Source organism: Adiantum capillus-veneris, chromosome 13 (assembly GCF_014529385.1).
Source record: "Adiantum capillus-veneris isolate H3 chromosome 13, ASM1452938v2, whole genome shotgun sequence".
NCBI lineage: Eukaryota > Viridiplantae > Streptophyta > Polypodiopsida > Polypodiales > Pteridaceae > Adiantum > Adiantum capillus-veneris.
This window is the reverse complement of record NC_140943.1, coordinates 43,588,785-43,660,873: the sequence shown is the minus strand read 5'-3', so window position 1 is coordinate 43,660,873 and position 72,089 is coordinate 43,588,785. Positions and strand designations below refer to the sequence as shown.

Here is a 72,089-nt window from a genome sequence, read left to right as displayed (position 1 = left end):
CCCTTCTTTGACATATGTCCTAACCGGCTATGCCACAAAGCAATGGTTGGCAACTCAGTTACAGAAAGAACAAATGAAGGAGAGGAGCCGGGAGCACAGTAGAAGAGGAAGAGGAATACACACACACACACATGACACCACCATAGCCACACACACAGGTTGGAGGGGGAGAGCCAGCACACACTATGTGCCCCCTTTGTTTCTTCTCTATCTTATGCAATAAGGCACAATACACATTGTACTTAGTGTTAGTGGCTCACACAAGTGTATAGTTGTACACTTAGGGCTAGTAGTAGTTAATGATGGGCGGTCAACCACATGGCCATTAAATCTAACATTTTTGACCTCCACCCTATGTGTTCAAGGGGGGTTTTACAATCATAGCACCAAGTTTGGTTGTGAGAGAACCTACAACTCACGGTTGACGAGTACACCAAAAATTGGAGGTATCATGAGAGTGGTCTGTCTAGTTCGGGCTTGAGGGGGGATTGTTGGGTTTCAAGCCCTAGTGATCGGTCGTCTAAACCCATGGGAATTTCTCTTTGTAGCATGTAGTTACATACCTCTAGTCTTTTTGGAGTTTGCATGGTGCCTTTGCATGGAAAGAGAGAAAAGCCTATATATATATATATATAAACTTTTATCAATAATATAGCGTGGTTTTGAATTGTTGTGGTGAGTCTCTCCTCTCTCTCTCTCTCTCGTTCAATCTCTTTTGTAGTCCTTCTCTCTTGCCATGGCTGCACGCCATCACCCACCATAGCTACAGTCACAACAAAAATGTCATCAAAGAACACAATAACAAAGTCTTGATAATCAAGAAAGATTTTTTCATATCCTAGCAAATGTGGCAAGTACATTTGTGAGATCAAACGATAAAACAATAAACTCATAATGACCAGACTGTGTACGATATGTTGTTTTAAAAATATCCTTGGGGTGCATACGGATCTGATGGTTCCTAGTTTCAACTCAATTTTGCTAAACATTTTGGCTCCTCGTAGGCAATCTAGGAGGTTGTTCCATATGTGGAATCGGATAGCGGTTTTTGATAGTGACCTTGTTTAATGCGCGGTAGTCTATGCTCATATAAAAAGTGCTGTTTTTCTTTTAGACTAGAAGAACTGGGGCACCAAAAGGGGATGCACTAGGGCAGATGAGGCCTTTCTCTAGGAGTTCGGTGATTTGTTTCTGGTTTTCTTGCTAGTGCAAGGGAATATGTCTATATGGTGCTCTATGTGGAGGTTGCTTGGAAAAATTTCAATTTTATGATCCATTCACCTCGAGAGGGTGGGAGGTTATGGGGGTAATCATCCACAGAGCAATCAACATACTGTGAGAGGAAATCATTATGTGTGTGAGAGACAGAGGGTTGTGTGTGCTCTACTTCAGTAACAAATATCATATATGCTTTGATATCTTTTCGTAGTGCACGTTTTGCTTGAGTGTGATATCGAGGGGAACATAGCAAGTGATGCATCACAGAAAGTGAAATAGATTTGCCATTGAAAGTGAAATTCATTGTGTGTGCGATAGTCAATTTGTGGATTATGTTGGTGACAGAAAGGCATGCCCAAAATGATATCAGTGGATTGCAATGGTGGAACTAAAAAAATCACGTTGTTCTATATAATAACCAATAGTAATTGCGAGAGATTTAATTTCACGTGTGCCATTGTACCTAGTTCCTTGAAAAGCACATTTTACTTTGTATGCAGATGGTGTGGTGGTTAAATTCAATTTTCTAACCAATTTTTCAAAAATAAAATCGTGTGAACTACCATTATCGTGTAAAATAGACACACTTGAATCTTGAATGTTGCTTGTTTGACAAAGCAAGGCATGAATTGAAATTGGCTTACATGGTATGTGAGGTGGTGTTCCAGCTGTCCAATCAGCCATGGCGTCATTCGGGGGTTTTGATTCATCTTCAACATTGTGTAATTCGAGTTGTGGGTTGGTGGGTCCGGGTGGACAATTGTTGGTGCAATTGGCTTCAACATGGCCATATTGGGATGATGATGTGTGTTTGAATTTTAGGTGCAATGTGTGTGGGTGTAATGGTGGAATTGTGATGTGGCCTACGATTATTTTGGTGACTACGAGGAAAAGGGGGTGGAAGGTTTTGTGTGTAATTATTTGTGTGAGGGTTCGATGCGATTGCGGTTTCGGTTGTTGTTACCCCATTATATGCGGGGTTGAAAAGTGGGATGGTTTGGGTTACGCGTTGTCGTGCTGTGACACGTACATAGTGGGAACGCATGCTACAAGATTTAACTTGTAACTTTTTATATACATAATTATATTTCTTGTAATGTACATATGCATATGTAAGTATAACAACAAGCTTTCTATCTCATCCTATTATTTATCTCAAGGGTAACGTATTCTTACTTTACCATCAAAAAGTACTATGGAAAAAGCGTCAATAGCTCCGCCTCTTTAACTTGGGGCAAAAAGCATTGATTCTTTCTTTCTACCATCTCATTATTATCTCACACTCTATCTAAATCCTATATCTAGGGTAATTTTCAATATATATATATTCTATGTATTTTTCATATTTTTCTCATATTTCTTTATAAATAGCTACTAGGAGGGAATCAAATCTAGTGGGACATTAGGTGGCATGATTTCAAAGATACACTTATTTTAATGCATTATTTCAAGCATGATTACAAAAATTTGTCAAGGAGCAATGTCATGCTTTCATATGGCATGAGGTGTCCATTGGAATCAAATAAAAGTCTAGGCTAAGGGGACCACAAGAAGACTTTTGTTGCCAAAACTGTACCCTATTTTGATGATTTTTTTTCACAAGGTTCCAATCCGAATTGGAAAATGCATATAAAAAGGAAGTTGTAGGTAATGAGCTGAAGTTTTTGCCTATATATTTACTTTTTTATTTGGAGCCACGGTTGAGGAGATATGATCAAAATACTTGACCCCAGTTTGCCCACATCATGCAGGGACAGCTCATTTCCAACTTTTCCAGTTTCTGTTCCCATTGGCTCTTCTCTTCTTGTGTAAACCCTTGGGGGTTCCCTTAACGTATAAAAGTGGACCTCTTCTTCCTTGAAAACCACTCAAGCATTCAAGCCATTGATGAGACGAATTCATGAGGGAGTGAGTAGTAATGCCAAATTGTACTTAGTCATTAACATAAGCCTAAGCCTACACTTTCTCCTAGAGGAAGACTAGCCATTCTTACATGCTATCCTTGGAAGATCAACTCTAATCAAAGAAGGTCTTGGACTTGGTGTATCAATCAAAGTTGAATTCTCCCCTCTTCTTCTCTCTCCATCAATAATGGTGCCGAAGGGTTTGTCAAGTAAGATGTGTTCTACAGTGATGTTTTCTTGATTTCTTGTTGTTTTCTTTTTCATCTCTAATCCAATATATATACATACCTAATTTCATCTCCTTAACCAAACCTATCCCTCTCACTCTTAGAAATTCATTCTCTCTACAAATTCTAGGTTCTCCTTGCTACAGGTACATCTCTCCCCGCAGTTTCCTTATTGCCTACGGGCAAGAATAGGGCTTGGGAGGGAAACTTCTCATCTCTTCACTTCTCTCATATCTACATTTCTCACATACTATCATAGATGAATAATCCACATGATGAGAATTTCTATCGCTTCCACTCTGTGCGATCTATTAGAATTAACGTATGGATTAGCCGTAAAATACACTTTCAACAACGTATAGTGTTTCTCTTTGGCCCAGAAAGGCTCAATGAAATACTTCTTTCACCGGATCCTGTCATAATAATCAATATCTAATTCTCCTAAATGATTTTCTCATATTAAACTGATCATTTAATGTGGGGAAGTGCCAAGGGAGAAAAAGCTAGAATATTGGTTAAGTTAGCAGACCGGCCACAGTAGGGATCCAAAGGAGGGAAAATAGGGATCCAAAGGGGGGGCCATCTGCAAAAGAGCCATGTGAAACAACGGGCTAAAAAGACCCTAAGGTTCAGCCCATTAAGACTTCCAAAATGCTAAGGTTCCAAAATTCAAAGGTTGTGTCCAAAGGTCAACCTTAGGGAAAATTGGATGCTTAGTGTGTGCCCAAAAAGTCTTTCTACATCCCTACATGGGAGGGGGCGAGCCCCAAAGCTAGGGGATGAGAGAGAAAGCCACACACACACACACAGGCTCCCTTTACACAAAGGGAATGAGGGACACATGTCAGCTCCCTAGGCCAGATGCCCACAAGGTATGCCCAATTCCTATTGGAAGACCCTTGAAGTGGACCAATGAGAATTAGGCTAGAGTAAATCTAGTTTAATTAATTTAAAAACATTTAATAAAAGAAACCAATAAGAATTAAGTGTCCTAGAAGACTATTGGGCAGTCTCCCAAGGGGTCCAATGAGCATTCAGGAGCCCCATGGCTTGCCTGATTCCTATTGGCCAGGAGGCAAAGGGGTCCAATGAGAGTTTAGTTTAATTATTTAATTATCTAAAGCTCTCACAAAAGGGGAAAGGGGGACACATGTCAGAAGGCTATCACTTATGCTGCTTAATCCCTATTGGCTTGACCTAGGGAGGTCCAATGAGGCAAAAGCCAGACTAACTTAGCAGCTAGGGCTCGCCCAAGAGAGAGAGGGGGCTGATTTTTGCTTGGCATTCACACTCACACTCTCACACTTGACCATGTGTGAAGGGAAAATACTCTATCTCCTCCCAAGCTTTAATGGAGAGCTCATCATCTACTCCAAGCTTGTGAGATAGAAGCCTACATCAACACTCTCTTGGCATGTGGATGCAAATCCAACCAAGAGCCAAGCTTCAATGCATGCTCATCTTCTCTACCAAGCTAATTACTAAGCTAAGCTATGCTAATATGAGTGATTATGTGAGGAGATGTACTTCTTTCTCGTAAGATACTTCTTTTTCCTCTCAATCTACTCTCATACCCTGCTAGCTCTCATCATCTTCGAAGGTGTGTGAGGTCTTGGGTCTGAGAACGGGGATAATTCAAGTTGTGTTTGATTAAGTGTTTTGCTGGGTGTATGAAGCTTCCATCTTCATTGCACTAGCTAGTCTTGAAGGAACACAAAGAATTGTATTGTACAATGTCTCTCTTGATGGGAGAAACCATAATTCAAAGCCTTTTGGAGGGGGGACCGGCTCCATGCAAATCCGGTCCTCAACTGTTGTCAATAGCTTAATTGCTCTCTCTTTTGAAAGTATTGTCGATGCTATCTAACTAGGTGTTATGCTTTTTGTTGCTCTCTCCACCCAAGCACTCTTGTAATTCTCATTAGGAATCTATTCTAATGAAATGCCCACTATGTTCATGCTAATTTCCGCTACAAATAAGATTTTAGGCCATTAAATGTTACAGGATCCTATCATGCTACCTCTTATAGACTATAACTTTTCTTTTGATGTAAGTGTAGTTATCTTGCTATGAACCAAGAGGATTTGTACACACAATTAATCCCAATCACTAGACAAAACATATATATTATGGTAAGCACAAAATTACAATTCCAAAGAGCAACCCGTAGCCTATTTGGTCAGCCAAGATTGAATACCATCAACTCATCTATTAACCCTTTCATATTACCCATGATACGATATGACCATAGCCTTGATGTTTTCATATTTGTGTTGTTTTGATATTCTCTTTTGTGTTCTTTCTTGTGTGTGAGTGCAAGAGAGAAAGAGTGGGGTGATTGCACTTCCTTTCAAACCCTAGTCTTCATGGCATCTATGGCTTAACTCCTTCATATAGTTTCCTGGAGTTCTCTCACAAACTCTCACAGCCAAAAGCAAAGAGTGGGGTGATTGCACTTCCTTTCAAACCCTAGTCTTCATGGCATCTATGGCTTAACTCCTTCATATAGTTTCCTGGAGTTCTCTCACAAACTCTCACAAAACATATATATTATGGTAAGCACAAAATTACAATTCCAAAGAGCAACCCGTAGCCTATTTGGTCAGCCAAGATTGAATACCATCAACTCATCTATTAACCCTTTCATATTACCCATGATACGATATGACCATAGCCTTGATGTTTTCATATTTGTGTTGTTTTGATATTCTCTTTTGTGTTCTTTCTTGTGTGTGAGTGCAAGAGAGAAAGAGTGGGGTGATTGCACTTCCTTTCAAACCCTAGTCTTCATGGCATCTATGGCTTAACTCCTTCATATAGTTTCCTGGAGTTCTCTCACAAACTCTCACAGCCAAAAGCCCGGTGCTTTCCTCGCAAGACCGTAAATTTCTCGATAGCGTGTTGCGCACCTCGTGGACGATGGATTCGATTTCTTTCTCAGGATCGTAGGCCAAGGAGATAGCTTCATAAAGCGACGTTGGTTTGAGAGAATTGAGCTTAGACTGTATGCCACCTTCATAATTGCGTTGGAGAGAGTCTGCAAGCACTTCTTCTACCATACGGAGGAGTAGAAGGTGCTCTCTAAAATGATCAGTGTAACGGGAAACATTATCATCTTGCATCTATGAGAACTTGGCCCAAGCAGGACGGACATCAAGACTGAATTGAGGGGGCATAACATAATCTTTTACCCGCTTTTGAAAGCTTTCCCAAGTTGATGGTCGTTCTACCATTTTGCAAAGCACGCTCCACCAAAGTGAAGCTTGACCAGAAAGGTGATTAATAGCACATTTAAATTTGTCTTTTTCAGCGAAAGACTCCCCAGCGAAATAATTGTCGAATTGAGTTAACCAAGGTAGCATTGTTTTACCAATTTTGCAACCATCGAACTTGAAAAACGTGAAAGATTTTTGACTTATCTTTGCCTCTTTGCTGGATTGTTGAGCTTCGAATGGGGCCTTCAAAATTTGGATCATACGTTCATCTTCGTTGTCGTCATCGCGTGCTCTTTTCTGGTCAGACGTTGCAAGGCGTTGATTGGCAATGTTTAATTCTTGTTACAACAAGAATACTTGTTGCTCCAGGGTCGATGGCGGGAGACGTGAATCATAGTCCAGTTGGAAGGGTTACTGGTGCCGTTCATCTCCATCGTGAGGGGAGAAAGTAAGATTTAGATTGATCTACTGCAAACTGCAGTACGGAGTTGAGGGTGTTTGTCAAATCAATTCGAGGATTTTGGATGATGCGTTGTCTGTATGGAGTTACTTCATTGCGCATGAGCATGTAGGGATGCCATCATCAAGGCCGTAAGATGAGTGAGAGGTGTGTGTGCGTGTTAGCCATGCACACAGAGAGAGAGAGAGAGAGAGAGAGAGAGAGAGAGAGAGAGAGAGAGAGAGAGAGAGAGTGTTCTGGTCTCCAAAAAAACAATTGAACTCTTGCCAATGGTATAGTGCATGGTAAAATTTCTTTTGAAAGAGATATAAGTGGGTTATGAAAGAAAAAAGTGAGCCTTGAGATAGGTAAAGATAAAAAGAGGGTACATATTTATTGTTGAGGCATTAAATGACCAGAGGTAGGGTGTAGAGAAAAAATAAACTAACAGTTTATAAAAATAGAGAGGGAGAATCGTTGCACAGAAGTCGGCGCCAATTTGCATGCAAAGAAAGGTGGGGCAGGTAGGTTGTGGTGGTTTTCGTGTGCATGGGGGTTGTCCTTGGTGACGCTGTCGTGTTTTTGTTGGCAGCCATGCACTATTGCTCGCTGCCATTGTTAGTTAAAAGTGTTGTAGTGCGACCTGGCATTGTTTTGGTGGCGGCCTCGTCACCTGCTCGATGATGTTGAACGCCCTTTGGGTGATTGGTGCCGCTCCTTTCTTTGCAATTGAACTCGGCATCCCCCAAAAAATGAAATCCCTCTCTCCTTTTTCCCCTTTCTCACACTATAGCCATAATATTGTTGAGCTGCTACTGTCGACAACCAAATCTTATAAATATATACATATATATATTTATATTCATAGGAAGAGAACTGTAAAGAGCCGTGCATCACCACCCTTCAAGTTCTCAATAAAATAAATCATTGGGGGGGTTTTTGTAAGGTTAAAAGATGTGTCTAATTCCTTAGTCTCACGAGTAGTTTAGTATCTTGCAATAAGCTCTCCTCTTCAAATATAAATCCCAGAATGCATATACTGAGAGAAGAACAAAAAATGAAAGCAAAAAAACAAAAATAAAATTTGAACATGACTTAGCTTCAATTGGTGCTCATTGCCACCAAAAAAAAAAAGTTGGTCGAAGCACGGTGGTGGGTTTTGAGTCGCAAGAGTATTGTTGTCCAATTACACCGACATTTTGACTTGACTCCCTAGCGTGTATCTTCATCTCATGGTTTCTACATCTTCTAGGACCATAAGCTACGGTTTGATACCACTGTTGCAGGCAGAAGCTATGGCAACCTTGCTAAATAACTTGAACTTTATAGATGTCGCAATAGAGATAGAGAACAAGAGGAGTGTGCATACATGTGTTGTGATGTGTGACCACGGTAGGTCAATAGCACGAGAGAGAGAGAGAGAGAGAGAGAGAGAGAGAGAGAGAGAGAGAGAGAGAGAGAGAACACAGACAATGGATCCCCCCGTGCAAGGGTGGGCATGTCCCTCTTGCATGTATGTAAATTATAGAAGAGCTCATACTAAAAAATGAGTTACATCAATTCTCACTTGGGCATAAAATAGTCATGGCTCGTAAAGAGCTCAATATAACAATAAATAGTCGTCTACATCTTAACTTATAAATGAACCATAAAATACTAAAGATTTCCACGAAATCCAATGGTGACAATTTTATTTTGAGTAACTGCTATTGCCTTATTTCCAACATGTGCTAGTCTCACCGATTTGCTTACACAACACTGGACAAGTGATCATATTGTTGGAATTAGGGTTGCAGAGAAACGCACACAGCTTGGAGAAGATGAAGGAAGCTCAAAGCACACAATAGACATTAGATTCTTCTTAATCCCAGGTACATAAAGTGCATCAACAAGTGTGAAAGAACTGCCATTTGCAGCAGTAAGCACAACCTTTCGAACTCCCTGAACCGGATAAGAAGCATTGTTGGCACAAGTGACTGAATTCCCATGAGGGACAGACTCAAGAGAGGTAAACAATTCACGATGTGAGGTAATGTGCTTTGTAGCACCACTATCGAAATACCACGCATGTGAATCTACAGCAACTGACAAGCATGCATCATGGACAACAGGATTGTAAGTGCAATCTTTACGAAAAGCCCATTCTGCATCAACATCAGCATCAGTCTCCTTTCAGAGAAAACTCAACAATGGCTGCATTTGTAGTGGAGCTAGCATTTGTAGTGGAACCACCCTGTTTCTTCTTAGCCTCTTTGGCCTTCAACTTAGGACACGACTTGATCAAGTGATCATTAGCTTTACAATAATGGCAACGCATCTTCTTTTTGCCCTTATCACCAGAATTGCCAGACGAAGTGCTGCCAGCAGAAGCATTAGGAATAGAAGCAGAAGCACTAGGAATAGAAGTTTTGCCACTCGCAGCAGAACCATAAGAAGTGGCTCCATTGCTGTTACCACCCTTTCTTTGAGAAGCAATAAAAGCCTGTTCAACTGCACACGGTCTAGTCCTATTTTTTTTGGAAAGTGACTCTTGCAACAGCAATGTGCGTAATGCATCAAACTTTACAACTTCTGGATTTCCTTGGGTCATAAGTCTCCAAGTACTAGCAAAAGTCTGGTAGGAATCTGGTAAGGCATCAAGAACAATCTGCACAAGGGAACTGTCTGAAATGACTTCACCTTGATATCCTTGACACTAGCAAGAAAAGTGTCCATATCAACTTCCTCATGCATAATCTTCAACTCCAACTCTTTAGCAGCAAAGCAATTTTAGCCTCATTGCGACTTGCATAAAGACCAGCCAAAATATCCCAAGCCTGTTTTGCAGATTTTGCTGAACGGATGTGAGGAACAATGGTGCGTTTCACAGACAACGCAATCAATGCATGAGCTTGCGCATCCTTTACATCCCAACGAGCTTGTTCTGCCGTAGACAAAACAACTCTAATAGCATCAATCCTTGCAGGAAGACCTGCAACATCCTCAACATCGCCTACATCCTTCGAACTAGGACGTACATCAATGCCCTGCACAATATTCCAGACGCCCTTTGACACAAGAACGTGTTGCATCATATAAGTGCACATAGGGTAATTGTCCCCATCCAACCTGTCCTCAGCAGCAAACATCTTGAACACATGTGTGTTGTTGTTGTTAGCCATGGTAAATGTTGCACCTGATGTGAAAACTGTCCGAAAATAGGAGAAACGGAGCAGGAACAACTCGTGCTATATAGCACACACCGTAGAAGACTGTAAGGCTCCTGTTATGCATAAAAAGGCATTGACAAAAATTTTGCACAAAATGACAAAATTTTCTGTGCAGACCTGCCTGTAGTGGAAACGGAGGCCGAAATGAGCCCGAATCAAAAATCTGAGTAGACCAAGCTCTACGAGTACGCCCCAAATATTTGTCGACCTGCAAACGCTCGCCAAACCTCACTGTAATCGGAGAAAGTGAGCAGGCGTGTGTTGGAGCAGCTGTCGACTAAGCCCGGGAGGACGCAACCTGCTTTGATACCAATTGTTGGAATTAGGGTTGCAGAGAAACGCACACAGCTTGGAGAAGATGAAGGAAGCTCAAAGCACACAATAGTGAGTGTGTTTCTTAGTGTGCAATGGAAAGATAGATAGCCCTAGAGTGATGGGCGCATATACAATGCACGGGGGAAAAAACCTCCTAAAGAGGGAAAAAATGCCCCGCCGGTCCTAATGTGTTCACACACATCACTACCACATGTATATGGTAACACATATTCCACACTTCAAATCAACATTGCAATGCTTCATTAAAATATCAAGTATTTCAAAAATAAATCATCAAAATATCAATTCCATTATAGACTCCACGAGTTTCGCTTACAGAAACGGCCCAGAGTCCAAGTATGTAGGTGGTGCGGCTACCATACCATGCCAGTAAGAGTCATTAGCAATGGTGCGGGGGGGAGAGAGAAGGGGGACCAGAGACAAATTTGCCAAGCAATAGGCGGGACGAAAGCTTGCATAAGAATTCCCATCACGCTCGAAGGAGAGACTACATTTATGAGCTCGTACATAATTATGCCAGGGGTAAAAAGCCCTTTGAAAGTGAGTTTTGGGAGTGTTCTCATGCAAGAGAAATGACAACACCACCAAAATGAGTTTAGGGATGAATTCCCGCCGGTGCATGCAGACTATAGTATTTTATTTAAGAAGTGAAAGTGCAAGAAGGGGTTAGGCCCACAGGAGGAGAGATTCAGATTTTAAGCATCAAGTAGAAGGTTCTATAATGGATAAGGTAAAGTTATAATTAGTACTGCAATTTGCAGGTATGAGACAGGAGTTTCAAAGTATAAGATAGGTTGCTAGTAAGCCATATCTGAAAGTGACATATGTGTGTGTGTGTGTGTGTGTGTGTTTGGATAAGTCTCATAAGCAAAGGAACACATACTCATCACTTGTATAAGCGGAGACACGCATAATTGTCTCTTGTCTCAGGAGTTTTGAATTGAGCGAACAAAATTGAATACAAAGAAATTAACCATGAAAGCAATCTTGTGAGTGTATGGGATTCTCCATAGAGCTTCATGGACAAATATGAGAGAGAGAGAGAGAGAGAGAGAGAGAGAGAGAGAGAGAGAGAGAGAGAGAGAGAGAGAGAGAGAGAGAGAGAGAGAGAGAGAGCAGCTCAACTGCAAGCAATCCCTATAGGGAGACTGAAGAAATTACGAATTCAACTTTTGTTGCATGCAAAGTTGATGCTCTCCCTTTCCCTGGTCTTCTAATCCCATTCGATGAGAGGACTAGGCAGCTCATGGTGGATTAAGATTAGTGGCATCCATGGTTGACATAACCTAATCCTATTTGATGAGGTAACACTTAGATGCAAGATTAATGCAAAGTGTAAATATGGGAGATTTCTTGATGATAAATTGAGTACATTGAGTGTGTTTATAGTGCTTGGAGATGGGAATATGTTGATGTAGGCAATGATGCGTGTCACTTGACTAGCATTCAATGTGGGTTGACTAGGTCATGTGGTGGCATATATGCCTCATATATCATAGGACCAAATAGATGGAGTAGGTTTGTGAAGGTGAATCTATGTTTACCGTAGCAAACACCCCCTTAAACCTAGATTCATCCTAGGTATGCTTGATACATCATGGCTAGTTCTCAATGGATTCATTAGCTCATGGTTCATAAGAGCATCCTTTTAATGGATTACATGAGTTCACATTTGGATACATCAAGACATGGTTCTACATAGATTCACATCATGCTTGGATCACACTTGGATTCATTCATGCAAGGCTAAAGGGCACTTTTTTGTCCATAGGGCTCATGGTTCATTCTTCATGCGTCAGTCCTCCTCATTGCTCTTTTTATGTGATTTTATTGTTGATCATGTGTTGTAGTGTATGTACTCCTTATGTGTGTTCATCATGAGAGGTCTTACCACTTAAGTGGCAGTGTGTAATTCTCGTGCTTGTAAGATCATTGTGTCCTCTCCAGAGAGGAGTTCATCATTGTGTGCAAAAATCATTTAATGTGTGCAAAAGATTCGATGCTAGTACAAGTGCCTTGGGTGGTGGTCTTATTAATGGAGAGACTCTCTCTTTTGGGAGTGTGTCTGAACCCAAACATAAGGATGCAAATACAAATGATTAGCAAGGTGCCAGGAAGAAATTACAAATAATTGTCAAGTGTGAAGTAACTCTTCACTTTAGTCAAGCACCTCTTCATAGGGGCTTTGGAAAAATCTAAAGCTCAAGATTCTTCCTACCACGTGATGATTACAAGTGATGTGATTTGTGGCTTGCGTTAGTGTGAATTGTTACCATATAGATGTGTGGTGATGTGTGTGGACACGCTAGGACTGCCGTGGCAATTTTTCCCTCTTTAGGAGGTTTCCCCCCCTGTGCATTGTATATACGCCCATCATTCTAGGGCTATCTATCTTTCTATTGCACACTAAGTAATGCACTCTCTTTTGTGTGCCTTTAGTTTCCTTTGTCTTCTCCAAGCTTTGTGTGTTTCCTTGCAACCCTAATTCCAACAGTTGGTATCAGAGCAGGTCACATCCTCCAGGGCTTAGTCGCCAACGTCCCCAGAACATCCCTACTTGTTTTCTCAGATTTCAACAAGCTTTGGCAAGCGTCAGTAGGTTGAAAAAAAAATTGGGAACACTCATAGAGCTTGGTCTACTTTGAATTTAATTTTAGACTCATTTTGACCTCCGTTTCCTCTACAACCAAGTCTGCACATGCAATTTTGTCATTTTGTGCACAATTTTTGTCAGTGCTAATCATTGCATAACATGTCCCATACAGTCTACTGTGGGTTGTGCTATATAGCCCACTCAGTTTCTCCTCATTTTGGGAAGTTTTCACATCAGGTGCTGCATTTTCCACGGCTAACAACAACATAGAAGTGTTCAAGTTGTTTGCTGCTGAGGACAAATTGGATGGAGACAATTACCCTATGTGGGCTTACATGATGCAACATGTACTTGTATCAAAAAGAGTTTGGAACAATTTGCAGGGCATTGATGTACGTCGTGGTGTGGATGTAGACAATGTTGAGGATGCTCGATCCAGGTTTTGTCGCCAGGGTTGCTGCTGTCATAGTTGTTTTTCCTACGGCTGAGTAGGCTCATTGGGATGTAAGAGATGCACATGCTCATGCATTGATTTCATTTTCTGTGAAGCGCACTATCACTCCTCACATTCGTTCAACAAAATCTTCAAAACAAGCTTGGGATATTCTAGCAGGTCTTTATGCAAGCCGCAATGAGGCTAAAATTGCTTTGCTGCGTAAAGAGTTGGAATGGAAGATTATGTATGAGGAAGATGAAATGGACACTTTTCTTGCTGGTGTCAAGGATGTTAATCAGCAACTAATTTTTGCAAGAGAAGTCATTTTTGACAGTTCACTTGTGCAAACTTTCCTTGATGCTTTGCTAGATTCTTACCAGAATTTTGCTAGTACTTGGAGACTTATGACCCGAGGAAATCCTGAAGTTGTCAAGTTTGATGCATTATGCACATTGCTATTGCAAGAGTCACTTTCCAGGAAAAAACAGGACTAGGTAGCATGCAGTTGAACAAGCTTTTATTGCAGCTCAAAGAAAAGCTGGGAACAACAATGTAACCACTTCTTATGGTTCTGTTACGAGTGGAAAAAATTCTGTTCCTAATGCTTCTGATGGCAACACTTTGTCTGGAAATTTTGGTGATAAGGGCAAAAAGAAGATGCGTTGCCATTATTGTAAAGCTACGATCACTTGATCATTAACATTGTTCGAAATTGAAGGCAAAAGAGGCTAAGAAGAAAGAGGTGGGCCCACTACAGGGTCCAATACAAGTGTAGCAATTGTAGAGTCTTCTGCCAAAGAAGATTGTGATGTTGATGTTGATGCAGAATGGGCATTTAGTGTAGAGTGCACTTATGATCCTATTATCCATGATGCATGCATGTCAATTGCTGCAGATTTATATGTGTGGTATTTTGACAGTGGTGCTACAAAGCACATTACCTCACATCGTAATTTTTTTACCTCTATTGAGTGTGTCCCTCATGGGAATAAGGTGATTTGTGCCAACAATGCCTCTTATCCTATTCAAGGAGTTGGAAAGATTGTGCTTACTGCTCTAGTTCTTTCACACTTGTTGATGCATTGTATGTACTTGGGATAAAAAGGAACCTTTTGTCTGTATCTGCACTTGCTAGACTTGGCCTTATAGTCAAATTTGTGGATGATAGATGTACAGTTCATGATCTTAGTTTTGGTGATGAAATTGTTGCATCTGGCCTTTTGTGTCGTGGGCTATATAAGCTCACTTTGTATGACAAATGTGGACAAAATTTTGCAAATGCAATTGCAGATTCAAGGGCTGTTTCAGATGCAAAACTGTGGCATGCACGTTTTGGGCGTCTGAATTTTGCCAGTTTGCTGCGTTTGCAAAAATTTGGTATGGTCAAGTTTCCAAGGGATGGTCAGTTCGTGCTACATGCAGATTGCCTATGCAAACTCCGTCCTTGGGAAATTACTTGTTCTTTGTGACTTTCATTAATGACTACTCCAGGAATGCATGGGTATATCCACTAAAAGCTAAGTCCGAAGTGTTTATGTGCTTTAAGCAATTTCTTGCTATGGCTGAAAATGTATCAAAATGTACTATGGGCACCCTCCGTTTTGATCGAGGGGGGGAGTATATGTCTCATGAATTTAATGCATTTCTGGCTAGTCGTGGGATAAAACACCAATGTATAGTGCCATATACACCTCAACAAAATGGTGTTGCTAAGAGGAAAAACAGGTCTCTTACGGAAATGGCACGATGTATGGTCAAGAGTCGAGCTTTACCACATTCGTTTTGGCTCAAGGTTGTCATGTGTGCCACTTAGGTACTCAACAGGTGTCCTAAAAAAGTGTTGCAGTCTATGACTCCATATGAAGCATGGCATGATAGAAAGCCATCTATTGAGCACATGCGTGTTTTTGGTTGTTTGGCTTATGGTTTAGTGCCACAAGTGCAACGCAAAAATTGGATGATAAGACTGCCAAATGTATTTTGTTGGTTATAATGCTGAAAGCAAAGGTTACTGGTTGTACCATCCGTAAACAAAGCGTATTTTGGTCTCCGGTGATGTTGTGTTTCTGGAAGATTTCGTTCAGCCTTTGTTGTCATGTACTAGAGATAGTAATGTAAGCTCACATGACATTTATGACAGTGTATTGCCTCTTTTCAATAGTGGAAGTTCAAATGTAAATTCAAATGAGGCAAATGTACAACTTATGGGGCTTTTTGAAAATGTTTGAGATCAACCTATTAATGATGCATATGTACATGATGTACTTGATGAGGAAAGGGCTGAAAATGAGCAGGCTAGAGGTATGCCAAAATGATTGGTGCACACTTTGCGTGACAATAAATTGGATGCACCTTTGTCTAGTTGTACTCGTTCAGGTTCTCGCCATGCCTCTTATGCATCAGATTGTTATGCTTTTGTTGTGTCTAGCTTATGTGATATAGAGGAACCCCTAACTTTTGATGAAGCACATAATTCAAAAAATTGGACGGTTGCCATGCAATCAGAATATCATGCACTTATAGAAAATGACACATGGACTTTATGTGATTTGCCTCCTGGAAAAAAGGCCATTGGTACAAAGTGGGTTTACAAGTTGAAACGCAAGCTGGATGGTGAGGTTGATCGCCATAAGGCTCGACTTGTGGTGCAAAAGGCTATGGGCAGCAAAGAGGCATAGATTGTGAAGAAACATTTGCTCCCACTTGTAGTATGACTACTGTTCATTTTTATGTGTGTTGGAAGTTCATTTTGGTTGGGATGTACATCAATCTGATATTGTTAATACTTTCTTGAATGGTTACATTTTTTAGGAAGTCTCTGTAACGCAGCCTCGCGGTTTTGTCAAGAAAGGACAAGAGGACAAAGTGTGCAGATGTAAGAAGGCTTTATATGGGTTGAAGCAATCTCCTCAAGCTTGGTATGAGAAAGCTGACACTCGTTTGGTCAAACGAGGCTTTCGTAATAGTCCAACAGAAAACACATTGTATGTCAAGTGTGAGGGCAATGTACTTCTCATTGTTGTTCTTTATGTGGATGATTTGCTAATCATTGGTCCCAATAAAGGCACATATTGCTGAATTTAAGGCTGACTTGATTGCTACTTTTAAGATGAAAGATTTGGGGTTGTTGCATCATTACATGGACATATAGTTTAAGCAGTGTAATGGTGGTATTTCCTTGTGTCATAAAAGTTACATAGAGACATTGCTATGTAAGTTTGGACTTGAGGATTGCAAACCTATGGCCACTCTCGTGGAAATAGGTTTGAAGTGAAGTCTACATGATGTTGGCGATCCTGCCAATGTCACTCTTTACCAAACTGCGTTGGCTGCCTCATTTATGTATGCAACACGAGGCCGAATACTCAGTTTGTAGTCTCACATGTCAGCAGATTTATGCATAGTCCAGGGTCTAAGCATCGGTAGGCAATCAAGAGGATTTTTGGCTACTTGAGTGGCAATTCATCTTAGCTTGTTTTATCCCAAGGGGGGATTATTTCTGCAAAATTTACATGCTTTTTTGGACTCAGATTGGGCTCGTTGTTATGACACACGAGTGTCCACAAGTGGTTTTTGTTTCATGCTTAGTAGTTCATGTATTTCATCGTTGTAAGCAAGAATCAACCTATTGTGGACACTTCCACTTGTGAGGCTGAGTACAAGGCAATCTTCACAGCTACAATTGAATGTGTATAGCTCAGACGCCTTATGGCTAATTTGGGCGTTGGACAAGACACTGCCAACACTATCTACACTGACATTCAGAGCACATTGGTAGTGGCAAGGAACCCAATTTTTCATGCTCACATAAAGCACATTGAGGTGCATTACCACTATGTCAAGGAGAGGCTCTCAACAGGAGAGATCAGCTTGGCTTATGTGCCAAGACAGGACAACCTTGCAAATCTTTTCACAAAGGCATTGTCTCGTGAGAAGTTCAAAGCTTTCTGCAAAGTTTTGGGCTTGCTCCCCTTTGTGGACTGATCTTGTCCTCAGGGCATGGCACTTCCCTTACTCTTCGTGCCAACCCTTATTCACCGCATCACTCCCAGGGGGGATTTGTTACAATATACATGTGGTGGTGATGTGTGTGAACACACTAGGACCATAGGGGTATTTTTTTCCCTCTTTAGGTTTTTTTCCCCGTGCATTGTATATACGCCCATCACTCTAGGGCTATCTATCTTTCTATTGCACACCAAGTAATACACTCTCTATTGTGTGCCTTTAGCTTCCTTCGTCTTCTCCAAGCTGTCTGCGTTTCCCTGTAACCCTAATTCCAACATGAATGTCCCCTTTGTAATGGGTGATGTGGCAACAACATACACAAAAAAAAAAGCCAATGGTGTGGGAATGTACTCATTGGATGAATTTAACTTTGAAGTTTAAACAACCTTATGCAGATCAATCTACAGAGCCAAATGTAGGGTCGGGTTGTTGATAAGCTGCTACAAACGGAGGCACAGAGTGCCCTGCGAAATACTCAAAATAACACAATACAAACCATAAAATGACACAATACTCAAAATAACACAATATAAACCATAAAACAACAAATTAGCATACTTGACGAATCCCATAGCACAAAGGTATAGGATGAATCCTAATTATACCAAACAAGTTAAAGAAGAGATTGACAAACTCTTGGCTGTGGGTTTCATTTATCCTTCGGAGCAAGTTACTAGCTTGTCACCAATTGTTGTAGTTCCCAAGAAGAATGGAAAGATCACGGTGTGTGTGTGGATTACAGGAAACTAAATGCTGCTACAATAACTGATCCATTTCCCTTACCTTTTTGTGATACACTACTGGTTGAAGTAGTTGAACATGAGATTTATAGTGGTTACAACCAAATTTCAATGGCATTTTAAGACTGAGAAAAAACAGCCTTTGTGATTGAATGGGGAGTTTATGCTAGCAATGTGATGACATTTGTCTTGAAAAATGCTCCATCAACATTTTAGAAAGCAATATAGCATGTATTTTTTGAACTCCTTACAACATTTACGAGGGTTTTCTTGGATGATTTTAGTGTTTTTGGAAAGAAGCAGGAGCATCTTGAACAATTGAGGTTGTGTTTTAAAAAATGCAGGGAATTCAGGTTGGCATTAAACCCAGTCATATGTGCATTTGCAGTGAAAAGAGGAGTTCTTTTAGGGCATGTGATTTCTAAAGAAGGGGTTTCTATTGATCCCAGAAAGGTGGAAGCTATTAGTAAGGCACCAAAACCAAGAACAATTAAATTGTTGAGTAGATTTTTAGGGCAAGTCAAGTGGCATAACATATGCTTAAGGTATATGGCTCATGTGTGCACACCATTAACAAAGCTTACAAAGAAGGATGCTGCATTTGAATGGGGAGAAGAGCAGAGAAAGGCATTCAGGATTTTGAAGAACATGTTGGCTGCAGCACCAATATTGATTGTTCTTGATTGGAAGTTACCATTTCACATCTTTGTGGATGCATCTCATGTAGAAGTGGGTGCAACATTAATGCAAGAAACCAGTAGAGGATGGTTCAGACCTATTTACTATGCAACAGGGTACTAACACCTGCAAAGAAAATTTACACAGTTACTAACAGGGAGTGCTTTGGGAATGGTTTATGCACTACAAAATTTTAGAGATTACCTATTCGCAAATAGGGTAATTTTTCATGTGAATCACCAAGCATTGATCTACTTGGTAAATAAACCCCACCTTTCAGGGAGGTTGGCGAGATGGATATTGCTTTTGCAGGAATTTGATTATGTGGTGATACATACTCCAGGCATATTTCATGTATTAGCTAATTATTTGAGTAGATTGGAAATAGGAGAGGAAGATTCTGGAGGAGTACCTGATCAATTGCTTCATGACTAACTAGTGAGGGGGCTAGTATGATGATATGCTTTAGTTTTTTATTGAAGGGGTGTTACCTGAAGCAATGAAGGATCAGAGGAAGAGATTTGCATTAAGAAGCAAACCTTTTACAGTTATTGCAAGAGTTTTGTACAAAAAAGGAATTGATCAGGTGATCAGGTAACGTGTTGAGTTTGAACAAAGAGCACTCGCGGCAGAAGCTCATGCAGGTAATGTTGGAATTAGGGTTGCAGAGAAACACACACAGCTTGGAGAAGACGAAGGAAGCTCAAGGCACACAATAGAGAGTGTGTTACTTAGTGTGTAATGGAAAGATAGATAGCCCTAGAGTGATGGGCATATATACAATGCACGGGGGAAAAAACCTCCTTAAGAGGGAAAAAATGCCCCGGCGGTCCTAGTGTGTTCACACACATCACTACCACATGTATATGGTAACAAATCCCCCCTGGAGTGATGCGGTGAACGAGAGCTGGCACATGAGTAAAGGGAAGTGCCGTGCCTTGAGGACAGGATCAGTCCACAAAGGGGAGTAAGCCCAAAGCTTTGCGGAAAGCTTCAAGCTTCTCACGAAAAAATGCCTTTGTGAAAAGATCTGCAAGGTTGTCCTGTGTTGTCACATAAGCCAAGCTGATCTCTCCTGCTGAGAGCCTCTCCCTGACATAGTGGTAATGCACCTCAATGTGCTTTGTGCGAGCATGAAAAATTGGGTTCCTCGCAACTGCCAATGCGCTCTGACTATCAGTGTAGATAGTGTTGGCAGTGTCGTGTCCAACACCCAAATCAACCATAAGGCGTCTGAGCCATACACACTCAACCGTAGCTGTGAAGACTGCCCTGTACTCAGCCTCACAACTCGAAGTGGCCACAGTAGGTTGCTTCTTGCTCAACCATGATATACATGAACTGCCAAGCATGAAACAAAAACCACTTGTGGACACTCGCGTGTCAAAACAACCAGCCCAATCTGAGTCCGAAAAAGCATGTAAGTCTGGCGGCAATGATCCCCCCTTGGGATAAAACAAGCCAAGATGTAAAGTGCCACTAAGGTAGCGAAAAATCCTCTTGACAGCCTGCCAATGCTTAGACCCTGGGCTATGCATAAATCTGCTGACCTGTGAGACTACAAACTGAATATCTGGCCTCGTGTTGCATACATAAATGAGGCAGCCAACAACAATTTGGTAAAGAGTGACATCAGCAGGATCGCCAGCATCATGTAGACTCAACTTCAAACATGTTACCATGGGAGTGGCAATAGGTTTGCAATCCTCAAGTCCAAACTTACATAGCAATGTCTCTATGTAACTTTTCTGACACAAGGCAATACCACCATCACACTACTTAAACTGTATACCCAAATAATGATGCAACAGCCCCAAATCTTTCATTTTGAAAGTAGCATTCAAATCAGCCTTAAATTCAGCAATATGTCTCTCATTTGGTCCAGTGATCAGCAAATCATCAACATAAAGAACCACGATGAGAAATACATCACCCTCACGCTTTACATACAATGTGCTTTCTGTTGGACTGTTTACGAAAGCCTTGTTTGACCAAATGAGTGTCAGCTTTCTCATACCAAGCACGAGGAGATTGCTTCAACCCATACAAAGCCTTGTTACATTTGCACACTTTGTCCTCTTGTCCTTTTATGACAAAACCGCGAGGCTGCGTTACATAAACTTCCTCAAATATGTCACCATTTAAGAAAGCAGTAACAATGTCTGATTGATGTACATCCCAACCAAAATGAGCTGCCAATGCACATAGAAAACGCACAGTAGTCATACGACAAGTGGGAGCAAAAATCTCTTCATAATCTATGCCTTTTTGTTGTGCATAACCCTTTGCAACAAGTTGAGCCTTATGGCGATCGATCTCACCATCCGGCTTGCGTTTCAACTTGTAAACCCACTTCATACCAATGGCCTTTTTGCTAGGAGGCAAATCACATAAAGTCCATGTGTCATTTTCTATAAGTGCATCATATTCTGATTGCATGGCAGCCATCCAATTTTCAGAATTTTGTGCTTCATCAAAAGTCAGAGGCTCCTCAACATCATGTAAGCTAGACATAGGCAAACCATAACAATCTGATGCATAAGATGCATGGCGAGAGCCTGAACGAGTACGACTAGACAAACGTGCATCCCATTTACTGTCACGCAAAGTGTGCACCAGCCATTTTGGCATATTTCTAGCCTGCTCATTTTCAACCCTTTCCTCATCAAGTACATCATGTACATCTGCATCAGTAATAGGCTGATCTAAAACATTTTCAGAAACCCCCATAGGCTGTACATTTGCCTCATTGGAACTTACATTCGTATTTCCACCACTGAAAAGAGGCAACAAAGTGTCATAAATGTCCTGTGAGCTGACATTACTGTCTCTAGTACATGACAGCAAGGGCTGAACAGAATCTTCCACGAACACTACATCCCGAGAAACTAGAATACGTTTTGTTTGCGGATGATACAACCTGTAACCTTTGCTTTCAACACTATAACCAACAAAAATACATTTGACAGCCTTATCATCCAATTTTCTGCGCTGCACTTGTGGCACCAAAGCATATGCCAAACAGCCAAAAACACGCATGTGCTCAATAGAAGGCTTTCTATCATGCCATGCTTCATATGGAGTAATAGACTGCAAAGCTTTCGTAGGACACCTGTTAAGTACATAAGTGGCACACATGATGGCCTCAAGCCAAAAAGAATGCGGGAAAGCTTGACTTTTGACCATACATCGTGCCATTTCCGTCAGTGACCTATTTTTCCTCTCAGCAACACCATTTTGCTGAGGTGTATAAGGCACTGTACATTGGTGTTTTATCCCACGACTAGCCAGAAATGCATTAAATTCATGAGACATATACTCCCCCCCTCGATCGGAACGGAGGGTGCCCATAGTACATTTCGAGACATTTTCAGCCATAGCCAGAAATTGTTTGAAGCACATAAAAACTTCGAACTTCGCTTTAAGCGGAAATACCCATGCATGCCTAGAGTAATCATCAATGAAAGTCACGAAGTACAGGTAATTGCCCAAGGACGGAGTTTGCATGGGCCCACAAACATCACTATGCACAAGCTGCAACCTGCATGTGGCCCGAACTGAACCATCCTTTTGAAACTTAGAACGCTGCACCTTACCCAAAATGCAGCCTTCACAAACATGTTTGACAGGTGCTTCAAGAGGTGGCAAAGAAGCAACCATATCAGATTTCTGCAAATGCAGCAAACTGGCAAAACTCAGATGACCAAAATGTGCATGCCAAAGTTTTGCATCTGAAATAGCCCTTGAATCTGCAATAGCATTTGCAAAATTTTGTCCACACTTGTCATACAAAGTGAGCTTATACAGCGCATGGCACAAAAGGCCAGATGCAACAATTTCATCACCAAAACTAAGATCATGAACTGTGAATTTGTCATCCACAAATTTAACTACAAGTCCAAGTCTAGCAAGTGCGGATACAGACAAGAGATTCTTCTTGATCCCAGGTACATAAAGTGCATCAACAAGTGTGAAGGAACTGCCATTAGCAGCAGTGAGCACAATCTTTCCAACTCCCTGAACTGGATAAGAGGCGTTGTTGGCACAAGTGACTGAATTCCCATGAGGGACAGACTCGAGAGAGGTAAACAATTCACGATGTGAGGTAATGTGCTTTGTAGCACCACTGTCGAAATACCACACATGTGAATATGCAGCAACTGACAAGCATGCATCATGGACAGCAGGATTGTAAGTGCACTCTGCGCTAAAAGCCCATTCTGCATCAACATCAGCAACACAGTCTCCTTTCACAGAAGACTCAACAATAGCTGCATTTGTAGTGGAACCAACATTTGCAGTGGAACCACCCTCTTTCTTCTTAGCCTCTTTGGCCTTCAACTTAGGACACGACTTGATCAAGTGATCATTGGCTTTACAATAATGGCAACGCATCTTCTTTTTGCCCTTATCACAAGAATTGCCAGACGAAGTGCTGCCAGCAGAAGCATTAGGAACATAATTTTTGCCACTCGTAGTAGAACCATAAGAAGTGGCTGCATTACTGTTACCACCCTTTCTTTGAGAAGCAATAAAAGCCTGTTCAACTGCACGCTGTCTAGTCATGTTTTTTCTGGACAGTGACTCTTGCAATAGCAATGTGCATAATGCACTGACAGAAATTCTGCACAAAATGACGAAATAGCCTGTGCAGTACTGCCTGTAGTGGAAACGGAGGCCGAAATGAGCCCAAATCCAAATTCTGAGCAGAGCAAGCTCTATGAGCTTTCCCAAAAATTTTGTCGACCTACGAACGCTCGCCAAAGCTCATTGAAATCGGAGAAAGTGAGCAGGCGTGTGCTGGAGCAGCTGGCGACTAAGCCCGGGAGGACGTGACCTGCTCTGATACCAATTGTTGGAATTAGGGTTGCAGAGAAACACACATAGCTTGGAGAAGACGAAGGAAGCTCAAGGCACACAATAGAGAGTGTGTTACTTAGTGTGTAATGGAAAGATAGATAGCCCTAGAGTGATGGGCGTATATACAATGCACGGGGGAAAAAACCTCCTAAAGAGGGAAAAAATGCCCCTGCGGTCCTAGTGTGTTCACACACATCACTACCATGTATATGGTAATAGGTAATTCAGGAGGATATTTTTCAGGAGATGTTACTGCAAGAAAAATTTTTCAAGCTGGACTTTGGTGGCCAAATGTTATAAAGGATGCTCATGAATTCAGTAAGAAGAATTTTTTGTGCCAAAGAGAGGGTAGACCATTGAATGGAAACAGGATGCCCTTGCAACCTATATTACCTTTGGAACCAATTCAAAAGTGGGGATTTGTTGGTCCCATCAAGACACTTGCAAGGTTTACACAAAACAAGTACACCTTGGTTGCAATTGATTATTGCAAAAAATGGGTAGAAGCTATGGCTTTGAGAGATAACACAACAAGGAGTGTGGCAAAATTTTTGTATAAATATATTATGACCAAATTTGGATGCCCTTTTGAGTTGGTTTCTAATAAGGAAGGACATTTTATTAGCAAAGTGATCAATAAACTGACTGAACTACTTATGAACCTGCACAAGAAATCAACTGTGTACTCGAGGGGTGCACTATGTAATCATGTTAATGTATAACGTGAGTTCAAAAGGAGGGGTTTCAAAATGCAAAAATTTTAGGCAATTTAACAAAGATACATTAAAATAAGGGGTTTTTATATTCAATTTTGGAAAAAACCCTAAAATAAGGGGTCATTTTATTCATTTAAACATGTTAAAAGAGGGGTTTTTGTAATACCCCATGAATGCACGTTATATAGGGGGGTATTGAACGGTGAACCCCCCGAAACTGTGTATTATCCTAAGGAAAATAGACAAGTAGAAAGTACCAATAAGATTTTGATCAGGATAATTAGGAAGTTGGTGAATCAGAACATGGCAGATTGGGATGAGAAGTTGGATTCAACACTTTGGGCTTTTAGGACAACATTTAAAGTGACAACATGCATAACACCATTCAAGTTGGTGTATGGATTGGAAGCAATAGTTCCTATGGAGTTTTTAGTACCAAGCCTTAGGGTTGCAGTTCAACAAAAATTGTCTCTTAACGAGCCAGTCAACCACAGAAAGGAAGCATTATTGAAACTGGAAGAGGACATAATTCATAGCACGTACACAAAGAAGGCAAGCTTGGATCAATGGGAACATAAAGTTCAAAGTTTTCTCTACAGGAGATTGGGTGATGGTTTACAACCGCAAGCCTGTGGGTGCGGGGCTGACTCAAGGATGGAAGAGGAAGAACGCTTTGTCACACTAAGACCTTTGCGCAAAACTCGTTATCAGAGAGCTGTGGTGGATGAGTCCATTGAGGAGGAAGAGCCATAAATGCTTACACCCATCAAGGCTTTACCACCTTCAAAAGAGGATTAGTAATCCCAGAGTACACTTTCTTGGACTTCAGGTGTGAAGCAAATGAGGAGAATGTGCCATGGTTGAAGAAAATAGGGTTACTAAATTTTGCAAGGTTACCCTTGATGAGTTAGAGGCAGAATCAAATGCCAATCGTATACTTAAAGTCTTTGTAGAGGACTATTTGATTGAAGGACTAATTGCACATGTGTTTGATATACCTACTGCAGAAGATAATGAGGTCAATAAAGCAACTGAAAAGGACATGAAAAAGGCATTTGGACAGTCTTAAGGTGGGAGGCATTACTATCAGCTATCAGGAACAAAGAACCATGTGAGACTGCAGCAGATGAAATGGTTTATTGAGAGAATATTTTTGTTGGTCAAGTCAGAGTATATAAGCAGGGAAAATTATGGTATATTGTTAGCAGCTGAGACTGGCAGACAAATTGGATAGGCAAACATCCTTTTTGACAGGATCAAGTTTGAAATCTACACCAATAGAAGAGAAAGGATAAAACAACAAAAGTAGGACCATATTCAGTATGTGAACAACAAGAGTATTTTGCAGGGAAAAAAAATTCCAAGGCCAGGACAGTTGATTAAAGACTCATGATCTGCACCAAGGAAAGAAAAAAGACAAAAATTGTATCAACAATAGAAGACCCTGCATATGACAAAGGATGTGGAAAATCTGGTCTCTGCAAGATATTAAAAAAAGGAGTCTCTGAAAGCAGTTAAGGCGAATTTGGACAAGGAATTTGGGGATTTGTTTCCTGAATCTGGAGTGGAACCAAGTGCAAAATTTGCAGTATTTGTGTTAATCAAACCACGTTTTAAACTTAGAAAGCTAAAAGGAAAACTTGCAGGAGAGGAACCTGTCATTACAATTGGGAATAAGCAATTGAAAAGCCTAACATACCCAAAGCTAGCTTTTCGAATGTATCTTTCAGTGAAGTGCAAAATGCAATTGGTGTAGTCAAAGAATATGTGGAACAACAGACAATGGATTTTACTTTAGTGAAGAGGGAGAATAAGAGACCACACAGTGAATTGGAGCACATTAAGGAGGAAGCACTGAAGGAAAAGATAGTTTAGACTGAAGAAGTAGTTTTACAGAGGAAAGTTAAAGAGTTGACTAAAAGCCAGGAGCTAATGCAAAAGGAGTTAGCCTCATATAAGCAATTGGCAGTATACAAACAAAAACTTTCATCTAGAATTGCTCAGTGGAGGGATGAGTGGCTTAATGTCTTGCAGGGACAGTTGACTAAAATGACTACTTTGGAAAGCAGCAACATGGTTTTGCTGAACAGAATTATAGCATGTAAAAAAGTGGAAGAGAAGATTAGAGAAATGTTAGAGGAAGAGCTAGATGTAGAGGGCTGGTATCTGGCTTTAGGTGATGTGGAGAAGATGAAGGCTGAAATGAGGGACTATATGAAAGGTGTTTAGGAGAAAATCAAAGTCAAAATGTATGATGTGGTTAGTAAGCCATATCAAATCTTTGCAAAAGAAGAAGTGAAGGAGGAGAACTTGTTTGTGCATAGGCAGTATGATAAACTGAAGCAACAGTATGAGGAATTGTAGAAGCACTTGGAGCAGCAGAAACATCATCAACATGAACAGCTGCATGCTTAGTGTGATACTGTAATGTTGGATAAATCTGAAATTGAAGTTCAGGTGCAGTCAACTAAAGATGCAGTTATAGTTAAAGTTGCAGGTGAAGAGGCAGGTATTGTTGAGGATATACTCAGTAAGGAAAATACTAAGGTTAGAAAGGAAGCAACTGAAGCTGCAGTGGATGCAGGACTTGGTGAAGATGATAAGGCAACTGCAACTGAAGGAGAAAGTGCAAAACAAACTGAAGTTCAAGATCATGTTGATGTTGATATTTCTGATCAAGGTATGGATTCTCGGAATGTTTGATAAACATTCCCCACCAGGTGTGCCGGGTATTAGTGCCTAATGTGTCACGGTACTTATCTTTTTTGGATTGTAACTAAGGTCTTAGTTTTAAACCTTAGAGGCATGTTTACACAAGTGCCTAATGCTTAGGTAGTTAAAAATACCCAAATTGTCTTATGGTGTGTGGCAGTTTTTGGGATGCAACCAACGAGCAGTTTGCAATCTTCTTGTAGTCGTACAATTGAAGAACAAGGAAATATGGGTTTCCTCACACCTAGAACCTTGGACACATCCCATTTCCCAAACCATATCTCTTTTCTTTGGTTGTAGTATAAATAGCCCAACAAAGAATAAACTAGAGGAAGATGGCATGCTTATTGGTAATAGCATGGGCCCATAAAGATTTAATGTGTAGACCATTGCTTGAAAGACCATACCAAATGACATCCATTGTTGCGTTTTTTCTTGATAGATATGTCATCCTAGCACAAATGATTCCATATTTTTTGAATTTCAGCCTTGAAAAAAAGAAGTTTATCACAATCAAGGCAACACCTTTCCTTGGCTAGCCTACTACTCTTATCGAGGTACCAAAAGAATGTGCAATATCATTTACAATGAGCCGTTCCTCATTTATGATGAGGTCTTTCCAAAAACAAATTCCATCTTTGAAAGATTTATGAGCCAAAATGAAGTGTTGCCTATCAAAATTGGCTCCACTAAAGAGCCAAAACATAATAGTCTTGAAGGACCTACTCTTGGCTTACATTGAGAGAGGTTGAGGAGAAGTAGTTTTGATTTACCTGAATCCAAGAAGACCAAAATATGGTCCTTTCGCCAATATGGCTCATAAAATTGGCAAACTAGGTACCCTAGCTAACTATGTTTACGAAAACGGGAATCCATCAACCCTAATCTACTAAAAAAAGGCTCATATATACAATTGTAAAAAAAAAAATTATAGTTGTGAATCTCGCTTCGGTCATATGCGGTCCCACTTTCAGTGGGATGTCTTGGCTGCTAACACCTCCTCCTTTGTTGGGGCCCCTGCATTGTCTGTAAAGTAAGATGTTCAATCCTTATTATTAATCCCAAGAGTCTTTCTTTGGAAAAACCACAATCGGTGAAGCGATCTTCATCTTAAGAGCTAAGGACCACATTTGCATCTTGATTGGAAGAATTACCTGTTGAGGTTGATTTATTAGATTGAGGGGAGGAAGCTACCTTACATTTGTTTCATTTTGTAAAGGAATAGGAATAGGATCCTCTTTTCTCTAATCACATACCTCTCTATCATCATAAGCTGGAGCATCATTGGTAGACTTTGTTAGATCAAAAACCTCATCTAGTAAGTTGTAAGAGGGGTGTTGCATACTTTCAGTAGTTGGAGAGAAATTCAATAGTTGATGTTGGTATTGAATGTTGCAGGGACATTTGATGCATGGATGCCATAGACACCAAAGGAGGGAAGAGGCCTATGATAGGAGCTCTCTACAGAGACATTACACAAAAGGTCAATGTACGATGAATCCATTTGAGATTGCATCCTACAGAGCCATCCTCTTCTCTTAGTAGGAGATGAGGGTACAAAGTGGACAATAAGATGATAGAAGGGACAAATGGGTTGTAGAGGAGCTTTGTACCATGCAAGCGACATAGCTCTTAGAGATGTCTTGTCCCCACCCCCTGCGAGCTTTCATCATCAAAAGATCGATGCTGTTGTTTTTTTGTATGCAAAGTTGCCTATCAAAAATTGGATATTTTTATTGCACATTGCAAATGATGACATCTATACTAATCTATTAAGTAGATAGGGATTTCGTCACAGGGGGGAGACACCTAGCAGCAAATGCGAACTCCGACCAGATGCCTTTGGTCATCTCTTTGAGTCTTGAATGATGGGCCGGTATGTTTCTAGGGCACCGATCGTGGAGGTAGTTGGGTAAACAAAAAAAATGCGCCACCTCTCTACAAGGCCATATTGATGCTCCACATACCCTCGGCCTTAGTTGCCTTGGCCTGTGTTTCATGTTGAGTCTCTCTCTCTCTCTCTCTCTCTCTCTCTCTCTCTCTCCACACACACACACACACACACACACACACACACACACACACACACACACACACACACACACACACACACACACACACACACACACACACACAATCAAATTGGTTGTATATGTAGTTGAACCTTGATGGATTCCTCTCTTTGCCCTCCGACCTTTTGTGTCTCCCTTTCTCTCTTTGCCCCTCCCTTCCCCTCCAAAACTATAAGCTGATGCGAGTAGACTTGCCAAGTCCCACCCTTCTAGATTTGAGGCTGAGGAGTGCCTTGGGTGAGGTGTTGGCCAATGCCCACTTTGTGAGTTCAGTTCATAGCTATCATTGGCAACAAAGAACTGCACCAAACCATTTGCAGGTGTTCTCCTTAGCAATTTCTCTCTCTCTCTCTCTCTCTCTCTCTAGATGTACTCAAATCCCCTTCTAACCCTTCGTAAGAGGCCTTAGCAAATTTTTCATGCCAAGGGTAGGACCGAGCAAGGCCAAGGGCTAGGACGAACATGCAGTCAAGGGGGTCTCTATGTTTAGCAGGCCAAGGGCCTATATAGAGCATGGCTGGGTGGAGACTAGCATGTTCCAATCCCCTCTGCCTTTCACTGGTATTAGAGCATAGTGGAGAGAATCCATGGAGGAGGGAGGAAGGAGATCGGTTGCATGCGGCATGCATGGTCTCTCTCTCTCTCTCTCTCTCTCTCTCTCTCTCTCTCTCTCTCTCTCTCTCTCTCTCTCTCTCTCTCTCTCTCTCTCTCTCTCTCTCTCTCTCTCTCTCTCTCTCTCTCGTCTTCAAGCACGAAAGACAACTGCCAATCTATGGATCTCTCCCTCTCGGCATGGACTCGATGGTCTCTTTCACCACGCAAGGTCTCTCTGGAGTATGAAAGGATGATATAGTACTCAGCTCTGCAGGAAAAAGCCCTCCTATAGAGGTTTTTTGCAAGTCGAAGGACAGCGGGAACCACCACTTAGGCAAAGGGAGGGGGAGAAATCGTGTCCATGAAATGTAGCAAGGTTGGGATCATCGAGATTGCACTGAAAAGAGTAGGTCTTTTCGACTCTGACGTCAACGCCCTAGTACTGCAGATCGGCTTCCCCTTTTGCGTCTCCTTTGCTGCGCTGCAGATTCAAATTTGCCATGGTTGCAGGTCGAATTCAAATTCCATTTTCTTTTGTTTGTTGATTAAGTGGGTGCCCTGAGGCTACCCTAGTGACTTTTCCCATACAACCATCATGGTAGGCATGGCCACATGCATGGCCCTCAAGGGGTAACACGTGCCAACCAAGGCACGGTTTTCTACTCGTAATTTTCTGTTGCAAAAAATTTTGAGGCTCCATAAATTCCCAAAGCTGCCATCGTTTGTATGTGACAAGATTGGGAATGATGAAAAGCAGTCGATCTTAGCACTAGGTTTCTCGAATGCAAGGCCGTAGACGCACTGACGCCTTTCCCACAGCACTGCGCAAGAGGCAAGAAACATGCAAGGCATGCAACGTACATTGATCATAAAAGCAACCATCTTGTCATAGGATTGGAATATTTGTCAAAATGCCAATGCATAGATTTGACATGCAAGGGAGGTACGCATCTCAATAAGGTTTACAATTTTTGTATTTGATTAAAGTTTTCAGGTGAAACATGCACAAATGGTTAACGAAGACAATAGTACCCAAACTGGGACTACAATGTTGACATTGATGGTGACATGCATAGACATGTGATCTTATTCAAAACGGTCGTGAGGTTGCTACCAATTGGTATTGTCATCCAATTGCAAAAAGGAAAGTACAGGCCAGGCCTGCAATTGGTACGGTACAGATGTTGGCATGGCCGACTAATTGTTTTTGTTTACACTTTGTTTGTGCCATTAAGGCAAATGTTTATATGCCTTGGGTACGGCATTCTGTTCGACAAAGCCGCAAATTGGTGGGAATTACTTTCTGTATAACATCGTCATAAGCTGCATGATGGTGCTTCCATCATGTTTTCACAACGGAGCAAGGCTCCAACAAGGCAAAGTTACCTAGCAGTAAGGGCAAGACAGGCATGGTCTCTGACTTGTAAGCCTCCTCGACAACTCCTCTAGCATTGATGCAATATGGTCATCAGTTCTTGTTGTTAGTTTTGGCCATGCAATGAGGAGGAGCACGGCTCCATGCACTTATTGGCCATTGATCTTGTTACCTAACATCTCTTGATACGTCTTGGAGGGGGGAAGCAAGGCTTCCAGAAGCAGGGCTCCATATCTACGTATATGTCAAGGACAATATCTACGTATATATCAAGGACAACATAATCAAGCCAAGCAGGTACACAGTACATATTTTGCAAGTTTTTCTACTTTTTAGTACGTGGTCCAATTCAACAAGGTTGATTATCAGTAAATGCTCGACAAGGTCCACTTTATTTTGCTATGACATCTGTCTATGAGCAAGAGTATCTATATCTATGAGCACCAGAACTCCATGAGTACTTATGTGAAGCAAGGCTTCCCTTTTGACATTTGGCATAGTGATTTCCAAAGTTTGGAATATGCTAATAGCATACAAACTTAGGGGAGCTTGTCAAGATGTCTGCAATTTTATTTTTTTAAGATCCCAGGAGGGCGTATATGATATCTATTCTACCTCCAACAAGAAGCAAACATGGCTATGAGCCATATTTACGCGAGTTTTTATTTTGAAAACTCCAGACACCGGGCCACAACAAGGCAACCAACAAATTTCTTTGAAAACACTTGTGAGAAGCAACACTTTTAACCAGTGCCAAGATCCTGTCGTTGACTTCAACTTAGCAACATTGCCACACAATTCTGGGCATTCAGCAACGTGCGGAAATTGACATAATGCCATCTCAACGTACGCTTCCGCTATAACACTAACTACTCTGTCAAGGACAAGGTAAGTGACTGAGATCTTAAAACATTTTTTATGTTTATTCACAGGCAAAGTGCCGTATTTAAGTCATCCTGATATAGTCACGCTCACATCCAAGGTAGATGAGTCAAGATGTGACATATGGTACCCCTCTCTAGGAGACCGTGGTACACGTACACTGTTGTATGCTTATCGGATAAGCTATGACACAAACATGGTCTACACTAGGGGCATATAGCACATTAGAATAAGGGGTTTCCTTAGCCTAGCATTCTCTCTTTCCCTCTCTCTTTTTGATAACTTCTCTGCGGGAAAGGTGAAACTAGACATAATTTTATAGAAATCTTGCGATGTCAATACGGTAACAAGAAGGGCTAAGAGCCATCTATTGCCACCTATTTTGGAATGGCTAAGAGCCATCAGTTTGTAATCCATCAGTGATTGCTTTCAAGATCTAACAATTATATTCAATTGAGTACCCCTCAATTCTAATGGACAAGCACGAATCTTGCCATTAGAATTCTTTTGGGTGGTATTTTAGCACTACAAACTTTGAGTGTGAAAATCAAGTTGAGTTTTTGAACGTTTTAAACTCGTAAGGGCTTATCTCTACCAAGGTGTATAGATGAAGCCAACATTTCAGACAACGCGATTGTTCACCAAAACCCAAGATTATGGAATTTTGGATCCGGATAAGATATAATTGTGAATACGATTCCAACTTCAATGGATCTCCTATTTTATCTATAGCACTACGGGTGTCTATATGAGTCTCTTTTTGAGATAAGACCCAGCTCGTGATTACTAAATCACTTATTAAGTGTGATGGTCAATTCTTGGAATCTTCACACTTGCACTTTCAAGGAAATACGTCCATAAGCTGCCAAGGGCTCGTTGGACAATTTCAACTTCCAAAGTTGAATTAAGATATTGCTGGTTGCTAGTTGACCAGTTTCCATACAAAAGTCTAACCAAGAGTTTGGCAACGTCGATTTTAATCGAGGGGTTTGGATTGCAACGGCAACACCCACGGTTACATGTGAAATATTACTAATTTTCAAATTAGTACTCCCAGGCCTTTGCAGGCGGGAAATTTAGGCATGTGCCTTTGACTGTAGGTTGATGAACACTATGTTCACCCTCGAGGTATGCGTATGATTTGGTTTATTTCCATCTTTGCATATTCTTTGCTAGACTTTTTCAAGTTGGATGATAAGCTTGAATGCTTTCATCCATTTCTGCTCTTCAGAAAGATGACAAGGTCATGTAAGAGCCACACAATTTGGGTTGTAGTGTCCAAAATAAGTTTTCGCATTTTGCAGTTATGGACCCACTTGTAGAGTTTTATTTGGCACATGTTGTCACATGGGATACAACATGGTCTAGGAACTTAAGGAGTTTGGTTTAGCCAGTGTGGAGAAGATTCATGAGGGTCCCTCTCATGCACGTCGCATCGTGTTTGCAGTTACCTCCACACATTAGTACATCTCGTACTTGAAGGAAGCTCTTTTTTTAGACATCCTTAGTTGAGACATATTCCACATGTGGAGAATATGAGTCTTTGGGATTGACACTGGCGCCGCTACTTCAATTATGTGTCGCGACAATGTCCCTAGGTGCTGGTCGAATCCGTTTTATAGACTGTTTTTAGCCCGACGTGTCAGGAACAATTTCAATGGCCAGAAATTGTCGGATACTCAAAATGACTTGTTAAGATACAAGTGGTGCTACACAACATTAATGGATGGTTGTTTATGCATATAGCAAGGCTATGAGTTGTTGATGAAAAGGTTTCATTGTTTGTCCATACAAGTGATTAATGTTTCACCTTTTATTATGGTTCAAACATTTTAGCAAGGCTTGCGTATCATTGCAACATAAAGAATTTAGTTTCTTATAGAACTATTTACATTCCTCTTTAATGTGTGCTAGGAGCATCACATTTGCCATAAGTATTGGCAAAGATGATCATGGATATATAGGTTTGGATCTTTTTTTCTCTAAATGCATGCGCACTAGGTGTTATGGGCCCTAGTGTTTAGCAAAGGCTGATTTGGAGCGGCATACATATTCATCACATCAGTTGCTTCTGAAGCATTTTGCACTCTATGTGTAGTATCTCTATGAGATTACTTTTGGGTCTACCAATCACCAATAGAGGTCATGGCTCGGTTTGGGTGCTTGTGAATCTTTCAAGATAACCAAGATGGTTATTCAGAACATTGTTTATTCCTCAGTAAGGTTGTACGAGATGGTGAACCCCATTTACTAGTCATCTGGGAAGACTGTTTGCAAGCCATGGGGAAAAACACCTCAGTACTATCAGTTATCCAAGAGGGTAGGCAGATTACAAAGTGTAATCCTGTGCTAAAGGATATGCAAAGAACGTACGTTAGCACCAATCAATCCAATCAGTAAGATTTATTGCTCTACTTGGAGTTTTCTTACACTATGTTAAAGCATGGTTGCGACTAGGTCTAGTCTCTTCATGTATAAGTCGGGTTCTCAACCTTGAACACTAGTTATGGTGGGGTTGTTTGCTAATGAAATTTGAGAACAAGTCGACTTAAACTTGGTTGATGAGTTATGTCAACAAGTTAATTTCATGGAAAGTGAAAAGAGGTACTATTTTGGGTACATCTTTGTTGTGATAACTCGTTTAATGGAGACTACACACTATGATTGGATAGAAACCGGTAACACAAGATAGTTGCAAATGGACAACAATGCAGAAAATCAAGATGTTGCTCTTGGTTTCATTGAACCTCCTACTGAACCGTGTTCCGGTCAAGCAAACATATGGATCCATGAAGGATGCCACTGTGGAAAAGATTAGTGTATCATCACTCTTGTTTTCGAGGACGAAAACGCTTCTCCAAGGGGGGAGTAATGTCATGCCAAGGGTAGGACCGGGCAAGGCCAAGGTCCAGGATGAACATGCAGTCAAGGGGTCTCTATGTTTAGCAGGCCAAGGGCCTATATAGAGGGTGGAGATTAGCATGTTCCAGTCCCCTCTGCCTTTCAAGATGATCACTCAAGTCCGACAGACCTTAGGAGGTTAGATTTAACAATATTGACATTTGGTGAGAGATTGATGATGATGTTGGCAAGCTAGATGATTTGTTGAAGTGCAAAAATATCACTTTGGTCCTATTGGTGGGGCTTCCGCCCTCTACTGCTCTTCTTACAGTATCAACCCATTGGATAGTAGACGTGCCTACTTAATTCATGGATATGCAAGCCTACAAAGAGATTGAGTTGTTATCTCTCATTGTTTGAGGGAATGCAATGCAAGGTGTTAGATTGGATGATGACTCCTTTACCAATGTGAACACTCAATACCGCTAGAGAGTAGCCTTGGACTCATCTACGTACTGGTCATCTATGTGTGTAACGGTCTCATATCAAGTCAAGCGACTACTTGATACACACTTATTCAACATGTAGGTTGGGAGCAGTGTTCACTAGAAATTGGGGTTTATTGTATTTATAGCCGGCTAAAATTGCAAAACTCCCAATTAGTTTCCAAGTTTTTCTTGAACAAAACCAAACAAAATTAAGAATTTTTTGTATCATTGCCTGCAAATGCTCCCCACTTTGACCTAAAAATGGAGGAGATTTAGGTGTGCCCTTATTTTCTATGGTTAGGATTAATGTTTTTGGCAAGCCCTACTTGGAAGCTTTTACAAAAGGAGATTGAAAGGGACTACGGGCAACAATGTCTTCATTGCAGAGGAAGGAAGGGGGAGCCAAAAATTGTAAATCATGACCTTTGTCTTTGTTATCAGATATTCACATTGTCTTTGTTTGGTCATCCTTTAAAAAAAAATCGTGAGCGGAAATAAGCATCCTAAACTCATCAGTGGAGAAGATTTGAAGTTTTTAAAGAAGCCTACTATCATCAACACATCGAGCGCTTCCACATGCTACTACAAAAACATTTTGATTGACGGAAGGGCTCTTCGAATGTTGTTCTTGAGTACACTGAAAATGGCGAGCTAGAAGTAGCTGCATGAGCAAAAGGCATGTCTATAGGACATGCAAGAAGATGTCGAAGGACAACAAGATAAAAGAAAATTGTAGAGGCAAGAGATTCAAAATATGTGCATGTGGATTGCAAGAAAAAAACTGGCAAAGAGTAAATGCTAGACTTAGCTACTGGCAACTTAACAACAATTCCATGTGAATTGTTGAGAAGCTTAGTGATGAGCACTAAGCTGAAAAATGCAAAGAAATATGCGTGCAATGAAGTGGGTACTTGGAGTTTCCCCCTCTCTCCTTTGCCTCACACTAGGTTGCAGCATGGTTTCCACCCCGGCAAAGACCAAGGAACCATATATAGAGAGTGAATTGTGCGGGTTGTGCATTCAGTGCAGACTGCACAGAATATAAGGGGCCACTCCCTCTCTCTGTCTATGCATTGAGCTCTCTATCAACCAATTCATAATTGGCGCTATTGCTTTCGGTCCCTATAGTAAACTCTACAACAGTCTGTGATGGCAGCTACAGTTGCCCACCATTTGTGGAGGACCACCAGCCTACAGCTTATGGCTTACCATCCCCCTGCCTATGTAGGTGCAGTGCCAACGATCTGAGTATTCCCGTTAACCACCAGTTCCGTACAATGTAGCTCTTCCCCTCGCCTCATAGCCTTGGTTCCTGATCAGCTCTACGCCATAGCTTTGACGATTCCATTATCGTGAGAGCGGTGCCATCAAGGAACTCACCATTAGCATTATTGTTTTAGGCCCCTGCAACAAATTATAGCTGTATGTCATCAACGCAATTGTTTTCAAGTACCCTTGCAATAGGCTATAATTAACAGATACAGTGGCTTGATCTGTGCTCTTGGGTTGATGCTGGTGTCGAACAATCTCTCTCTCTCTCTCTCTCTCTCTCTCTCTCTCTCTCTCTCTCTTCCTTCAGACGGAAGAGTCGGTGTGTGTGTGTGTACTTCACATAGCACAAACATTGCTTGAGGAGCTTTCTGTGTTGGTGGTCAGTGGGAGCCCGACCTTGGGGAGTGAGGAAGCTGAAGAGACTCCGCAAGCCTCACGCAAGGGATACCCGAAGAGAGAGAGAGAGAGAGAGAGAGAGAGAGAGAGAGAGAGAGAGAGAGAGAGAGAGAGAGAGCCCTCTATGCCTTTGGTTTTTCTACTGTAGAGTCTTGCCTCGCCCCACGATGAGCCTTGCTCTACTCTGCGTTTAATGTCCTACTGTGCCATGTTTGCAGTCTCCACACCTCATAAAGGCTTGGTCCCAAAAATTGCTACTCCGCTACCTTTCTCTCGCTCGGCTTGCGATGACAATCATTGTTTTTTTTGGTCGCCCAACACCAGTAGCGAGTCCCACCAACTACCCCACTCCAACCACCCTAAGCAACCTCATATGCCTTTAGCCAATAGAGTCGGGCCATTGGTAAGAGCGAGTGAGACCTGTCGGAGGCGGGTCGCGTGAGATCGTAATGATAAAAACATGGGAGGGGGCAATCATCACGATCTTCAATAAAGTGGGAGTCGTGGATGCAAAACTTGGGCATTGTTCAATTTGTCGGCCAAACTCCCCTGACGCGAGAAGGAGCTTGCCCGAATTTCCCCTTTCACTCCCAATGAGTCCCAAATCTCCCACCTTCACAAAAATGCATGGGATGGCCCTCGTGATCCCAGCCGTTGATCCTAAGTGAAGTATACTGGTGTTTGGTGTTCAGGACTCAGCTTAACGGTATTTTGCAAATCGATTCCCATTGAAGGGAAAGGGCGTACCTTTTGAAAGTTGGTTTGCATGAGAGGAGTAGGGTTTGGCGCCAGAGAGAGAGAGAGAGAGAGAGAGGAAGAGAGAATGGGGAAGCCAACAGGCAGCAGCCCCTCATCCTCATCCTCCTCTGAGGAAGCGCCCACAAGGCCCGACATCATTGATGGCTTCGAGAGGAAGAGCGTTGCCCTGCTAGACTATGTCAACAACCTAGAGGCGGAGTTGGAGAAGCTGCGTGCCTCTTATGAGCACAAGGAAGCACGCCTCCTTGCTGAGCGCGCTGCCCTTGAATCTGAGCTCGCACAGCGCCTTTCTCGACTCCTCTCTGACAAGAAAGCCCTTGAAGAGAAGGTCCTCCACTCGCATGAGCACCATAACCGCCTGCAGAAAACGCATCTTGCTGAGGAACGCAAGCGCCTTGCGAGTGACGAGACAGCTAAATCACTCAAGCTCGACGTGCGTGCTGCCCAAGATGTCCTCCAGAGTGAACGCAATCATTGCAAGGTTGGTGCCTATAGGTTTCCGTCTGCATGTAATTTGAAAAGAATAAATACGGCTTCACTCCTACAGTGAATGACGACAACCCTTGGAAATGTTTGTAGGGATTTCATCTGATCTGGCATAGTGACAGTAAATGGAAGCAAAGCTGTTTAGTTAATTATAAGTGTCTTGTTTCCAGCAAAGTAACACACCATTTTATAGAGATTGATTGTCATGGTGAATAGCCATTTTCAGGCATACTTGTCAGAAATGGTAGCTCGTTTCTCCTTCCAAGCCTCTTTTATGTCACTTTAACGAAAAAAGATGGCATTCCTTACTTTTCTTGTTTCCCAAATGTGTTCCTTATCCTTGTTAATAGGGAGACGATTTGGTTGGCACATCGTTATATTGTTAGTTAAGGAAGGGGAGACTTATGATAGTGCTATCCATGACCACCTCATTATGTATGGCTTGCAAATAAAAAGGTTTAAACTTAAGGTATGTAATTGCATGAGGAAGAGGATGGGGTTTAGGAGAGTCTCTTTATTTGCCATGAAATACTGGAGGTGATTAATATTTTGACGAATAGGTGCACGCCATGTGTGTAAGGATGGTGGGTGTGTAAGAGTGGTTAAAGGATGCACTTTCCCTCCAAAAGAGGTGAACAATTTTATGATTTTCGGTCTTCCGTAACTCCTACACATGATCTTTGATTTGAGCGGGCATTATAGATTTGGAATCTATGTGCCAAGCTCTCCGTAGATATGCTACATGTATGGTTTTACCCGTTAGATTTTAAATTTTATTTTTGGGGGAAAAATTTGAATAGCCGTTTTGCTTGTTTGAATTCAAAAGTTGTCCTTTGATTGGTTTTTTAATACTAAAGGTTTGACTCCCCTTAAACTCTCAAATAAAGAGGCTCTCTTAGACCCCATTCTCTTCTTAATGGTGGATAGCCATCTTGTTTGCACGGTATGCATGCAAGAATGCTAATGTTACCGATATGGATGCAACACTTACAACCATACTGATGTAATGGAATCTCATTATGGTCTATAGATGGTCCTTGTGTATGGTCCAGGTCCCTCTTGTGTCTGGATTGGTAGCCTTCTTACTTATTATTGTTCTTTTTTGCCAAAACTCTTGCTTCAATTAAGAAGAGTATAGTCGCATGTAGCCACATTGTAGCCACATTGTAGTCTGTCATGGAAGCGTGCCATAACCTAGAAACGTTTTGTTTTTGTGTTGTCAAGAATGTAAATGATACAACACTATACAGATTGTGAAAGCCATACTTGGGCTCATGGTTAAGCTGTAGAATGTGTAGTGCAACTTTACTAACGCTATTCTTTCTTTCAAATCAATGCTGCTTAATTCAATTCTGCACATGATCAATGTAAAGCAAGGATGAGATCGTTTGCTCTCTTCTTGTATCCTGTTGAAAACTTTTTGTTTTGTGTAGGAGCTTGAAGAGAAGATATCACATTTAAGGGAGCAGCTCAGGAGCAAAGAGCACAATTACAACCGCCTGAAGATGAAAGATGAAAGGGAGAGAGCAAAGCTGGAGGAGGACATGGCCATTCTGAAAAAGAAGGTCAGCCTTGGATGGATCCTTGGCTGTCTATCAGGTAAAGCCTTAAAAAAAATATTCCCAGTTTGCGATATTTGAAAGCTAGCTTACAGAATCTCACACATTGGCAACGGTTATAAACTAGAGCCAGTTTCTGGTTTCTTATAAAGGATCATTTTGTTTTATGTACAAAAAATGCACGTGCGTTTGTTCAGAGGTCTATCTGCGTTTAGACAATGAGAGTGAAGACCAGAAAAGAGATGAAGTTATCAGTGATCTATTTAAGAACTTAGAAAAGCCTGTTGATTTGGATGCAATAGAGAAGGAAGTGCGACAAATGTTAAACGGCCATGATTCCTCTCATTCAAATAAGAAGAAACACTCTCCTTCCTCGAAACAGGTAATGTATAGAACAACCGTCTTTCCTTGGACATTTCATCTTCAGAAAGTGATAATTAAGACACTCTTAATTGAGAAAAGAGAGGTAAGGTAAGGCTATATTTGCTCATTTGTAGTCTATATTTTCCCTACTCATTTACTTTGCGAATCTTAAGCTTGCTGGCAAGTTCCTTTTGTGAATCCAAAAGTCACGGTTTCTCGCTGTCGCCATTGATGCACCTCAATCAGCTTAGTCATTGCTCTTTGAAGATCAATTTATTTGACAAAACTTAGGTTGGAAACTTTATTGGAAACTTTTTGATCATTTAGCTTTCTGATACTTTTAAATTATTTTCCTGTTGGGAATAACATGACAGCCTTTGCACACCTTCATAACCGCTTCGACCTACTGGGTTTACAATCCCTTGAGCGCACGACATCAATGATTTTAGCGCACGACATCAATGATTTTGATACATGTAGTTTCCATGATGGGAAGAGTGTTTCCTTTCTTTTCTTTTTCTGCCCTCTACTGACCATGAAGCCTAGCCAAGGCTGTGTAGCAGCACCTTGGAAGAGCCAAGCATATGTCAGCCATCACCTATATACACCCTGGGGGACACATTGAACTGTACATTTGAGCGTCCAATGGCAAGAACCCTACCAGCACAATGCTCTAGGTGATAAAGTCGTGATTATGCAGACATTCATGAGTTGCATCCAACAAACAGGCCATCTTCTGTAGGCTCTCAAATGCCGAGACTCCCCTTTACTGGAAAGTGCAACTTTTAGCCAGTGTAGTCATCCACAAGACAATATATTTGTCCATTCCATTATGCATAGTAGAATCTAAATATTGCATTGTATAATCTAAATACTACCGCATCCCTGCATAATTAGTTAAGAGCCGAGTCTTCTTACTGCTTTAAAGTTTTAGTGGTATCAATGTCTAAAATGTGGTCTCATAGGAATCGTACAAGGATAGGTAGAAAGTGTCATTTACTAAATATATGGAAAAAGGTGCTATTCAGGATCTACTAGAGTAAAAGATTGAGTTTTCATCGGTTAGTTACCTACTATCGAAGCTCTTTATTCCAGGGAAATTTCACATATTAGTGGCGTTTTTAGTTTCCTTGAGGCTGTCTCCCTCATAACACTAATGTTACTGTTGTGATTGGTGACCACTACTTTTCAAGAACAAATAAATACTGCAAGTATCACTAATGCATAGCAAGACCCGGCTCTTAGTGCTCAATCGGCTTTTAGTGCTCAATAGTGGGGGTAGAACTAGGTACATTCACTCACCAACACATGCAAAGCATACATCAATACAAATATCCACTTCAATTAACAGTTTTTTCATGGGTTCTTATCTTCACTAAACCCTTGACAGCTTACACAGCCTTCCTCCTCTGTTTCTCTTGTTGCGAGTTCATTCAGGGTTCACATTTGTGATTCAATTCTTTCATATAACACTTGCTCTCAAGAGCTTACCTCCTAAATGCATCACATTTGTCGGTTGTGGGAGGAGTAGCCAAGTGGAGAGCTCAGACTACATTGATTGTCAAACTAATAACTGTTTTTTCTTTTTTTTTGGAGGTTTTATGTAGCCTAAGGCATGTTATGTTGCAAGTAATGCTCTTCTAATCCTTGTGTTTTGTTTGAGAAGATTCTGGAGGATGATTCGTTGCTTGGAAGCTTAGCAGACTTGGATTTTGATTCTCTTGGAGATGCAGTTGCGTCATCGGCGGATAACTGCAAGCCTTGTAGGCTGATGAGATCTGCATTGGAGAACGAGCATGGCCATCATCACTCTGAGAAGCATATGGCGGGCTCATCTTGAAGTACTCCTTTATGTGAATATAGATGGTTGATTTGGTTACATGCCGCAATAGTCTTGTTTGCTGACCTGATCGGTACGAGTTGTCCGTTGTACATGCAGTGTAATTGCCCACATATACACAGGAAATGCACAAGGATCTTGATGTTATGGGAGTAGAGAAGTGGTGATTCTGCTCTTTCAAACTGATGTAGAGGTAGGGGTTTTGACTTCAGCCATCTAAAGAGGATGCCTTGTGCCACCTAAAGAGTTGGCTTGGCTTTTACATCATGTTTATTGATACATACTCAGATTCTGTAGAAGTAGATAGACGAGTCTTACCTTTAGACACCAAATTGTTGTGGCTGTGTATGTGCACACGCGCGGGTGCATGTGTGTGAAGTATACTGATGTATAGAAATATATGAAAGCCGTGTGGCTGCATATATTATAATGTCCCAAGGAAACGTCAGATATGGTCTATATATGCTAATGTATCAAAGGAAAGTGAAATGTTAAACTAAATCCATGTGGCTTTTATCGATGATAATTGCGGTTTATCGTCTTAAGTTTTGATCACATTCCTGTTAATCATCACTTATAAAATGTCTTAAAGGCATACGCCCAACAGTGTGCTGATTTTGAACTTTTATACTTGAGTTGATTTAAGTGTACATACATACATGGGAGTGCAAAATGGGAGAGGGAAGGGGAACAGGTATGAACCGCCTTTCCATGTGACTTTTACTCACAATTGTCACATGGTTTTTGGGACTGGGACTCTAAAATGACTGTTTGGCTATGCAAGTTCATGGCATTGAGACAAATCCCTCCTCCTGTGGAGCAGTTTGGTAAGGATTCCTGGGATTGCACTCCATAGTGGTCCTCAAGTGTAAATTAAATGCTTGTTTGCGGTTTTGACATGCGGCTATTCAAATATGATACATGGCTAATGTTTGGATGGGGAAAGGTAAAATTTACCTTGCATTGCAAACACACTTAGGGAGGCCAGCCATCAGCATCGTGTTTCAGCCTAACAAAATTAGGGCCTTAGCATTTGCAAGGCAAAGCTGTTTTTATTCTTTTTGCATTGGTAAAAGCTAATGATTTCTCTCATCTTTGCTTGTATGCATCTCTTATGCTAATCCAAGGTAGTGCCACAGAACTGTCTCAACTAGTGGAGTTACCTCTACAACATACTGTTTACATAGCAAACTTGTCAACACATGAAAGGTTGTTTGCAAGGCAATTTTTATTGTCTAAGAAATATGACTACTAATTAACACTGTCTTGCAACAATGCAATGCTTACATCGGGCATTGCTTTGGACACGAGCCTCCTTGTCGAGGTGTATGCTCCATTTGTCACTAGATGTTGCCATGATCAGAGGTTGAAAGGCATTCTTTGGAACGCTCTCAACGAAGGACTCCTGACTGCTTGATGCCTCCATTTGATTGGTTAGGACCTCCTCTTCAATCACCTCCTTAATGAGTTGTTGCAGGTTTGGTATGGAAATGTGCATATAAACCGGTCATCCTTGTCTTTAGTCTTGTAGACATGGCATCACCTGAAGGTGGCACTTTAGGTTGCTTGTCATGGCCACAAAGGTATTGTGTATGCTTTTTGTTTTTCTTGGATCCATTTTGCCTATTTATTAGCTTTTGTAGTTAACATGACATTCTTTTAGATAAGGTGCCAGTTTTATTAGCTTTTCATTATTTAAATGATGTGACATCATTTTATGAGCTACATCGTCCCCAAAATTAGGTGCCCTTGATTTCAAGGATTGTAGGCTCCTTATCCCCCCCCCCCCCCCCCCCCCTCGCTCGCCCCGGAGGACGGGTCATAGAATCGTGTATATAATTGGTCTTTGACCTCTCCTTCTCATTCATCCCATTGTGGATGAGTACTCTTTTGAGTTTTTTGCTCTTAGGTCTCTATGTTGCTCTTGGCTCTCTATGTGAAGCCATAGAGCAAAGCTTTACTAGGTAGTCATCAAACAATGCCCCTTTGCAAAATCAACTCCCGATTGGTCCAAATCCGCTCTAGGTATGTATCACTCAGGCATTTTTTCCTTTTTTTTTTGGGTTTTAAAATGAACATTTTTCAACGGCAAAAGGAACCCCTACTAAGCATTTGTATGAGCTTTTTCTCAATAGTTTTTTGGTACAAATAGCTTATGGTCCTTGCCTCACACTACTTGGAGAAGAGTATGGTCCATCAATGAGAGTCCTCACACTCTCTCCAACCATTCAAAAGTTTCATTTCCTGGGGTCTCCAACCATTAAACTCATGGTTCATGGTATGTTTCAATCTCTCTCCCTTTTCATTAAAGCTTGTCAACTTTGGTATGATCTCTATGATTTTTATGGATCCATCTCTACCACCAACCTTACAAAGGACCTGGATGATCTAACCAATTCAAAGAGTGAAAACATTATTGAGAAGATTGGAGAGTTTTCAATGATCAAGTGGCAATTAGAGGAGTATGGTTCTTAATGACCAATCTAGGTCACATGCTTCTTGGTAAGCTTCCTTCATCATTCGAAATGTTTCTCTCTCTCTCTCTCTCTCTCTCTCTCTCTCTCTCTCTCTCTCTCTCCACAAGTATGATAGAGGGAAGCAACTTGGATTACTCTAGCCATTGCCAATCCCTAATTCACCACGGGAGAGTATATCCATGGATTTTATTTTTGGATTATCCAAGTCTATCCATGGGAATATAGACAATTGTCAACAGGTTTAGCAAGCAAGCACACTTTAATCCTATCAAAAAGACTCTTAAGGCACATCAAATGGCAACTCTCTTCATATCTCAGATTTTCAAACACCATAGATTTTCAACATCTATCGTGTTAGATAGAGATATCATAATGACCAATAATCTCTGGAAAGGTCTCTTCGAAAATCTAGGTACAAGATTGAATTTCTCTTCAACCTATCAGTCACAAACGGATGGCCAAAGTGAGATAGCCAATCTTATGATTCTCGATCTACTAAAGACTTATGTTACCGAAGTAGATCAATGCTCACAATGGGAGAAGTACTTACCCCTTGTAGAGTATGCATACAATAATACTATCCATACTACTATAGGAAAGACACCTTTTGAGATTATAGAGAGAAGACATAAAAGTCCCGTGCTACTTAAAGTACATGGGAAGATCTTCGCTACTGATGAGTATAGCCGAGACCTATAAGAATCTTTCTAAAAGATTAAGGAGGATATATCCATCTCTTTTCAAAGGCAAAAGGCTGCTGATAAGCACAGAAGGGCTTTAACGTTCAAAGAAAATCATTGGGTATTACTCAAGTTTTCCAAGGCTCGATTAAGGCAAACAACGGGTAAAAATCCTACGTGCCATCAAAAGTATTATGCTAAACTAGCAAAAAGATACTATAGTCCTTTTCAAATCTTGAAACCAATCAATGACGTAGCTTATCAACTCCAGTTGCCCAACCATTGGCTCATACACAATGCTTTTCATGTGAGGCTACTTAAGCCCTATAATGGAGAGCCACTAAGAGAACCAATTATTGAAGACCCTCCATAAATTGAAGACGAAGAAGAGGTGCTACAACCCGAAGCTATTCTTCGGCAAGAAGACAAAGTACTACTAAATGATAAGATTATCCGAGGGTATCTTATTAAGTTCAAAATTATCCTTTTGAAGATGTTAGATGGATGCAAGGAATACAACTTAAGGATAGTATGAACCTTGTCAATGCTTACAATGCTATATTAGAGTAAGAAAATGTATATGTTTCTTTTAAATGATCAATGTTTTTATCTTATAAGACTAATTCTCTTTTTATTGTGCACAAATTTAAGTAGTATGCATGCTTAGAATCATGTTTGTGAGGACGCCGTCTTTCAAACACCAAGTAGACTTTGTCACTCTACTTTGGGAGAATGAAATAGACTAAAGAGCAGATATGCTTGCGGCATCTAAGTCTCCCAAGCCCCAAATGGATTAGTCATCCATCTTGGAATGATGTCGTAAGATAAAAAGGGATTCACTATCCGTTAAAAATATCGACTAATGACTAAAGCTTTATCTCTTTTACTTCATAGTCTAGGACGACTATGATTTCAAGAGAGAGGTAATGTTATAAAATCTAATATCTAACCAACCCAAATGATTTTCTCATATTAAACTGATTATTTAATGTGGGAGAATAAACGAGAACAAGGGTTAGAATATAGACATGTGCTTATCGATCTATCTCAACACGAGGCCACGGTTAAAGGGGTCCAAATGAGAGATGGTCTGTCAAAGAGCAAGGCTAGCTAATGGAGCTTAAAGACCTTAGGGGCTAGCTTCATTAAAGACCTCCAAAGGTTAGTGTTAAAAGTCCTTTGACCTTAGGCAAGCTAGGGCTGTGCTTGAGGTGGAAACCTGGCCCAAGCTTGAGGTGCTTATCGTCCCGAGGCGTCCAGTAGGAAATATGTAAGATAGTACGTGCGAACAAAATAAGGGATTTATAAATAGGTACATTTACATAAAAAGTAGTTACATAAAGGGTTTTTCAATTGAAAAAGAGAAAATTTTCATACATCAGGGCTATTTTTTTAAAAAACAAAAATGCATACATATAATACTTGAAAATATATTGGTAAGGGATTATTTAAATACTCTTGTTCACACGTGCTATATGGAATTTATACATAGTAGACTCCTCAAGCTTGTCGTGCTTGCTGACTAAGGTGCTTGTCGTGCTTGTCGTCTAAGTGCTTGAGGTGCTTGATGACTAAGGTGCTAAGGTGATCCATGACTAAGGTGCTTAAGCGCTTCAAGGTGTTCTTAAAAGTCAACATGATCCCTACTCAAGGGGAGGCGAGCCCTCATTGTAGGAGCATGAGAGAGAACACACACACCCTCACACAAGGCAAGCTTGGTCTAAAGAAGCAACAAGGACACTTGTTAAGTTCCTCTCCTTGTTGCCCTCATGGTGTGCCTAAAGCCTATTGGTTAGCCTCTCAAGGGGTCTAATAATAATCTAGCTGATTTAATTAATTGTGTATGAATTTATCAAGTCCACTCTCTCGAAGGGGAAAGGGGGACACTTATCCTAAGGCTAGCATGGTTGCTTGATATGCACTCTGCATGTGATTGGCTAGGCTTGAAGGGGTCCAATGAGCTTCCACCATGAGCTAGCAGAGCAGGTCGACCCAAGCAAGGAGGGGGCCTGCTTGCAGGATATACTCCCCCCCCCCCCCCCCCCACACACACACACACACACACACCCACACTCATTGTGTGAGGTGCAAAGTGCAAGAGCTCCATCTCCTTCTCCAAGTTTGTTGAGAAGTTGAGAGCCTACACCAACACTCCTAACTATGGAGTGCAAATCCAACCAAGAGGCATGCTCCAATGCTTGAGCTTGCCATCTTGGCCATCATTATTATGCTATTATGCTAAGCTATGCAAGAAGAGTGATGATAAGTGAGAAAATATTTTTTTCTTGTATATTACTTCTTCTTCATCTTCCCTACCCTCATTCACCGCTAGCTCTCTCCACCTTTGAAGGTGTTTGAGGCCTTGGGAATGAGGCCGGGGATGGTTAATGTTCTCCACCTTTGAAGGTGTTTGAGGCCTTGGGATTGAGACTGGGGATGGTTAATGCTTTTACAAAGTTTATGTTATGCATAAAGCTTTCCATCTTCATTGCATCACCTAGGTCACAAGGAACACAAAGATTGTATTGTATCAAGTCTCTCTTGATGGGAGAATCTATAATACAAAAGCCTATTGGAGGGGTGACCGATCCCACATAAACCCGGTTCTCAACTATTGTCAAATTCTCTAACTCTCTCTCTTGCAAAAGTATTGTTCATGCCAAGTTAATTAAGTATTATGGTTATGTTGCTATCGCTCATTAAGTTCACCCTCTATAATCTCAAAGTAGTCTCATGAAAATGCTCATTCTAATTCTCTTAATTCCACTATTCTCAAAGTTCATAGGCCATTTCCATTACAGGTGATATGACCAACTTCCAAGGAGAACCGCAAAGATTGTCTGAGAGAGAGTTTGAAAAATGAGAAAGGATCTGCATGAATGCGGTGGAACATATAGCCATTACGCTGTGGCCATAGGGTTTATAAGTAAGCCCAAAATTTGATCCACATGAAGAAGACCACAAAGCATTGCAATGCCGGCGAGAAAATGCTAAACGTCCAAAATCATTTATGAAAAATAGTTGTGGAAAAACGGAGCCTCATGCACGGTGATACGCAATTTAACCTCCCAAATAGATGATTAGTGACCAAATGAAGACGTAGCAACATGCTGGCTTAGGTATGCAAACATAAGAGTCCAAGGCTAAGATTGTTGCGCAAGTGTAGGCAATAACATAGCTTTCCTGCAAGAACATACCTACGCAAGTCCAAAATATTCAAAGCACCAAAGCATTTAGGTGTACAAAGCTTCTCCATCAACATCAATTGCAAGCATTTTTTGTGTGCATGAGTTCGGCATAAATGAGACAAAAGGGCTGACATAAGAGAATCAAGAAAATGGCGAGTCCAATCCAATAGTGGTAGAAAGAACTGAAGAAATTCTCCCGGAATACTCTGAATGATTTGTAGGCAAATATGCAACGGTCAAGTAGATAGCTTCTACTAATGCAGTTTGACATTCAAGCATTGCATAAGCCAATCTACTTTTTGACATTCCATCCAAATGGATATCCCACATGTCTGGTGATCACATTTGAAAGAACAATCTCACTTGGCCACAATAGACTGTGCCAATCGCAAGAACGAAGTGGAAGAAGCTTTGATTTATGAAAGTTGACTTTAAGAACTTCCGCAATCCCAAACAATTCCAAGGCTTCCATAATCATTTCCTCTGCTGGTTGCGAGGCCCAAACAATGAGTCATCCACATAAGCCTGCCCAATAAAGGTATGACCCGAGGGTAACTGCAAGCCATGAAGACACTCAGTAGAGGTCAAATGATCAAGATACATCAACAAAGGGTGAGTGGCCATGGCATACAACAAAGCACTAAGGGGACAACCTTGCCTAACCGAACAACCAAGTGGCCACGATTCTGTCAATTCACTTTCTAGGATCCCCGAAGACGTACTACAAGCATACAAGAAATAAACCACATTGACCAATTTAGGACCAAACCCTATGCACCTTATCGTGGCAACAATGAAGTCCCACTGCACAGTGTCAAAGGCCTTTTCAATATCCACTTGCATGACCAACACATCTTGTTGCGTGTACTTAGCATACTCCATACCAATCATAACATTAGCCAAATTGTCCATGACTTGACAATGTGAAATGAAACCATATTGAGCTTAATGTAGCCCTGGTCCTTAATGCAATGTACCAACATTTAAGCCAATATCTTGTAAACCACTTGCATCAAAGTAATAGGCTGCCAATGAGTGAATTGTTCAAAAAGCACTTGCTTAGGCAACAATTAAGTAGACCCTCTTTCCATGATAGTGGCAAATCTTGTTTCTCCCATGCCACATTAACATGAAAAGCAGTGACTGTTTGAGAGCATCCCAAAAGGAGAGGTAAAATTCCACAGAAAGGCCGTCCCAATCGGGAAATCACCAACTGCTGCCCAATGCAAGCAACGCAATACGTAGTTCAGAATCAATGAAAGGATCCTCAAGACAAAATTGGATAAACACAAGAAAACAACAATTGACGTCCTTGGTAAATAGCTGAAGAAGGCTGAGAAGGAGTAGCAAACACCTGTCAATAGTGTGAAACCATAACATCAACAAGTTCCTGCTTCGAAGAAGTCCAAGCACCCGAGGGAAGCATAACCCGCTTGATTGCTTGAGAGACCCTTGTATGATGCAAATGCTTGAAAAATTGCTTCGAAGCAGAGTCTTTATCCATAAACACCTATTGATGGGCATGTGTATGCCATTTAGTAACTTTTCGCTTATCATTTTGCTGAATACACACATTAGCTTCACATAACTCCACCATTTTAGAGTCAAAAGCGGTTGCAAATCAACCAATTATTGCAGTTGTTGACATACCTGTTTCGCATCAACGACATCCCGTTGACTGCACCACATATTATGTGTGCCATAGTCATGGATAGTGACTATGTACCCTCATGATAAAATGAAGCTAGGTACTATCTAGATCAAGATGCATATGGACAAGCAGTGGGGTAATGACCTCCACAATCATGCATCAATAAACCTCAAGAGTAAGTTAGGCATTGTTAACATGCAACAAAAAATTCCTAGGTAGAGGCCGATCACAAATAGACTGCCCAAAATATAAGGAAAACAAAAGAGGGTAATGGTCTGATAACCGTAGTGAGTAATCAATCCTCATATCACATACAAACACTTTATATTGTTTCCCATTAAGCAAGTACCAACGTTCCAACTATGCATGATAAAAAGAATGAGCAACATGCTAAAAGGTAAATCCACAAGCATTTGGATGAAAACAACACCATAGATCAATTATTCGAGTAGAGGCAAAGAGATGATCCCATTCTTGCCTTTACGCAAGTAACATATACAAATTGCCCGTGGTACTACCATTTGTAGCAGGGGTATTATTAAAGTCACCACAAAAAAATTCATTGGAAGTCCATGGTTGAGAAGAGATATCCTGCCTATAAAGCCACTATGTGCTCATAGAATGTATATGAATCACATTCATATATAAGACCATTCAGCAAACATTGCATAACCATCCATTGGCCATTTGGATCATTATGCAATAAAACAGGCTTAAGTTCATGATGAACTAGCATCAGTAAACCCGAGAAATTGTGCAAGCTAGCATATGCAATCCAATAACTGGCAAAATAAGAACATTGACCGGCAAATTGTGTTGATTATGTTCTTGCAAAACAACTATGTCTGCCCTACATGTATGTACATACTACCAGGTCAGTCGCCATTTATCAAGGCTGCATAACCCATGCACGTTGTACGAGATGCATTTAATTTGAGTTTGCATCTGGAATCATATGTACAAGAGGCAACAAACATAGGAATCAAGTAGAGGTGCCCATAGACACGTCTCCATCCACTAGATCCATATGAGAACCCATCGTCTGAGCTAATACAGGAATTGTCTCCACAGGTTTTACATGTGATGTGGAAGTCTCATCACGAAGTACATCTTTGTAAGAGTGCATCTCTTTTTCCCATGCATCAATCAATGTGCGATTTCCATTACAAGGAATTTGCTTAAATGATGTATACTTATTGGCATTAACAAAGGGAACATAATTACGAGAAGAAGGTGGCATACGAATCTTCAATGAATTTTTAGGCACCACCCAAGAGCCATCATCAGTAGGCCCAACATTTTTGCATTTTACAACAATCCCATTCCCAGGATAATTGGATTGCGATGTCTTGCCTTTCCCTTTCTCCAAATTCGTTAACAGTAGAGGCTCCATTCTGCTTACTTCACCAGTTGGTTTAGGATAGAGGTGGACAAAGGAATAGTTGAAAGAGGGGTTTGCAAGACCGGCTCCGGACATTCAGATTGCATATGACCAAACTTGCCACGTCGAAAGTAGGAATTCACAAATTTAGCCCATTTAAGTGTAAATGGATGCTTGCCCACCCATGGGTCTCCTGAGTCAACCATAATTCCTTCAGGAGTTTGTTTGTCAGCATCCCTAAGGATGCAAAACCTATTTGCGTTTACATCCAGCTTTAGGAGACAAATCACCTTACCAAGCTGCACAACCAACAATGGCAATAAATGTCTTCATATATGAGAGGGAAATCAACAATTTCCGCCCACACCAGGCATTTGTGATGAATAAGACTCTGATAGTTTTAGTGAGTACCCATGGTAGAACATGAGTTATTTGCGTATCAAAGAAGAGGGGAAACATCTCAAGGAGAAGATTTTTGGCTTTCTTATTTGCAAGCAAGACTTCAGAAAATCCGTGCACACCAAAGTAAATGCCACGAATAGCTTGTCATTTCAGGAGAAAATCGACCCAAATTTCGACATCTTGCACGGTAGGCATTTTACCCGGGAGAACAAGATGACTGCATTCATGGCATACTGCGCTACTGCATCCATGAGGTCCTGCACAAGAATACGCACCTCAAGAGTAGGCGCGTGACCATACTAGGCTTGCCGAGCCTCCTCAAAGTCCGCATACATGCAAGCCTTGATCTCCGAAGCAACCTTCGAAGCAGGTTCCATGGCTCTCCGATGCTTAAACACACATAGAGTGTCAAACATACATCAAGAAAGCCTCGCCCAACAAAAGCAAACGTTTGGAAAACGCTGTGAAAATTGTGGGAGGTAACTGAAACTCTGTACCAAGAAAGCCACAACAGTATTACATCATCCTGCACTAATTGTGCCACACTATTAAGCATAACACAATGTGAACAAGGTTAGCACCACATGCTGGCTGAAAACTCCCTGCCCTGACACAGCTTCTGCAGTACACCCCTACATGGCTGCAAAGCGATCCCACTGCCCAGCAAGTTGATGTAGAGATAGGCTACTGACGGGTACAAAGATTGTCATGCAGGCAACGAGGAGACAGGACGACTACGCACAAGGGTAGCAGCAGCTACCCGCACAGGGTCACATGTAGTCTCACGCACATGCTCACGCAGGCAAGGTACACACCCCTCACAGGCAGAGAACGCACAAAGGAGGTTGCGATAGACTTCACACGCACACACCACCTCTCTCTCTCTCACTCTCACACACACACACACACACACACAAATATAGATGCCTGAATAAGAGATATACAAAATATATAATACTCTTCTTCCTCAAAACAAAGGAAACAATAAAGGGATTAGAAATTTTCAAAGGAATCTAAAACCTAGAAAGCATTTATACCGACCAAATATTCACGAAGAACCTTGTCCTTAGAGCTTCTAAGGAAACAGAGGTCATCTTGAAGAGAGATGTTTTGTGAAACGAGATTAGTTCAATAAAAAGATAATGAATGTAACAACAACAAAACATAAGAGAGGTTTTGAAAAGAAGGAAGTGCAAAAGTTGCTTACATAGCTTGTGGTCCTCGCCCCCCTTCTCTCTCTCTCTCTCTTGCTCTCTCGCTCTCGACTTCTTTCGTGATAATTGCACCACCCACAATAGAAGAGCTTGAGCCCTTCACAAAGAGTGGGTGGATGTGTGATAGTGGGATATCCTCTTACATGTCTCCACTTCTCATAACATGGAGAGATATTGGACTATCTCTTCATTAGTTCACATTGGTGATGGTTCTACTTTGCGTGTGGTTAGTGTTCAAAATATTCTCTTTAGATTTTTATTTAGAATGATGTGCTTCTTGTGCCTAAACTTTCAACAAACCTCTTCTCGATCTTAAAATCAAATTCTAAAGGTCTTGGAATCTACTTTGGTGATGAAGTCGTTGATAGAAAGAACTTGTATATTGTGGCTCATGGTGGTTATCAAAGAAGGTGACTTGTATCATATACAACATTTCTCTAATAAGTTGCAACCACAAAAGTCACATCTACATCGGGTGCTTTGCAAATGTAATGCGTTTCACATTGCTACTTTGTAACATCTTGCTTCTAGGGATATGGCTAGCTTTGCTCTTCATCATATTTTCTATTAATGTGCAAAACGCAAATCACACAAGGAATCCTTTTTAGAGGAGCCCACTTAATGTGCCTCTTAAGTTGGTTCATGCTAAATGTGTAGGGCCTACAGAGGTGGGTTCGCTAGGTGGTTCCTAGTATTATTTCATCTTATTGATGATTTCTCTAGAAAGACATGATTAATTTTTTTTGCTAAAAAACTTCAAAGAATGGATAAGTCAAGTTGAAAACTAGTCTAACTCTACTCTATCTTGAAAATTGATAGTAGAGGTTAATTTAATCTCCTGCTCGTCCTGCTCCTGCACGCAATCCCCACCATTTGTCGAGCAATTTCTTCAACGATTGATGAGGCAGCTGGGCATGCGCAAGAAGTAAGCCAACTTACTTACTCCAGCTTTGAGCCACTAGTAGAGAGAGAGAGAGAGAGAGAGAGAGAGAGAGAGAGAGAGAGAGAGAGCTGGAACCAGCAACATGTGTAGCTTTGCAGATCACCTGTCATACTTACACGCAATCACAGACCGTGGCCTCGTGATTGAGCGAGCAGCAGGGGAGATCCATGCAAGAGAGAAAACCAATCCCGTTGAGGTAAGACAGCTGGGAACCGGGCTTGCGAGCAGCTAAGGGGAGAGAGATGATACATAATAGGCAATGCAGGAGTTGTAGCGAGGAAATGAACTCCGCGTGATAGCAACTGGGCAGGATAGGAGTGCTCCCTCTGGATGCAAGACAATTGGAGTTGTGCCTTGGGTTATTAGAGTGCAGCTGGGCAGGAGTGCTCCCTCTATATGCAGGGTAGTTGGTAGGCAAGACATCGTTGTATGGGGCCATCACAGGTGCAAAAAACGCTGTCGGGCGAGACATCATGCCAGCTTGTTCCCCCCATTCGTTATCCTACATCAACCTATCGTTTTCCATGTTGGAGTTTGTACTAGCTAAGGCACACCTAAGCTGGGGCTAGGTTGGGCTGCCGTGCATTGTCAAAAATTTGAGGGGGCATGCGCATGCAAGTAGAATGGGCGAGGAGGATGCTGACTGTCTTGTGTGAGCTCGGATGGCAATGATAGAGACACGATGATGTTGATTGAGGGAGAACGGCGTAGGCAAGAAAAGCATAGAGGCGAGTCAGATGTGCATCATCGTCATCGGCACATCACTGCCGTTTGTCTGATTGCCTTGGTATATATGAGTCAAACTAGTATGCCTTGATTGCCAAGCTTTGGAGGAGAAGGCATGAAGTTGGAGAAGGCATAAAGTTGGAGAGTGACGGAATGAGTTTTTCAGAAGCAAGAGCAAGGAATACTATTAATTTGTGCTGAAGGCAAGGTGCAACATTTGTACATGTATAAATTTTTTTGTAAAATATATAAGTTGTTGTTGCTACATGATTTGTTTCTTATTAGCTGATCGTTTTTTGTAGAAGAATTAGACATGGGGTTGCTGGAATGGATTGTTTGTTTCTCTTGGTGTTATTGCAAGACATTTAGGTAATGTGGACGGACTAGTATGTTGATAAGCCATTGAGCTGTAGTACATGTAGTGGTTGAATCCTAAAATTTGAAAGCTGAATGATGTTCTTGTAGAGGAAAGCAAGAACATAAGGTAAACATAATATGACATCAGGGAAAAAATTGCAGAACATAACCTGAACAAAACATAACTTAAAGAAAGTGTCACAGATAATAGAGAAGTATAACATAAAAATTCACAGATATTAGAGGAGAAGACTCTTGAGAAGTAATTGAATACAGAAGAGAAAACTGAACGAGACTTGCTACCTTACAGCAAAGATTAAGTTTCATTGCACGCTATATTTTTCTATGGTGTTTTAAATAATAGTATTTCTTGCAGTTTGGAGGATGTCCCTTCAAATTATTGTATCCTTTGGTGGATGTTTCATCTTGAGTAATTATCTCTTGTGCTTCCAATGCAATAGCAGTGTTCCTATCGTGTGTATTGTGCAGTACATGAAACTCAAAGTTTTGACAAAATGGGGGAAACGACGACACATCATGTTTCATCCGTTTTGGTGGATTTGTCATGTGTGCTCTTTTCCTAGCTTCAAAATCAGATGTCATGCCTATGTAAACACGGTTATTGATTTTGCACCTAATAGAGTAAACTATATAGTTCTCTTCGTCTGTCGTTGTCTTTTGGGAATTGGAGTAGCGTCGGAACGTGCTGCTTCCTCTTGTGAAGTTGTTATGTTGTTGGGGATCTCCTTGTTGGTTTCGTTGTCGATGTCTTGCATTAAAGTGACGTGCTCAATTAGTATGCAAGCAGATAATACTTAGATAATTATATTCTATAAGGGGTGTATATGGTTACCATGTAGTGGTTCAAGCTTTCGAAATGGATCGGTTGTCTCACCGAACCGGGCATCAAAAAGGTCTCTATTAAAATGCCAGGTGAATTTCTCATCAGTTAAGAATGCTCTCTCGTTCTCTTTGAATTCGTTCCCAAACTCTTTGACCATGTTGGAAAGTGCCTGGCTTGCTGTATTCTTGTCGAGAACAACCAATTTGTCGAGGGCAATTTTGTAACCATAGTGCAGCATCTCGATTGCATAGGTGGTGATTCCAGCAGTCTTTGTGTTCAGTATTTCTTGGGCTTCTGTGTCTAGCAATAGTTTGTTTGACTCATCAAAGTCAATGCCCAACGATAGCAGTATCTCTTTTTGTAACCCTGTAGAAAAAGAAGGTTAGATGTTGTAGAAGCAACCAAATTTGTTAATTTTTAATGTTTGCAATACAAGAATATGAAGAGGTCGAAGTACCTATTGCCAACTTTAGCTTGTTATTTCTATATTCTTTGTTTCGATTGCTGCATTTATTGATGTATGAGTGGAGGAGTTGAGTCGTGCGGAACCCTTCAATGAATGTAGCCGGGGCCTCGCCAGCCATATTTGCTAGTCGCATTTGATTTGAAGATGGGTATACAGAATAATTGTTTTTTGGTTTTGAGGTAGCTCCGATGTTGATGAATTTATCAAATATCTGAATGATAGAGAAAGAGAAATATGATGGTTGAGTTTTCTACATATTGAATGGCATAAAATGTAGCTACAAAATAGATTAATTCAAGGAATGGTTACCTGATCTGTGTCCATGAGGAGGTGCCGGAGGTTGTTAGTTGCTATGAAGGAAATCTGCAGTCAAGAAAACTGGCGTCAAAGAATTGATTGTGTAGTCCATATGGGCACCTTACGAGATGAAAGACCGAAAGAGGTAGAGGACTTGTTTGTGAAAAAAAAGCGAGGAAATGTCTAAAAATAAGCGAGGAAATGTCTAAAATCAAGCGAGGAAATGTCTGACCATTGGGGGAGTGTTCTACTAGCCGGCCAAAACATCCTTGGGGTTGGGATGTTCAATATTTTAAGATGGTGTCTTTCTGTCACATGAGAGAACATGACGTATGCCAATCCTGGCGCGAAAGCTTGTTTTATAATGAGGATGGCTTTCTTTGATATCGTAGCTCCTTGCGATTTGTGTCCAGTGATTGCGTACGCGAGTGACAAAGGGAATGTGCTTTTGTGGAACCATTTGCAATTGATTGCTCTTGTAGCATGTTTAGTCCTTCGTACTGTCATGGTGGTATTAGTGGAAAGTAGCATTACTTCTATAGCAGCAATTTGACCGGTACAGTCATATGAATAGGAAAGTGTACGACAAGTGGATCCATTCGCGGCACCCATAGCCAAGTTAATTTTTTCTGTAATCATACATCTAGCCCCAATTGTAGTATTGTCCATCTCATGGAATCCCTTGTCCTGGAGCCATTCCTGCAGCAATGGTTCGTCAAGAGCATTGGTCTTCAGTGGAATGGCAACAATATCAGATGCCGAGAAGGACTTTTGCAGAATCAAGTTGTTGTACTTATATACGTCCTCCCTATGAGTACATATTAGTGTAGTAGCATCATCGATTACTCGTAGGAGTTCAGTTTCATTAATTACACATTGTGAAAGTGTTTCTGCTATCTGCTGTTCTGTTGGTTGCTTGATACGGATTGTATCCAAGAATTGGACGTAAGTGGGGTCTGCAGCATGGCGAACTGAGAAGATCATGTTGTGGGTAGTGGCTGCAGCCATGTAAGCTAAGTTTTGTATGTTGCAAACATGGCATAATGGCTCCTCGTGATGACAGACTGGACGAAGTTGCGCCAAATCCCCAAAAAGCAAGATGAGCTTCTGACTCAATGGGTCAAGAAGTGTTCCGTTGTTGATGTTAACTATCTGGCGAATGACCATATTGAAGATTGTACTCGTTAGGATTGACATCTCGTCTATAATAATGACGTTGGCACTATGTATAGCGACAAATATTTCATCTGTGGGATGAATTGCTTGTGGGAAATGCTGTTTGGAACAAGGAATCCAGAATTGATAGTGGACTGTAGTTGCAAGGCTGCTAAGGCGAGCAGCAACTGCTCCAGTTGATGCAGTCAGGATAACGGTCTTATTTTTTTTATGAAGCTTGAGGTGAAGAATTTTATGAGGAATGTTTTTCCACATCCTGGAACGCCTGTAATGACATGGAGGCCATTACTAAGGCCTGATATATGATCGAAGATTTCTTGTTGTTGAGAGGTCATAACTACATTGTTGGTCTTAGCGAACTCTTGCAGTAGCTTCAACATTCTAGCGCGACTTTGAGATACTCCTGGTTCAACTGTGTCATTCACTGTACAAGTGAGTGGATCTTCACGGTTGAGGATGAACTTTGGTTTTATGAGATTTAAAGTGTGTCTTGTATTTTCAGAGAAGAGAATATTGCGGTGGGTGTGCTCATTGTACGAAGAGGATGTGTTGGTTGGTGATAGAAGTTCCATCTCATTCCTAAAGGGAAGTTTTTGCAACAAGACATTGAAGAAGAATCCCTCTGTTTGATGGCCAGGATCATACTCTGTAAATCTTACGAGGCGTTGTTTCTCTATGATGCTGTTGCTGTACGCATCGCGAAAACTCACTACAAGAGAATTTTCGTGTGGCTTTAGAATTTTGTATCTTCTGTGGTAGTCATAGAATGTAATCTTTTCAAAATGAAGGGGCCTTGCACAATATAAATCAATTGGATGCATGACTATAGTCTGGCTACGAGATAGCAACCGTTGCCGTAGTGATGGTGGAGAGGAGTCAATGTATTCAACCCTTTCACTCCTTGTGATGATTGGAATCTTCAAAAAGTTGATTGATGCCTCTGTTGTAGATATTGGCTTTGATAATACAGAGGCTACAATTAGTTGAAGCTTTACTTTGTCCAAGCCGTGAAGTCCAAGCCTTGCTGCATCATCTGTGGAGAGGCTTAGTTTTCCAAGGGGTTCTGGTTTCATTGCATATTTGAGAAGGTAATGCGATATAGATGAATTTGTGACTCTTTGAATATTCATGTGTGCCTTCCATAGGAGCAAGATTGTGGGATGGTATGGGACAACATTTTGATGGTCATATCCAGGACGGTAGTAAAGCCATCTAGCAGTACAGGCATCCATAGTTGAAGTCGTGTTGTATTGTGGTTCAAATGGGAAGCCATATTTGCACACTCTAGCTGATCTCATGACTCTGCAAGAGTCTCTGCATCTGTGTATCTGTTTTGTGGTAACGAGGGTTCGCAGCTCGGTGGTGAAGATGTCTTGTGATTCTGCTGGTATGTATGCAGCAATCTCGTTTGTAACTTGGCACAGATCTGCGTTAGAGATCCATAGAATGACATGTGCATGCAGTGAGCCTCGATTTTGCACTTGTAGCGCACCATGTGATGCTCTACATGGCCAATTATGGTGCTTCCATTGATGATGTATTTATTCAGGAATGCGTGCAAGCGAAGGTGAAACAATGTTGCACACTCTACAGGGCAATCGTTCGACTTGAAGTCTTGGTTGTAGCCTTGAGCAAGTTTTTCAATTGTGATGACTTCTTGCCATCTTGTTTGGGAAACCTCATCAGCAGTGAATGTCAAGAACAGATGTGGTAGTCCCCATGTGTCCACCATTGTTATGAGGTCTCTCAAGTTTCGTCGATGCCATGGTGGAGTACCTGGCATTGTGGCTGGGAGATTGTATCGAATAATATGCTTTATTGCATCATGTGTAGATGCCGTGGTGTGTGCTTGTTGGTAGTTATCAATATCTCTTTGCAAAAATGTACTATTTGTGGAGTTTGCAATCATGATAGCTTGTTTCAATTGGTACATCATGAGCAAATATGGCTTGTACAATGTGTATACAGTGAAGGAAGTTCCGATTCTCATTCTAATGTATTCACTAAAGTCAAATTCTCCTTGGTAGTTTCCTTTCCCCTGGGGAAGAGGAAAGGGAATATCCCTGATTCTAATGTAATATCCTGTACTTCAGATTCATGAGACGGAAGTCCATTGTATTGAAAGCTGACTGTTCGCTCGCTTAGAGAAGTGGTATCGCGTATTTGTATGGAACCAAACTCGTGTTTGTCTTAGCAGTAAATGCAGTTCTTTTTGTTGTGCTGAACAAATTTTGCAATATGCTAATTTCACATTGTGCTTCTGCTTGTTGCATATGTTCAAATGGATTGTTCTCTGAGTGGTCCCTTACGATATTCTGTATAGCTGATGCTGATAGAATACAGATAGATGTCTTTTTGTTTGGCTGCTCAACAATGCACCGGTACTTCTTGAGAATTGGATTATTTTGTATGTTGTTTTGGGTATATTTTTTTGGTAGATTGTAAATGCCGCACCTTCCGCAGATGGAAATGTTGTGAGCTGTGATGTTGCATTCCTCTTGCCAAGCCTCATAAATATGTTGCACACTAAACCATGAAGAAGCAACAGGACAAAGTATGACTTTTTGTCTATTCATAGTTTGAAAAGTGGCGTATTCCCGACCTCTTTTGCGGGTAGCACGTAGCGTAGTAGCGATTGCCATTGGGAAAGCCCACACTTAAATGCAACTGTGAACACAAGAGATATAAATTAGCCCAATTCAAATTAGAAGTGTCTAATACAATGAAATTGGACGACAAAAAAAAAGTAGAAGGGATGAATATAATAGAAGTAGGCAACAAATCAATGTTCAAAGAACTGTTGCAAACCATAATGGAGCTTTTAGCTAATACTGAAGAAGGGCATGCTAATGTTGGAGACAAGTTGGAAGAAAAGAATAGAATCTCTATAATGAATAAAAAGAGCTTGGTAGTTGTGATAAATTTTCTAGGCTTAGTGGGAAAAAGAAATACACATTTCACAGATGGGACGCAAGCATTGTTCGGGGTGCATATGCAGCTGTTCCAGATCTTTATCTAAATCAGAGAGCGTCTTTCTTTCAGATAGATTCTCTAGAAGGTAGGCATTGTTGATTATATTTTGTATGGCTGCAAGCTTGATAGCATTGCTTCTTTGCATCAAGTCAACTTTGTAATATACACAGAATTCGTTGCAGAAAATACCGAGCTGATTGATGACCCATGCAAGTGCATATACATCGGTTGATTTGCTCCAAGGGCATGTAGATCTGGTATTCAATAGTTTAGATACTCGCCAAGGCCTTTTGGCATGATCTTTTGGCTTAAAAATATTTGTTGGTCTTCTCTCATATGGTGGTCGAAGGGCAAGACCCCAATCTATAATGCCTACTCTTGGTATTCCCTCTCCTAAGAAATCTAGCATAATGTTCCAAGGGTGAAGGTCATTGTGAATAACTCCATTGTCATGTGCAAATGCCAAAGCTTTTATTAGTGCATGAATCAAAGATGAAGCATGATTGATGATAAGCCTGCATTGCTGCACCTCCAGTTCCGTTGGTTTTTTGTGTTTTTGATCACCCATGGCAAGTACAATTTCACTGATGCTTCCAGAAGGTGTAGGCAAACACTCCATCAAATCGCCAAGGAAGATCCATTGAAATAAGGAAATACAAGTATCCATGGTGATTGAGCTGTATGTGCAAAAGCACGCACAATACCTCGGTGATTGAGCTGTATGTGCGTGCAAGAGCACGCACAATCCCTCGGTGATTGAGGTCAACGCTGCTCTCGATTGCGAATGATTTGAATTGTTGTTTTGCTTGACCTTTGAATTCTTTACAACATTACACATTGTTGGATGGAAGGAAAGAAATCCCTTCGATCTTGCATTCATAAGTGTCTCCATATGACCCAGATCCTAGTTTCCTTCCTCGTTTTATAGCCTCAAATGGAATGCCCAAGGTGACAGAGCAAAATGAGTTGAATAAAGTTTTCTGAATGTGCAAATGAGACATCGATCCTCTGGTATCTTGAAGGGTCTCTTTCCGCAATTTCTTACTGAAGGTGTTCTGTGTGTCAATATTCCTTGCGTGAGCTGATTTTTCCTTTTCAAGCTTCCAGCAGTTATACCAATGTTGTAATTTCTCCATTTGTATGTCCTCTAATAAGTCAGCTCGTAGGTCAATAGCACATTTTGGCATGTCTCCAACAATACTAAAGAGAAGGTGCTGCACGTCACTAATATCTGCACCCTCAAACTTCAAGGTTGTTGAGCGGGCCACTTCAAGAGCAAGGCTTGCAAGCACCGCTCATCTCGCAAGGTTGTTGTTATCTCGTCCAATGTGAGGGCATCAACTACACACACTAATTGTGTGCGTAATCTCTTTTTCAATTGCACTGCTTGTTCGGGAAGCATTTTACCTACAACCATTGAAATGACATTATCATGTATTGGCGGGAGCATTTATCACTTCACAGCTCAAAAGGGGAGCTAGATTTCTTACAGCAATGACAAGTATTGTATTGACAAGGAGGAGGGAATGGAAATCAATAAATTAGTGTATCTAAATAAATTTTGTAAATGACAGCAAATAGTTGATAAAGCAGTGCAATATGTTTGGTCAAGATCCATGCTTGTAACCTAGGATGGGCCCTCCACATACAAACTAATAGGAAGTGCAATTGTTTCACATTAAATGGCGTTCTAAGGGTAACAACTAATGGGACTTGTGCTCCTACAATGGAAACTAGCAGAAAGTGGCTCGGTTAGGCACAACGACATGGGGGGGTCAACATGATAGCCATTGTTATAGGGTGGGATCCGATCTTTGCAGTCGACAAGTTAACAATGGAATTCTATAACTAAATGTAACTTTACAGTTTAAAAAGGGGGTGCGTACAAAGGAGGCAATCACCACAGTGTGTCTGGATGGGAGACAACGACATTTGCAATCGACAGGACGATTGGTGTCGAAGTAATAATCATGCTTTTGGTATGTGATAAATTTTACAGTTCAAGACAAGGACGTACACAAATGAGAGAAGATGACATTTGCAATAGATAAGGCAATTGATGTCGAAGTGATCAGGCTTTTGGAGTGCCAGGTAGGTCTCTATATTTACGCCACAACAGAAGTAAACTCATTTTATAGTTTCAGCGGGGGGTGTGCACAAATGAGATGATGACTATAGTGTGTGAATGGGAGAGCACGACATTTGCAATCGAGAGGAAGATTGATGTCAAAGTGATCAAGCTTTTGAAGAGTCATACAGTCATTCACATCTACCCAACAACAGAAGTAAAATTCAGTTTTGTTCTTAATACCCTAAATCGATATGTACCCTAAACTCAGTTCTCTTCTTAATACCCTAATGACAGAGTGTCAAGGAAATATGGTTTCTCAATGAAAAAGGCAATGTAGAAGTTTTGCGTTAATTGATAGCATGGAATTATTTGTTGCAGTAACCTATACAATGCAGTGAGGGCGAGTTTTTTGAAATGGGGCCTCTAAACCCAAACCAATGGGCCTACCCTCACAAAATGTTCGTAAAGAGGTACGCACACTACTTGGGGCACCACCTTCTTTTGGGAGTGGAGAAGGAAACCAAATCAAAATAACACTTGCACTCACCCACTCAAGCAACACACTTTGAAAACCCCCTTACTCTATATACACTTTGGACACTTGAACACCATCAACGATTATGCAACCCAATGCCGTGCATCAAAATGAAATATGCAATTTGTGGAATAGCATTCACCTTCTCCCCATAAGAATACCCATAATACATTCAAACTCTTCCTCTCTCAAGAACTCATCAAAAAATAATGTGCACAAGACTTGCCTCTCAAACACACAAGAGAATCACTTACATCAAACTAACACACATTGCATAGAGAGCTCATCTCCATCTATGCAATGTCGTGACACAAATAAAACCACCATGAGAGGTAGCCGCATGCATATGTAATGAAGCAAAAGAGAGTTGGAGTGAGAAATTTCTTTAGACCAATTGAATAAGTGTGGAGAAACAAACCAATGGTAAATTGAGAATAGAACACTTACTTGATTTCTCGCACACCTTTTAAGGGGAGGACAGACGCTTGCTAACCATCACGAATTGTGACACTTGAAAGTTTTGAAGATGATTTCATGATCATTAACATAACCATGAGAGAGATCATGATGTATTTACAAGTTATTGAGGTGCTACAAATGATTTATTGGGTTGATGGAGTAAGAGATTGTAGAATGGAAAGAGTGGAGAATAGAGTTGCACTTCCTCCAAAGAGGAGGGTTAGGAGGGAGGATGTGAAAGAGGGAGAGTTGGGGTTTTCTCTACTATTGATCAAGAAACAACATGAAGTTGAAAATATAGGTGTGTGTCCTTGAGTCTCTCCAAGGGGGGCTATTTATAGTTGTGTAGGAGTGGGATTATGCTACACTTAATTAGAGTAAGTGATTAGACCTAATTAAGTATCCTTTGACCACTCATTGAATATTGGACATAAAAAGGACTATTTATTCACCAAAAATATCATTTTAGACCGTGAAGGCTCCATAGGGGTGCATAATGTAGGTGGGCCCCACCATGAGGCCCTACGGGTGGCTCCTGCGGGGTATCTCAACTTGTCTGTTTTGGCATTTAGAAAACATCTTTAGGTTGGTCCCATCACATACAAGTGACCTTGAACACTCATTGCTCTTCTAGAAGATGAGTAGGGGAAAAATAAGATCTCACCCTCTCGATTTACTTGATTTACAGTTCCCTTTTGCTGCGAATCTGACAGATTTACACTATTTTGACCATAACTTTTTACCTGTAGCTCGGAATGACATGCTTCAAAAGGCAAAATTGACCTTCTCAACATGTTTGATATGAATTTGGACTATTATTCTCGCCCATGCACCAAATAATTCGGTTTGGAAGGTCCACACTAGGCTAGGGAACCTTTTGCTTCCAAGTCTTCTTGTATGGGCCCTTTGCTTGTATGCATCCAAGGGGAATCATGCTTTTTCAAAAGGCTATGATGCTTAAACAAATAGAGGAGGGCCCAATATTATTTGCTTGTGAAAAGAATATACAATTGGAGTCTTTTTGAAAGGAGAGAAACTATATGTATATTCTTAAGAGATATTGGGCCACCTATGTAGGGGGCATAGAAAACTTGTAGAGAGGGACCATAATCTTTGGTAAAGACAAGTGGAGAGTTGATTTCCATGGGAATTTATCTATATGGGGTGGAAGATGGATATATTATTTTTCTACTACTAATTCACAAGAGGTAAGAAAGTTTGGGGGTATATAGTTGGTTATTGTATGCTTATTCTATTTACTAAGCAAAAAAGAAAAGGGTGGTAATATAAATATATGACTAAGGTGACATTTTTGGGAAGAGTATAATGTATGTGTCGCCACAAAGGTTAAACGAAGAGGGAGAATTTACTCTAGATAACTTAATAGCGTAGAAAAATATATACACATATGAGGAAGAGGACGTTGAGTAGGCTGACAAATGTTGCAAAAAGATGGTTACCATTTTATGCCACTCAGCAGCAACATGCACGTGCAACATGCTAGTGTTTTTTGTGCAAACATCGTGCACAGAATGCTGGTGTGTTGTGGGGAAAAAAAAAACCATACATAAGTATGGTGTGGAGTTGGCACAATTCTCCACATTTTTTATAATACTGTAAGGAATGTGCCTTTCCCCCACCACTTTTATCCCCTCCACTGTTGAAGGGGGACTTATGCTTTTCCTCTGGTGTTAGAGGGGCTAGTTTTTTTAGTAAAATCATTTTTGTTAAAACGACGATAGTTTCCTTGTCTTACATTTGATTCAAGAAACAAGCATGCATGCAGTATTTTTTAAGAAAGGACTAGCATGGCCACTTCAAAAAAAGTAATTGGGTACTGTTCAATAGTATAATAAAAAATAGTATAATCAAAACGCCTTCCACTAACAACATCAGTGTGAATTACTTCAAAAAACTAATTGGCAACAATATAATCGAAAAGCCTTTGACTAACAGTACCATCGTGAATTACTCAAGATGCATGCAGACTCCCTCTCGTGAATTACTCAAGATGCACGCAGACTCCCTCTCTCTCTCTCTCTCTCTCTCTCTCTCTCTCTCTCTCTCTTTATCATACCATCGTGAATTACTCAAGATGCACGCAGACTCTCTCTCTCTCTCTCTCTCTCTCTCTCTCTCTCAGATTGGCTTAGACAAACCGCACCACATTTGGTATACATATCGAGCAAGGCGTAGGTCTCCTTGCAGGATTCTCAAAACCGATATTAGATAATCAAGGTAAACAATTTTTTGCGATATGATCGTAAATTTCATGATGTCTCTTTTGCTTTCTCTCTCTCTCTCTCTCTCTCTCTCTCTCTCTCTCTCTCTCTCTACTTTCTTGACATAAGATTTACTCAATATGGAGATGTGAGCAAGCCCATTAGTGAAAGCCCCAAAGTCCACAAATGCGACGAACGTTTGGATGGCAACAACCTTGCCGGGGAACTGAGCTCCGGGAACCAGCTCAGCGGGGCTACGAGTCAGCCAAGATAAACGCCTTACCTAGGAGACGTTCTTCTTACTGCTACTCCTACTAGATGATCGCCTTGCTTGCGTCTTCTCTGCTGGGGCGGAAGAGACGTCGCTGCTACTAGAATCAAGAGCGGTGTCCTCATTGCTGGTAGAGGTAGAGACATGATTGCTAGTAGCGGGTTGCATCAGCAGCCACACTCTGCTCCACATCCGCCACACTTGGCTTGGCATCCACCGCAGCAACTGAAATCAGTAGCCACACTCTGCTCCACATCCACCACACTTGGCTCGGCATCCACCACAGCAACTGAAATTGCAACTAAAATTGTACTGAAATTGAAACTGACTGAATCTCTCTCTCTCTCTCTCTCTCTCTCTCTCTCTCTCTCTCTCTCTCTCTCTCTCTCTCTCCAGCTATGAGTCAGCCAAGCCAATGAACGCTCTCTCTCTCTCTCTCTCTCTCTCTCTCTCTCTCTCTCTCTCTCTCTCTCTCTCTCTCTCTCTCTCTCTCTCTCTCTCTCTCTCTCTCTCTCGCCCCCCGACAGAGCAAGAAAATGCAACACACTATAGACTGCAAATCTCTTCTTCTTCTTCTTTTCCGGCCTGGGCTGCAGTCCCTCCCCCCCCCTCTCTCTCTCTCTCTCTCTCAACCAAGGAATATTTACCTTGTTACTTCTCTACGCTACCTTCTTCTCCACTCCATGTCAATTGCTCTCTGCGTCAATGTTCTTCTGCACTGCGTCAATTGCTCTCTCTCTCTCTCTCTCTCTCTCTCTCTCTCTCTCTCTCTCTCTCTCTCTCTCTCTCTCTCTCTCTCTCTCTCTCTCTCTCTATGTGCGCGTAGGTTGCTTTTATGCACGCTAAGAACGGTGCGCTGCGGCTACTATATAAGGTGGTGGCTGCGCGCTTTTATGCATATTTTTAGCAGTTAAATTACCACCAGCGCAGTTAAGGTAAACAATAATTATCTCCTCCAATGAGGTATTGCCAAGTGGCCTAGGTCTCCTTACAAGATTGGCAAAAACGATATTAGATAATCAAGGTAACAAGATGCTCTCTCTCTCTCTCTCTCTCTCTCTCACACACACACACACACACACACACACACACACACACACAATATTTCCTAGAATCCCAGTTCTCTCCTATTTCGTGGAGGCAATTCGCGAATAGAATCCAGCTGTAGGAAACACGTGACGGTCTAGACACACACTCTCTCTCTCTCTCTCTCTCTATGGACCCGAGGCAGCTTGTCTCTCTCGCTAGCAAAGCTACCTACTCCTGCAAGTTGATATGGGAGCCCAGTTAGCAAGACAGACGTGTGTGCATTGTGACATTCACATAAACTCAATTTTTAATCCGTACACACAACGGGCGGTGGTAGATGTATTGTACTCATTTTTGGAAGTCCAAGGCATTACCTGGCTCACTGAAGTCAAGAAGTCCTTTGTAACTTGTAGTGTATTGTACTCGTTTTTAGCCCCTTTTGCTAAGTTTTCCTGGTGCTTGGAGGAGGCTACGAAAATCATGCAGCAGCTACAACACTCCAAGTTTGGCAAGTTTGTGCTGCCCATCTTTGATGGCGTCTAGCAAATCAACGTCTTCGACTAGAGAAACACACTGCCATTCAACACTGTTTGTAAATATAGGCCCTCGCTAGTGGGGCGCCTTTATTGACAGGAGGAGGAGGGCCCATGCAATAATCATGAGCATTGAGCACCCCATAAACCCGCTGGTCATGCAAGGTTGAGGATTGCAATCAATGTGAGCTCTAGCCTCTCTCGTCTTCTCGTGTTGCAAGCCTTTAATATCGTTTGACATGTGCACTCACTTGACACTACTTCTAGATGTTTCGTGGGTTTCAAACGGAGTTGATTGACAAGAGCTAGGTACAAGTATTTCAAGTTTCAAACACCATCTCAATGAATGGAAGGACACACACTCAAGCTTAGATGGAGCAAGGCATCAACATTGTGAGAAGTAGGATTCTTGGGTCCAAGAGATTGAGTTTGCAAGGTGCTCTATTACACACTCAACCAAAAGTTTTGTGTCTTTCGTCTCATGATTCTTGCATTATGCTACATACGGTGGAGCAGCTCAAGTCCCAAAGTCAATGCCTTTGAAGTTCTAAATGGCACTCTTGCCAAAGCTTATAATCTCACCAAGAATAACTTCAACGTTGCTGAGGGCATTGTGGTGTTGCTAGATATCTTGAAGTAACTTGACTGCGTCATAGTGATTCATGGCATTGATAATGGCAAGGAATAGTTGAAAAGTTTGCTTGTATTTTGCTCTTCAAGAATAACTCCATGCACTTTTTGGCGGTGCAATCCAAGAGGACAATGCGGTTGTGATGGGAGATGGCTTTCATTTTACAATCTGCACGACAGTAGGAGGTTGCCACCTATCCAGTGTTGACCTCTCTCTCTCTCTCTCTCTAAGGTCTTTTGGGATAGTTTCCTACGACGTTAAAATTATATCCTTCTTCTTCTTCTTCTTCTTCTTCTCTCTCTCTCTCTCTCTCTCTCTTTTGCTTTTGTAAAGTAGAGAGAGATTCTACTTCTCTCTTCTCCGCCCTTACAAGAGGGCGAAAATGAAAGACATGAAACAATAACTACACACTCTGCTTCAAGTTTTTCCTACAAGTAGTGCAAAGGTTGTGGAAATTTAGAAGATTGCCTGATGAGTTATGGAAATTATTTGTAAAGGATAGGAAACAGTTACAGAGTTATGGAAATTATTTGTAAAGGATAGGAAACAGTTACAGACTTCAAGTCTTTTCTACACACTTAGTTTATTGGGTGTTTCTAGAAGCAAAGGTTATGTCATCGTGCCAAATTTGTTGTTTTGATTGTGCGGGTTCTATAATTTGTAGAGTGAAAACATAGTGCTCAATATGTCTTTCTTGGTTGTTTTGGCCTAACACATACTCACATGTGCATATCCATGTATACTTAACATTTATAAAGAATGTGTCTCCTACATTGTCTCTCCTAAAGTTAGGATGGAACTCCAATGTTCTTATTGTGTTGGTGCTAGTAGTGGCACATAAGGTTTCAAATTTGCTAAGACTTTTCTATAAGCTATGAAAACCTCAACTTCCTAACATCAATTTACATCTAAATGTTTTTTTTTTGGGTGTCTTTTTGAATTTGTCAATGGGGATTTTGTTGCACGTTTATGTGATGGATCTTTCAATGATGTGTTCTTTACTGAGTTCAATGGTCATTGTTTAATGAAGAGATGAAGGATATAAAAAATGGTGTACAATGTACAAAGATTAGAAATCTTATATGAATTGGCTTGGGAAGGGTGGCTTTTTCTTTTCACTAGTTGCAGGTGCAAAATATCAATGCCGATTCTTTCTTTTTTAAGAGTTTTTTTTTGCTTGTTATACTTGCAAAGCTATACAATTTGAGCAATCAAAACGTTTATGGGGTCGAAAGCTTGTGCAGTTTAAGGAAGTTTAGTGCATGTGGGGGTTTGAGTATTATACTTGTTTTACTTACAAATGTATACAGTTTGAGCAATCAAACCTTTTATGGGGTTGAAATCTTATGTAGTTTAAGGAAGTTTAATGCATGGAAGTTTACTATTGGCCACATCACACATTTGATGTATATAGAGGTGTATTAAGACCTAAGATGATAGTTTGTAAATATGATTAAAAATTATAATTGTATATTGAAAGATAAATATCTCAAGCTTAAAAGGTAGTCAATGGATTTACTAAGTCCTCAATCCACAATCACGAAAAGAGACACGCTCTTTTATAAACATGGGGTATAGGTATGAACATGGTGATTATCATATGTAGTTTGATAATAATACTTCTTTTTTACATAGAAGTTTAAATACAATATTGTATCTTAGATAGTCCACATTCAATCGTTAGCATTGTGATAAATATTAAAAAAAAATCATGACTACATTGTTTTCTTTTTGTATTAAACACACTTCTTCTTTCTGTTATATCTAATTGAAGGTAGACCGTGTGATTTTATCACTTGTTTAATTGAAAAATTGCATCCGATCAAATTTAACCACCTCTACCCGCATTTGTCTTTTGTTTCAAAATTATAGCTACATCTGTTTAAGTTCAAAACATTCTCTCTCGTTTAAGTTAATACATTAGTACACCAACTCAAAAGCGAATTGCAGGCAAACTCAAATATGTCCTTTTGCTTTCCCACTTTCCCCAAGGGATCTCCTTTGATTCCCTTTAAAACAAATGCAGAAAAGATTGTCCCTGTAGGGACATACTACCTTGCGTTAAATATGGTTGTACTGTGGGGTCCAAATCCATGAAAAAATTGAGTTCTCATTGTTATTAGTACACTTTAGAGAATAAGAGCATTGATGTAACAAAATAGCAAAGCATATCATTTTGTTCATTCATATTATGAAAATTATGTGTTCATGGTGCTCTTAAGCTCTTTCTATATCACCATATATATGTGTGCATTCTAAAGCTACATATCACCATGTTACATCATGAGAGAGAGAGAGAGAGAGAGAGAGAGAGAGAGAGAGAGAGAGAGAGAGAGAGAGAGAGAGAGAGAGAGAGAGAGAGAGGTTGTGTCTGTGCAAGGAGTAGCAATGGCATATTATACCTCACTTTGCTGATAATGTTTGCCTAGTATGGCAAGAATCTATTTTAATCCCCTTTTCTCACAAATAACAATTGGGGTTTATCTAACCATGATAAAATTTGGGCCCTCCTTATCAATGCCCCACCATGAAGATACATCTCCTCACCCGCTCATGGTCTCCCTCCTGTCAATCCCCTTTGTTAGAAGAGAGAGAGAGAGAGAGAGAGAGAGAGAGAGAGAGAGAGAGAGTTTATTATCATCCTCGGAGGTCGAATATGACCTATGGGACTAAAGTTACATGTGATGTAGTATGTGTATGGTTGATGAGTGACTCTCGATGCTCCAAAATTGTGGTGATGAGAGTCTCAACGAAGAGCCCACACTGTGGTTGGGAGACAAAAGTGTCTAAGTCTAAGTCATGGCTGAAAATGTGAGAGAAGCAAGTTCAGACGTGACCAAAACCTGAGTACTCTAATAGTGTGTGGTACTCAGACTCTTGAACTTGCAGTGAGCATAATGTGCATAGTCGATTTGACTCTTCTCCATTGCCCCAACACCTTGTCTCGCATTGAAAGGAATGTGAGCTAAGCCGAATGGCTACGAGAGTGCGTATTGCCATCAAGGGGATATGCTCAAGCATGTAAGTGTGAGTACGCTTTCCTCTTTCGCGAAGAACATGGTTTTGTAGTTGGGGTAAATATGGGTAGTGTAATGTATGAAGCGTGACCCACCAGATTTCTCCCAAGCCGTACTACATTGACGCTATAGAATAGCTTCATTCACTTGGGAGTCAATTGAAGCATCATGTAGCAAGTGTAATGCATCCCAACTCCCAAACCACTTTTTTTTGTCTTGCGTCCATCCATGCTCAAGATCTTGCTTTTATGCGTCTTTTGAACTTTTGAGAGAGAGAGAGAGAGAGAGAGAGAGAGAGAGAGAGAGAGAGAGAGAGAGAGAGAGAGA

The 72,089-nt window shown here is 41.0% G+C and overlaps 2 protein-coding genes across 2 annotated transcripts; one reads left to right on the top strand and one right to left on the bottom strand.

Annotated features, from left to right (window-relative positions):
* The first annotated feature begins 37,915 nt into the window (after positions 1 to 37,915).
* Positions 37,916 to 42,745, top strand: LOC147443887 (uncharacterized). The gene is made up of 4 exons (XM_086527749.1): positions 37,916 to 38,452; positions 39,891 to 40,056; positions 40,214 to 40,398; positions 42,046 to 42,745. The coding sequence occupies exons 1-4, from the start codon at positions 37,979 to 37,981 to the stop codon at positions 42,217 to 42,219; spliced, it is 999 nt and encodes a 332-aa protein (XP_086383875.1). The 5' UTR covers positions 37,916 to 37,978; the 3' UTR covers positions 42,220 to 42,745.
* A 13,140-nt stretch (positions 42,746 to 55,885) lies between these two features.
* LOC147443886 (uncharacterized) lies at positions 55,886 to 58,012 on the bottom strand. Its single transcript, XM_086528047.1, has 5 exons — positions 57,380 to 58,012; positions 56,858 to 56,911; positions 56,540 to 56,798; positions 56,092 to 56,448; positions 55,886 to 56,013 (listed from the first exon to the last, which is right to left on the bottom strand). Exons 1-5 carry the CDS (start codon positions 58,010 to 58,012, stop codon positions 55,886 to 55,888), a joined length of 1,431 nt encoding a protein of 476 aa, XP_086384173.1.
* Positions 58,013 to 72,089: the final 14,077 nt, after the last annotated feature.

Excerpts from the sequence above, each read along its gene's own strand:
- LOC147443887 (XM_086527749.1), top strand. The coding sequence starts at position 37,979 with ATGAGAGGAGTAGGGTTTGGCGCCAGAGAGAGAGAGAGAGAGAGAGAG. Across the intron at positions 40,057-40,213 it reads GATCCTTGGCTGTCTATCAG|AGGTCTATCTGCGTTTAGAC; the intron begins GTAAAGCCTTAA and ends GCGTTTGTTCAG. Across the intron at positions 40,399-42,045 it reads ACTCTCCTTCCTCGAAACAG|ATTCTGGAGGATGATTCGTT; the intron begins GTAATGTATAGA and ends TTGTTTGAGAAG.
- LOC147443886 (XM_086528047.1), bottom strand. The coding sequence starts at position 58,012 with ATGGTCATTCGCCAGATAGTTAACATCAACAACGGAACACTTCTTGAC. Across the intron at positions 56,912-57,379 it reads GTCAAATTGCTGCTATAGAA|ATTTCCTTCATAGCAACTAA; the intron begins GTAATGCTACTT and ends TCTTGACTGCAG. Across the intron at positions 56,449-56,539 it reads CAAGCTAAAGTTGGCAATAG|GGTTACAAAAAGAGATACTG; the intron begins GTACTTCGACCT and ends CTTTTTCTACAG.